At 45.1% G+C, this 71,863-nt stretch overlaps 1 protein-coding gene and 1 pseudogene across 1 annotated transcript; one reads left to right on the top strand and one right to left on the bottom strand.

Moving 5' to 3' along the window:
* The first annotated feature begins 2,411 nt into the window (after window positions 1–2,411).
* On the top strand, window positions 2,412–33,251 carry SLC18A1 (solute carrier family 18 member A1). The gene is made up of 17 exons (XM_070459134.1): window positions 2,412–2,535; window positions 4,983–5,340; window positions 5,934–5,991; window positions 9,429–9,432; window positions 11,617–11,700; window positions 12,566–12,658; window positions 14,941–15,030; window positions 15,274–15,317; window positions 18,522–18,582; window positions 18,663–18,758; window positions 27,083–27,161; window positions 28,111–28,162; window positions 30,798–30,861; window positions 31,144–31,263; window positions 31,485–31,618; window positions 32,896–33,082; window positions 33,184–33,251. Exons 1-17 carry the CDS (start codon window positions 2,412–2,414, stop codon window positions 33,249–33,251), a joined length of 1,716 nt encoding a protein of 571 aa, XP_070315235.1.
* Window positions 33,252–35,525: 2,274 nt separating this feature from the next.
* On the bottom strand, window positions 35,526–36,290 carry LOC110136943 (ferritin heavy chain pseudogene; annotated as a pseudogene).
* Between the last annotated feature and the right edge of the window lie 35,573 nt (window positions 36,291–71,863).

Below are 71,863 nucleotides of genomic sequence, written 5' to 3' on the forward strand. Positions count from 1 at the left end.
AGCCCAGTGCGTCTTCGTTTAGGGTAATTCCTCCCCTCTCTTCAAGCTCTTCAGTGCTGCTTTCCTCCCCGTGACGCATGGAGCTAAGGTTCCAATTAAATCTTTGTGGACAAAGCGCACACATGGCCTCCTCAGATGATCCGTGGCAATAAATCCACCAGCAGCACACTTTATGAGAGAAGTCCGAGCTGAACTGTTAAGAGTTGGCAGCACCTCACCGAGTACCTCACACCAGGTGAACTCTAAGCTGAGATGTTTCTCTCTCTGCCTACATTTAATCCTTCTTTATAATTTGTCTCTGAATAGAGAATTATGGCTTTAAAATTTACTACTGATTTGTTGACAAATTCCTGGTTTTGTCTGCTTTGTTGTTCCATTTGGTTTTGATCACTTGTATATTTTTGGTCTGTTCTCAGAGTACTTATTTTATTCCATTTTACATCTTTTAGCTTTCCACTGTTTTTCTTTTAGTCTTTTCTTATTTTCTTATGTATACATTTCTTATATATCCTAAGTCAATTTGTATTTAGAAATAGCTTTTCCTTGTATTCAGAGAAATGAAGGTTCTTAAATGATTTACATGCATTTTCTGGTTATTTCTTAATTTCTGATCTGAAAATTTGGTTCCATGGGCACCCCTCAGTCACTTGGATCTGTAGTGTAGACAGTATTTTTCCTCCAGCCGTTGCCTTAGAGCAGAGTAGCTCACTGCTTGGATATTTCCAACATGTGAAGTTGACTATCAAACCCCAATGATAAACATTTAAAATTATTTATTTCTTATATTATGGAATTAGTTAATTGTAGAATAATTATTTATAGAATAACTCAAAAAGAAGATAATTTGTCATTGATTATAATAACTTTTGTGTGGCTCTTGTGTGTGTATCTTTCTATTCTTTTAATGGTGCATCTATATCTTTTATATAATTGAGGTCAGGCTATAAATACAGTCTAAAATCCTTTTTTCTTTACATATTGATTGTATTTTCTAAATCATCAAAATTATTTAAAATATTATTTTTGAGAGCTATTTATATTCTACCATCAAAATGTATCACTCCTTCACTGACATAAATAGGATTATTTATTTTAAACATTTAATTATTTACTTTAAAATATTTGACTGTATTTCTGATTATTTTCTTAAGATAGGTTTCAAATTAAGGGGAACACAAAGAGCCTGATGTGTTTCTTGACAGTAATCTGTTTCAAACATTATAAAATTGGAATTGTTGATGCTACAACAGAAACAGCATAAAGGAAAATGGAATTCTTCGCAGCAACTGTTATTATCTGAAGTTTAACCAAGTACTGTGACTTCTTGCTGACTAATGAGGTGAAGTCCTAAGTAGAAAATGAGTCAAGAAAGCTAGGATTTTACCTACACAGAGTAGCATACATATCTGAGCAGGAGTTTGTAAAAAAGCTTAAACAGAAAAACAGCTGTGTTTCTCGTACACAGAACAAGGAGAGGTGGCGGGGTACTTTCCTGCAAGTTAAAAAAAAACTTGGGATTTTGTTCTAGTTTGTCACTAATTGTGTGACCAGAGACAAACCTCTTAGCTTCTTGAATCTCAGATTTCTCATCTGTGAGATGAAAAGGCTGGTCGAGGTCAGTGTTTCTCACTGGCAGCAGAAGTTTTAATAACACTGCAGCACACGGGCTACTTTGGGGTGGTACATAGACGTAGAATATTATTTTTCATAAAGTGTTTTTAAGCAATAATGTTTCAGCTTTTAAAAAGAGTGGCTTTAGAGGAAAAGATTAAGTAAATACCAATACAAGTAGTCCTCAGATATGCCATAATCTACCAAGGTGGTGGGCAAACATTTGATGTTTGAGAAACACAGAACTCCATGATACTCTATAAAGCCTGCCTAATGTGCAGGGTAAAGTTCCAGATATAAAAAGCTGATAAGCAGTGCTTTCTTGGAAAGCATTCCAGGAATGGGATAGAATTATGGAGATGTATAAGAAGTGAACAGAGATGTAAACACGGAAAAGTTCAAATACCATCCGATCTTTGGGAGTTTGGGATTAGCCAACGCAAATTATTGTATATAGGATGGATAAGCAACAAGGCCAGGGAACTATATGCAGTATCCTGTGATAAAACATAATGGAAAAGAATATGAAAAAGAATATGTACATAGGTATAACTGAATCACCTTGCTGAACAGCAGAAATTAACCCAACATTGTAAATCCACTGTACTTCAAGAAAATATTTTTTAAAAATGAAAAAAAAAAAAACCAAATATCGCTTGCAACTCTTTGTACTCCTTATTTTAATCATGAGTTTCACTTTTCTGGACAGGATTTCTCCCTTCTTTCTGCAAAGACCTGTAACTATAACAGGATCCTCCCTGAGAACCTGGTGGAGAAGTTGCCCTGGCCCAGCCCTCAGCATGCTCAGGACCGTCTTGGATGCTTCTCAGTGGTTACTGAAGAAGGGGAGAGAGTCCCGGAGGCTGGTGCTGCTGGTGGTGTTTGTTGCTCTGCTTCTGGACAACATGCTGCTCACGGTGGTGGGTACGTTTGGGGGTCTTGGTGCTGGGAGTTAATTTTCTCTGGGTCCCAGGGGGCAGCATGTGCCCGGTTAGAACTCTGCAGTGAATGGACTGGAGACTTTCCTTTTGTGCTTGAGGACACCAAGATCACTAGGGATTGGAGGAAACAGCAGGAAATGGAGTCTGAAACTTGCAAACCTTTGCTGAAAGACCCCAGAGGTTCAAAGAGAAGGAGGTTCAGGGAGCATCTGACCTGATCAAAGAGGCTGACCTGGAGCCAGAACTGGAAATCCTTTTCTTCCTCCCCCTACTCCTTTCCAGGGTGCTAATTATTCCAAAGACCTCCGGGAGAGTGAGTATCTTCTCACTGGGTTGCTTTTGTCTGTTCTGTCAAAATAACACACTCTATGCTGTGCTTAGTTGCTCAGTCATGTCTGATTCTTTGCTCTCCGTTGGACTGTAGCCCACCAGGCTCCTCTGTCCATGGGGATTCTCCAGGCAAGAATACTGGAGTGGGTTGCCATGCCCTCGTCCAGGGCATCTTCCTGATCCAGGAATTGAACCCCGGTCCCTGCATTGCAGAATTGCAGGCGGATTCTTTACCAGCTGAGCTGCCAGGAAAGCCTAAGATATTCTATGTGGATTTCCAACTCCTTATCCAAATCTTACTTTCCTGTGGCTCATTCCCTCCCAGTTCTTCTTTTTAAGTTGGTAGTATATTAATTTTTACATTTAGTTATGCTGGTATATAAACGGGTGCCAACATATTTCCCCTCGGATAAAATGCATGCATGCATCCTGTGTCACTTCAGTTGTGTCCGACTCTTTGAGACCCTCTGGACTGTAGCCCACTAGGCTCCTCTGTCCTTGATATTTTCCAGGCAAGAATACTGGAGTGGGTTGCCATGCCCTCCTCCAGGGGATCTTCCCAACCCAGGGATTGAAGCCATGTCTCATTATGTCTCCTGCATTGGCGGGTGGTTCTTTACCACTAGCACCAACTGGGAAGTCCCTTGGGTGAAATATATGCTTCTAAATAAGAATTGTCTTGAGACAAATTGTAAATCCAGTATAGTCAGCTCTAATCTATGATAGTTATGCTCTGTAAGTCTCTGTGAACACTGGGTTTATTTGTCTATATTCACATTTATTTATGGCCTCACTTGGGGCTTGCTGGGTCTCAGTTTCCTGACTAGGGGTCAGACCCATGACGATGCAGTGAAAGCGTGGAGTCTTAGCCTCTGGACCACCAGGGAAGTCCCTGAGTACTGGATTTAGTCAATTAATACTTAGTCGGTTGCCTGCAATGCAGGATCCATAGGAGACTCAGGTTCGATCCCTGGGTCGAGAAGAACCCCTGAAGGAGGGCATGGCAACCCACTCCAGTATTCTTGCCTGGAGAATCCTATGGATGGAGGAGTCTGGCGGGCTATAGTCCATGGAGTCGGGCACAACAGAATTGACTTGGTGCACACACATGCATGCATGCATTTAGTCAATTAATATTTTAATAACAATTAAATAATTGCTTCTTGGGAAAATACACACATACACACGCATACCCCATATAGATTATAATCTTAAATTTAAAAAAATGTTATCTGTCCCGGTAGATTATATTTTTTTTTTTTACAAAAGAGATAGCGAGGTTCAGCAGTGCTCAGTGCCTTGCCTGAGGCGGCCCTGCTAACAGGTGCTGAGTGGATTTGAGCTCTGCCCAGCTGGCCCCAGAGCTTCACCTCCTGCCCTGCACTGCTCCTCCCACCACGTGCTCCACAGGCCTGTGTCAGAGGCGAACAAGAAGGCGGCCTCGGCTGCAAAGCTGAGCATCTGATGACTCAGTATTTCTTCGTGTGTGTCTGAGAGAAACCGTGCTGGCTCTGTGAGCACTGATTTTGGTGATTACAAATAAATGTTAGCCAGTGAGTGAATGAGCCAATATGGAATCCACGGATAATGAGGACCAGTTGTATGATGGTTGGAATTCAGGCACTTGAGCTAATAGGATAATTTGGGCAAGCACAGTCTCTTTTTTTTTGGCTGTGCTGACTTCTTGTTGTGGCTCACGCGTTCTTTGCTGATGCACCCGGGCTTTCTCTAGTTGTGGTGAGTGGGGCTATTCTATAGTTGTAGTACATGAACTTCTCATTGCAGGGGGTTCTCTTGTTGCAGAGCACAGGCTCTAGGGCACATGGACCTCAGTAGTTGTGGCCACATGTTTAGTTGCTCCACAACACATGGGATCTACATTCCCGGACCAGGGATCAAACCCATGTCCTCAGTTGAAAGGTGGGTCCTTAACCACTGGACCACCAGGGAAGTCCTGGCACAGCCTTTGAGTGGACTTCAGATCATGTCACTTAGACATCTCCATGAGCATAAATCTGGATTGCGTGATAATGTCCCTGAACCAGCTAACAGTCAAAAGACAATCTGGCCTTGGCCCTCATGACTGTCCTTCACTTTCAGTGCCCATCGCACCCACCTACCTCTATGCCATAGAGTTCAAAGACATCAGTGGTTCTCTGAATCTCAGCTCCACCACAACTTCCCGGCCTGCCCTCACTCCCACCTTTCCCGCTATCTTCTCCTTCTTTGAAAACAACACCGTGGCTATTGAAGAAAGTGTGCCCGATGGCATAGCAAGGACAAGTGGCATTTCTGCCACCATCTCCCCTCCAGTCATTGAAGCCATCCCAGCACATGGAAACAACTGCTTTCAAGCCACAGAATTCCTGAAGGAAGAGAACATATGGATCAGGGTTCTATTTGCTTCCAAGGCTCTGATGCAACTTCTGGTCAACCCCTTCATGGGACCTCTTACCAACAGATATCTTGATGGATGCAGTACCACATGGGGGACTCAGGGGCTCAGAAGTAGAATGGGCTAAGATATCATAAAGGTGGTTAGAAGGGATAAAGGTGATTACTTGTCTGTATCCCAGGCAGTCAGCTGTTTGGGAAGGATAACACAATATTGGCGTAATTCCACGGGTTTCAGGTTTTCTTTGTAACATCATGACTGTTGAGTACCAAGAAGAGAAGCAGCGAACAGAAATATTCTATTGGTGTTATTTCAGTGCCCTGGAACATGGTTTAAGTGGGAAAAGGGGGGAAATAGGACAAGCCTATTGCAATCTAGAGTGCTGGCCTCTTAGTACTTCATGGTTGGGATTATTCTGATGTTTCAAAAAGATATGCACTCTGCTTAGGTTATCTTTTCTGGAAAAGAGGATTTGGGTCCTGGCTGACAGGTAAATTTGCCTGTTTATTTGTATGTATTCAAGTGTCATATTCCATCTCTATACCTGCATTCAGAGGCACTCAAATAACCACATTTCTGTTCCCAATTACATGAAACAATATAGTGCAAGTATATGGATGGCTATTGGACTTGTATCTTTTTTTTTAATTCCCTTTTAGGATTGGATATCACATCCCCATGTTTGCTGGCTTTGTTATCATGTTTATCTCCACAGTTAGGAAGTAATTTGTTCCCTCTATTCTTCCCTTCATTGATTAACTTTGATTTTATCACATGCATTACAGGGAAGATATAGCAGAGTCAAGTTAGCTAATTAGTCATTTGACTAAGTGGCCTATGACACTGATTTAAATGCTTTACAGTTTTGTTATGGGGACCAGAGCAGTAGAGACAACTTAGTCTATGTGGCATTTGTATCTGTGCTCAGTTGTATCTGACTCTTTATGACCCCTTGGGATTATCCCAGCAAGAATACTGGAATGGGTTGCCTTTTCCTCCTCTAGGGGATCTTCCTGACCCAGGGATCGGACCTGAATCTCCTGTATCTCCTTCCATTGGCAGGTGGGCTCTTTACCACTGAGCTAACTGGAAAGCCCAGCATTTGTGTATTACACTGTAAAAGTACCGATAGGTCACTTCATTCAGCTGGGGAAAATTGTGAAGGCTGTTTTAATATGTATAATATAGTGTATGTGTGTATGCATGTGTGAGAGTAATCCCTTGAATGAGTTTAGTACAAACCTCCCATCTTTAAGAATAGGTCATAGTGCTTTGATTTACAAGGGTAAAGGGCAACTAACAAAAAATCTAAATTGGTCAATAGCAACTGGCAAATTCCAAAAAGTTTACTGCCTTCAAGGAGGGCCATTAAAGGTTATAGATTTAGAAAATAAATTTGCTAAGGAAACAAGAAAGAGAAAGACAAATAGTCTACCCAGCATCAGATAAATGTTCCCAATAAAATGTAGATAAAATGAGAATATTAAGTGAAATAAAATACGCCTGGAAATTGACCCTGAAAAAAATAAGAAAGAATGAATATGGGGCGAGGGTGAGGGGGTGGGGAGAGGTTAATAAAGGGGAAGGCAGCCTGGTGCCTCTGCTGCCTCTCCTCCAAGTAACACACGCATTCTGCCTCTTGTTTCTCTTTTCCAAATTGCTTGTTTATTCATTATCTGTGGCTGTGCTGGGTCTTGGGTGCTGTGCGCAGGGTTTCTCTAGTTGCAGGGCTTCTCACTGTGCTGCTTCCCCTTCAGAGTGCAGGCTCCAGAGTGCAGGGCTCAGGAGTTCTGCTGCAGGGCTCAACTGCCCCGAGGCATGTAGGACCCTCCTGGCCCAGGGACGGACCTCATGCCTTGTTTTTCTTATTACCTTTCTGTTACTTTTCTACTTTTCCTATTGTTCCTCTGAAGCTTCCATCCCTTCCAGCATGGGACTGGACTCCTTTCTACCAGTGCTTAACAGGAACTCATTTCATTCAGGGCTGGAAGCTACAAAGTGCAGGGACTCCGTGTATGAAGTTCTGTCTGAGAACATCAGCCTACATGTGACATTGTAGTCGAATCAAAGAAAATGAAGAACTTAAAGTTGGAAATCTTTATTGAACTTCTAGGAGTTCAACCTATGTTGAAAGTGGTGGAAGTGAAAGTTGCTCAGTTGTATCTGACTCTTTGCGACCCCATGAACTATACAATCCATGGAATTCTCCAGGCCAGAATACTGGAGTGGGTAGCCTTTCCCTTCTCCAGGGAATCTCCCCAACCCCTGGACTGAACCCAGGTTTCCCGCATTGCAGGCAGATTCTTTACCAACCAACTCATAAGGGAAGCCCAGAGAATACTGGAGTGGGTAGCCTATTCCTTCTCTAGCAGATCTTCCTGACCCTAGAATTGAACTGGAGTCTCCTGCATTTCAGGTGGATTATTTACCAACTGAGCTATCAGGGAAGCTGCAACCTATGCTAAGCAGTAAATTAAAAAGTAATAAGGTACTCTGTCTCATCAAATGAGACAGATAGAATTCATGTCTATGGTGCACATGTATGATGCCTTGATGGTGGAAAGTCACTGAGGAATGTAAAGAACGAAAGGATGTGGTTCTACACATCTTGGAGTTCTTGTGGTTCTTGGAGTTCTAAGAACTCTAGGAGTTCTTATTTATTTTTGGCTACGTTGAGTCTTCATTGTGGCAAGCAGAATCTTTCACTGTGTTTCGTGGGCTTCTCTCTAGCTGTGGTGCACAAGCTGCAGACTGCATGGGCTCTGTAGTTTGCAGCATGGGCTCTCTAGTTGCGGAGCATGGGTTCAGTTGTTGCCACACACGAGTTTAGTTGCCCCATGGCATGTGGGATCTTAGTTCTCTGACCAGGGATTGAACCCATGTCCCCTTCATTGGAAGGCAGGTTCTTTTTTTTTTCTTAATTAACTCCATTAAAAAATATTTATTGATTTATTTGCTTTATTTTTGACTGTGCTGGGTCTTCGTTGCTATTCACAGGCTTTTTCTGGTTGAGATGGGTGGGGGCTATTCTCAATCCCAGGATTGCAGTGGCTTCTCTTGTTGGAGAGCATAGGCTCTAGGCATCCGGGTTTCAGTAGTCGTGGTGTATAATAGGCTTAGTTGCCCCACAGCCTGTGGGATCTTTCTGGACCGGGTATCCTATCCATGCCCCCTGCACTGGCAAGTGATTCTTGACCCCTGGACCCCAGGGGCTTCCCTTGATGCTTGCCTGGGAGACACGACAAACGCTGTAAAATGAGATAATGCAGGGTCCTAGTGGATCCCATACTCTTTAGCGTAAGGTCCTTGCCTGATTCTCTGCCAAGAACTCATGTTTTGAAAGCTTTCTTATCTATCAAGCTGTGTGTATTAAATAATAATTATTATTTCTATGCCATAACCAGTGTTGCTATACTGAGTTGGCCTAACTCTAGCAAACATTTGGTGTTTAGGGGATCCTATGTAGCGTTCCTTCAGGGTTTTGTCTTTAAAAAAAAATCTATTTATTTGTTTATTTTTGGCTGGACTGGGTCTTCGTTGCTGTGCTGGCTTTTCCCCAGCTGCAGGGAGGGGGCTGTTCCTGGCTGCAATGCTCAGGCTTCTTATTGCTGTGGCACGCAGGCTCTAAAGCGCAGGCTCAATAGCTGTGGCACTCCGGCTTAGTTGCCCCGCAGCAAGTGGAATTTTCCTGGACTAGGGACTGAACCCATGTTCCCTGCACTGGCAGGCGGATTCTTATCCACTGTGTCACCAGGGAAGTCCCCTTCAGGGTTTTAAATACTAAACGAGGTTACTGATGCCCATCTCTTCCTAAAGGCCCCTAGCTGGAAAACAAACTTAATGTAATTAGGAGTTAAACGGTGGCCTGTGTTAGGGGTGCAGAATTACTTTGGCCTTCCTAAACAGGGGGGACCAGCCACCCAGTTTGCCTGGGATTGAGGGGCTTCCCAGGATGTGAGACTTTTGATTTTAAAACCTCAAAGGAGGTAACTCTTTTAAGTCACACATCTTTTTTGCTCTAATTCAGCCATTTACATGGGACTTTTAATTTAGTATCTGTTTCCCCGCTTTTGTAAACAGAATCGACTGAAGATAGGAATTTCATTTCAGTGTGGTCATTTATGTTTTGACTTCTTTCCGGTTCTGTTCAGGTTTGTTAAAGCCCCTCTGTTGAACAGCTCCGCTCCTTGACGTTTACTGTGGTTTTCCTAGTTTCTTCTTTTCCGACACTGTCCCTGTCATGTCTCACTGCCTTAACTCTGCATATCTCTATGAACTTTCCTCTCCATTGCTGCCTGGGGTTAATTGCATACTATATGTCAAGTAACAGTAAACCGGAGCCAAGCGAGTCTTTGGGAGGCTTTTCTAACAGTGAAGTGGATCAATGTTGCTGTGTTATTTTAGTGGCTCCACTACTTCCTCTGACTTACTTCCTGATCCTCAACTGCAGTTGTCAGATCTGTGACCACAAGATAATGGAGATATTGCTACCAATGATGTCCTTAGATCTGTACTCTGTGGTCTCCCCAACTCTGTTAGCATTCTTATATATACAGTTTTATAATGTGAAACATAAGTAGATTACAAATGAACATTTCTGTGTCAACTGTCTGTTTGGGATAAGGTGTTTTTGATTCAGTGTTACTGTGATTTAGAGCTACAAATTAGTTGTATCCCTCTGAAATTTGATCCTGTCATCCTTCTGAAATAAAGGTGTCACAACTAAAAATAAAAAAATAAAAAAAAAATAAAATAAAACCTCAAAGGTCCTAGAGGCTTCCCTAGTGGTCCAGTGGTTACGACTCCACTGCAAAGGGCATAGGTTCAATTCCCTGGTTGGGGAACTAAGATCTCACATATTGTGAGGTGTGGCCAAAAAAATAAATAAGATAAAATAGTTTTATTTTCGGTTTTTTAAAGAACCTCCATACTGATCTCCATAATGGCTGCATCAATTTACATTCCCACCTACAGTGCAAGAGAATTCCCTTTTCTCCACTTCCTTTCCAGCCTTTATTGTTTGTAGATTTTTTGATGATGGTCATTCTAACCAGTGTGAGTTGATACCTCACTGAAGTTTTGATCTTCATTTCTTTAATAATTAGTGATGTTGATCATCTTTTCACATGCTTCTTGACCTAGATGGGTGGCATGGGTGGGTGCAACGGAGGTCCAAGAAGGAGGAAATACCTGTGTATATATATGTAGCTGACTGACGTCATTGTACAGCAGAAACTAGCACGACACTGTAAAGCAGCAACTATTCACCAATAAAATAAATTAATTAAAATAAAATAAGATCATGAAGGTCCTGGGCAAACAGGGGTGAGCTGGTCTAACTATTCTCAGAGACTGAAATCAGAAAGCCTGGGAGAGATCATTGGAAGTATGGCAATCATTTGGCCTCTGGAAGAGGCCAATCATTTGCATGTTTGGGAGACGGTGTGATCATGTGGGGAAGTAATGGGGGAAGATTATAAGCAGAGCCATTGTAATGAATGGGCAAAGGGGTTCAACGTTGCTGATGCAGACACTTTAGGAGCATGACTTCTCCCCTTCTGTGGTATTGTCTTAGAATGTGAGATGAGACATGTCTGGACTCATCAACCTTAACTCCAACACTCTGTAATTTAGTCTCTGACAACATGCTCCTGTTTGGCCCTCAGTTTCATGGGTGCTTGTTAGTCTCCAGTAGACTGCATCTCTTCAAGAGCATGAACCAGGTGGTCTCTGTTTCACATTGCTGCCGAGTCCAGCACAGCTGCATGGTCAGTATTACTTAATAAATATTCACTGATCTGACTTGGCTAAAAGATTTTCCAATAGGAGGGGAAGGATCCGATTGAATCACAAGATATACTTTTCTACCAAATACCCATGGACCTTCAAGTACACATAGCTTTTGTCTCCCACTCCAGATGACCAAATAGGACCCAGCTATGGCAAAGATCAAATCAGGTTGTTGCATATGGAGAATCCAAAAGTAGGGTCTAGGGATCAGTTCTCAGTCCAGGGCATTGGGTTACATGCTCAGCCCTGACTCCAGTGGGCAGGATGTTGAGCTTTAAGCAGGAAATGTGGGCACCCAGCCTTCTGTGCATCATGTGGTGCATCAGTTTATGTTTGTTTGGTTTCTCAGTCTTCATGTCAATTATAATGCAACCCTAATTAAGGAAGAGGATTAGAAAAGCAGCTCTGAAAACAGGAAGCAGTGATCACTCTTTATTAAAACATGAGCATAATGGCTCATGTCTGTTATATCATGAGCCCATCTACTGGTGGCCAAACCATCAAAGGCCATTTGCTAACTGGGGGATTCTTACTATTCTCTTTGCCCAGTGTTTGCCTTTTCTGGTACCTATACTCTGCTTTTTGTGGCCCGAACTCTTCAAGGCATTGGATCTTCATTTTCATCTGTTGCAGGTAATGCTGACATCTTAAACACACACTCATTTTTTACCATCTCTTATTATTAATACCTTCAGACCCTGTAAAATTTATATGAAGAAATTAAGGAAACTGTTATCAGAAAATGCAGAAATTGTGATTCAAAACCAAGATAATTATAGAGTTGCTGGCAGGGCCTGTAAATCCCTAAGCCTGATGTAACTTTCTCTGGTAATATTTAGGTGGAGTTAGCCTAGGTCAGACCAAGCCCAAGGCAAAAAGGTGTAGTCGGCAAGGATTTAATTTAATGCCACTCTGTGGTCTTTTCTCTGTCCCCCTCTTAATGTTTTATAGAAACAGTAATATTGATACTATTGGGAACAACATCCCAGTTTGCAAAGTATTATCAAATACATGACTTCTTGTAATCCTATGAAGTAGAGATTTTATGCCATTTTACATGTAAGTAAATGGAAGTAAGAGCCCAGCCCACACTCTCCCAGGTGCTTTCATCCTCTTCCATGGGCACCTTCATCGAATAGAGCAGTGTTCTGTGTCCAAGGGTTTTCCTTCCCTTGACCTACTCCCTATCCATGGATTCAGGGAAATGTACCAGGAAATGATAAAGTGATATGAAATACAGGCTCATTGGATAATGGTATTCTGCATTCAGAGACTTTCGCACTTCCGGTAATATTTTGAGCAGAAGGGGTGAATCATGTGGGCATTTGGGGGACCTTGGGGACAGTGTGTGTAAAATACTACGAGTTGGGTTCCATAAAAGCCTTCCAATTGAAACTCTAGTTAAGATGACTCCTGGAGATATAACAGGGCCGAGACCAAGGACTCAGTGAGAGTGGCAGAGACAGCATGCTAATTCTGCCTGCCTTTCTCCTTTCATGTCTTGGGATGCTGCCCTGTGTCTACACTGATGACAATGAGAGAGGGCGGGCCATGGGAATTGCTTTGGGGGGCCTGGCCTTGGGAGTGCTGGGTGAGTGGCACCTGGGAGATATTTCCAGAAGGCAGGTATTTCTAAAATCTTGGAAAACAGTATTTTCCTTCCTTCTCTGTCCAACCATGTTTTGATTCCTTCTGAAATTCTGCCCAGGAAAAGCAGAATCTCTTTCCCTTTAAGAAGCTGAATAACCCATAAGGGCCTGGGAATGGTCCAGACACCTAGTCTACTCAAGGAAGTGAATCTTCACATGTTAGCAGCTGCTGCCTCATCTCTGCTTCCATACATGGCCAGTGCTTTCAACTGGGGGCCATGCTATTTGCCAGATTTTGTGCTAAATATATACAAAATCTTTTTTAAATCCTCACCACCACGGTGTGAAGGGGGAATGATTGTCCCCATTACACAGATGAGGATTAAAAAGGTTCACAGCCATCCAAGGTCGCATGGCCAAGAAATGCCAGAGCCAGAATATGGACTCAGATTTTCTAGGCTCGAATCCCAAGCTCCAAATCCCAAGGTTATACTTTCTTTGAGGTTCATTCGAAATCTAGTTTAATCTATTAGTCCAACAAGTCACACACTTTCACTGAGTACATATTATATACACTGTTTTGTTGCTCAGTCTCCAAGTTGTGTCCAACTCTATGACCCCATGGACTGCAGCACGCCAGGCTTCCCTGTCCTTTGCTATCTCCCTGAGTTTACTCAAACTCATGCCCATTGAGTCAGTGATACCATCCAACCATCTCATCCTCTGTCACCCCTTTTCTTGCCCTCAGTCTTTCCTAGGGCATTATGTACATGCCAACTACAATGCTAGCACAAAGGGCATATAGCTCAGAAGTCTCAGATGTGGTTCCTACCATCTAAGCGTTTGCAAGCTAATTGAGAAGAAGTCACCAAGCATCTCTCCCCTGGCCCTACTCTTTACCCCCATGGCGAGGAGAGGGAACCAAGGTTCTACTTTGTGTTAGTATCCACTTCCCCAAACACCCAGGCTGAAACTTGGGTGCCTCCTTGTCTCCTTTATCACCTTTCACTCCCAAGTGAATAAGCCCACTATATCATCCTTGCTCAAGGCCGGTTCCTCTTCACATCTCACTTAGAACATGGCATCGGCTGCCTGCCTGATCTGTATGTTGCCTCCTTCCTCCAAGGTGCCTCCAGTAGAAGCTTCCTATGCCCAGAGCTTGTGGTCCTCCCCCACCAGAAAAGCACTGGGTGCTTCTCTCTTGCCCACAAGACCAAATACATGCTTTATTCACATACACGGAGCCCTCGACTATTCAGTCTCAACCTTCCCCCATCTCCTGTCTCCCAAACACTCCTATTTTAGTAACAGGGTGGTTGTTGTTTAGTTGCTAAGTTGTGTCTGACGCTTTGTGACCCCATAAATTGTAGCCTACAAGGCTCCTCTGTCCATGGGATTCTCCAGGCAAGTATACTGGAGTGGGTTGAATTTCCTTCGCCAGGGGATCTTCCTGACTCAAGTATTGAACCCACATCTCCTGCATTAGCAGTTGGATTCTTTACCGCTGAGCCACCAGAAGTTCCCACTCTGCTGGTCTCCCAAATACTCCTATTCTAGTGACAGGGACTTTCTTACATCGCTTCTTGATCCACACTCCTCTTTTTCTGACACCTCTGTGTTCTTCACACGTGCTTTGTGCCCACCTGAATTAACTACTTGACAAAGCCCCTCTGGCCACTTGAACTCACCCTACTCTGATTACATGGGCTTCCCAGGTGGCGCTAGTGGTAAACAACCCACCTGCAATGCAGGAGATGTGGATTTGATCCCTGCGTTGGGACGATCGCCTGGAGAAGGAAATACAACCCATTCCAGTGTTCTTGCCTGGAGAATCCCCTGGACAGAGGAGCCTGTTGGGCTACAGTCCATCGGGTCACAAAGAGTCAGACATGACTGAAGCAACTGAGCACATATGCAGTATGATTACTTAGCACTTTGCAGATGGACACTTTACTTTTCTTTCCCCTCTTTTTTAAATTTTTAATTATTATTGTTATTATTTTTATTATTGGAGTATAATTTCTTTACATGGAACCTTTACTTTTCATCATGTTCTAATTATTTGGGTCCCCCCCTCATGCCTACTCACACATTTCTTCCACTAGAAACTGAACGCCTTGGAAGCAAGTCTTCTTCATCTCTGAATCCTCAGAGGCTTATGTTCCCCTGCAGTGCTCAGCCCCTTGCAGGCCCTCATGAAGTGCTCACTGGATGAACGTGAATGAGTCATGCTCCCTGGGAACTGGTCCTCACCTCTGGAATCCTTGGCTGTCTTCCTTTTCAGTAGGGGCTCCCTTTGGAAGTGTGACATATGTGTTTTTGGGGAGGACTGTACCCTTCCTCATCTTGGCCTTCCTGGCTCTTCTGGATAGAAGTGAGTCACCATAAGAGGCACCAGACAGGTGAGAGTCCCAGTCAGGTTGGAAATGGATTATGCTGTGGTGTCCAGGTAGACATGTCTGGGTGGATTGGGGGCTGCCCCATTGTAAGAAAGAGGGAAGAAGCTCAGGGAATTAGATTTGTAAGGAGCAGAGTGCTGACAATGTGACCAGCATTGGATCTTCCAGCTAGTAAGTGGACACGCTGAACTCGTTCTCTCTCCATCTTCCTTTCTTAGCACTCCAGCTCTGCATCCTACAGCCTTCTGAAGTCTCTCCTGAGGTCAGTGAACATCAAGCTCCATCGCCGACAGAGAGAGAATGGCTGAGCGCAGTGACCCAGGCTTGCCCGGGCCATCCCTATCAAGCCACCAGGAGAAAAGGAAGTGTGGCTGGAGAAAGCTAGAACCATCCTGGGTTCCCAAGAGGGTCATGTTTAGGGTCATGTGGGGGAGGGGGACGAAGTCTGGCTTGATGTTGGACCAAGATGGAGGAAGGGCCTGATAAAGAGTCGAAGAAACCTCACTGAGTCATATGAAATTGAGAACCAGGATGACAATGACATTGGGACCTGAGTATTTATAGTTATAACATCTTAACATCTCAGAGCTAAAGAAGACAAAGACCTTGGAGGCCATCCAAACAACATTTCCTCGCAGAGCAGCCTTACAGACTGTCATTCTGTAGCAGTTAAATATCAGAGTTGGTCTTTGTCTGACTCTAAGACAGAGATGGTGCTGAGAAATTCATATCAGACCATGAAAATAGATAAGAAAGTACAGACAGTATGGGAAAGTTTGATCCAAAGACCTTGATTTTTGTAGCCAAGTCAGACAGTGCTATTGGTATGCTTTGGGCATGCTGCTTGTGATTGGTGTCTGTAGTGGGGTTCAGTCTGTGGGGTCTACACTGTGAAAGTGAAGGTGTTAGTTGCTCAGTCATGTCCAACTCTTTCCAACACCCTAGACTGTAGACTGCTGGAGTCCTCTCTCCATGGAATTCCCCAGGAAAGAATACTGGAATGGGTTTCCATTCCTTTCTCTAGGGATCTTCTTGACCCACGGTTTGAACCTGGGTTTCCTGCATTGCAGGCGAGTAATTAGTGTCAGAATTGAATTGATTTGCTAGGACACTCAGTTGGTCCAGAGAACTGGAATATTCCTTGGTGTAAAAGCTGCACCCCTGTGGTATCAAAAGTGTGACTAGAGAAATGATTTCCTTTTAATACTTTTTTGAATAATTTTGACTTTTGGATGGTAATGTTCTACATATTAAAAAAAAGTGGTTCCTTTTCTGGCTGGCGTACTGTTATATGCATACCATGTTTTATGCTATCTTCTCTGTTTGAGCATTTCAGTAATTTCCAGTATTTTGCAGATATGAATAATGCTGCAATTAATAATCTTGTGAGAGTGAAAGTCACTGAGTCGTGTCTGACTCTTTGCAACCCCATGGACTATACAGTCCATGGAATTCTCCAGGCTAGAATACTGGAGTGGGTAGCCTTTCCCTCCTCCAGGAGATCTTCCTAACTCAGGGATCGAACCCATGTATCCCGCATTGCAGGTAGATTCTTTATCAGCTGAGCCACAAGGGAAGCCAAGAATACTGGAGTGGGTAGCCTATCCCTTCTCCAGTGGATCTTCCCAACCCAGGAATCAAACTGGGATCTCCTGCATTGCAAGCTGATTCTTTACCAACTGAGCTATCAGACAAGCCCAATAATCTTGTATATATGCATTTTTCTAAAATTGGAGGTAATCTTTAGAGTAAATTTCAAAAAGTAAGATTGTTGAGTCAAAAGGTTTATTGAACTTCTTTAGGTACATTTTATGATTTAGATCTGCCTCTTTACTTTGAATTATATATGGGAGAGGGCATGATCTTTTTAGTTGTAGTATCTCTGAATATTATAATCCATCCCTGTGTGTATGCAGAGAGGGTTATCATATCAAAAGTATTAAACCTATTTATCAAGTCAACCATTAAGCTATTTTAAAAAATTGCATTGGAGTGTAGTTGATTTACAATGTTGTGTTAGTTTCAGGTGTTCAGTGAAGTGAATCAGTTATACATACATATATCCGCTCATTTTTAGATTCCTCTCCCATGTACTGAGTGGACTTTCCTGTGTCTACAGTAGGTCCTATTATTAGTGATCTGTTTTATATGTAGTACTGTATACATGTCAATCTCAATCCCCCAGTTTATTTCTCCCCCACCCCTTACACCCTGGTGACCATAAGTTTGTTTTCTGCATCTGTAACTGTATTTCTGTTTTGTAGATAGCTTCATTTGTACCCTTTTTAGATTCTACATGTGAGTGGTATCATGTGGCATTTGTCTTTCTCTTTCTGACTTCACTTAGTCTGACAGTCTCTAGGTCCATCCAGATTGCCACAAATGGCATCTTTTCATCCCTTTTTATGGCTGAGTAATGTTCCATTGTGTGTATATGTACCACATCTTCTTTATCCGTTCCTCTTCTGATGGACATGTAGGTTAATGCCATGTCCTGGCCATTGTAAATAGTGCTACGATGAACACTGGAGTAAATAAACTGCTAAATCAAGATAGAAAGTGGTAAATACCATGGATTAGGACATAGTGCTCAGGAAGTTTAGGAGAGAAAAGTTCCAGCTGACAAAAACCACTACAATATTGTAAAGTAATTAGCCTCCAACTAATAAAAATAAATGAAAAAAAAAATAAACAACAACAAAAAGAAAAGTTCCAGCTACTGAGTTAGGGAACACTGTGGATGAGAAGGGGCCATTTAAGCTTGACTTTGATGAATGCCTGAGGTTTGGACCTATTGGAAGAAGGAGGAAGGGAGTTTAGGGAAAGGTAACCATAGTGACCAAGGGCTTGCTGGTATGCTTGGAGGGAAGGTAGATGACTAAATTTAGCTGGAACGGAGTATTTTGAAGGACAGGCAGTGTCATAATTGGACATTCAGGCTGACATTTTAATTTGCATGTTCAGGCTTCTGTGGGAATGCCAGTCCAGTATGGCGCACACCATCAGAACGAAGCATTCAGAAAGCCTGGGCGGCCCTGTGAGTTGTCGCCTCTGGGCTCACCTCCGGAACCCGGTGCTCTGCCTGCCATTCTCCCTGGATAAATGTCAGTGCTGCGGAGATCGAGTGCGGGGCCAGGCATCCAGACACCTGTTGTCCAGTGGCAGCCTTGCTGACAACCCATTCTGATCTGGTTGGTGGTCATTTGAAGGCAGGACTTATGTCTGGAATATGTTGTCCCACCCCTTGTGTCTGCCTTGTACATGGGGGCCATGTGGCTGCCACCAGCTCACTCTGTGACACTGGGTACATCGCTTCTCCTTCTGTGGCCTGTGGGTGGCTGATCTCTGCAGTAAGGGAGCTGATGTAGGTGGTCTCTAAGGTCCTGCCTGCATGCGCTCAGATCCCGTGGAACAGGAGAGGCATATACACTGTATAGATGAAGTATTCTGTAGTCCATGCTCTCAGAGTGCCAAGGGGACTCCACTCCTCACGCGTCTCAGAGACCCTCATATCCTGGTGGTTGCAGGTAAGCTGCCATTGCCTCCCTTTGGCAGGGAGGGTCTGAGCTTCAGGATGCCTCGGGGGCTCACTGGGCTGTCTTCGCAGGCTCCATCTGCTTTGCCAACATGGGGGCGGCCACGCTGGAGCCCGCACTGCCTATCTGGATGCTGCAGGCCCTGTGTATCCCTGAGTGGCAGCTAGGTAAGTGACCTCAGTCCTCAGCATGAATTTTGGCAGGGGCATGGGCCAGGGACCCTTTCTGAGGTCATCAATAAGCAGCATCAGGGCCAGATCTTGAGAGTCATAGAGGGGCAGCGTTCTTCCTTCATCAAATTACCTCTCCTGTCTGCAACTGTGAATCTAGCCTGATTGAGTGGGCAGTTCCTTCAAGAAGCAGTCCCCAGTACACAGAGCTGGGGGGCTCGACGGGGGTTATGGAGGGGTAACTCGCCTAGCTGTGTGGATGAGTGACTGCTCGTCAAATGACCTTGGCTTTTCCTCTCTGCTCCATTAATTTGCTGTGCCAACTTGTGCAAATCACATCAGCTTTCTGAGCTTCACTTTCCTATCACTAAAATGGCTATCAGAGTACTAAGAATTCAGAGGGTGAATCTGACCCTGATGCTGGGAAAGATTTAAGGCAAAAGGAGAAGAGGGTGGCAGAGGATGTGATGGTTGGATGGCATCACTGACTCAATGGACATGAACGTGGGCAAACTCCAGGAGATAGTAACGGACCAGGAGGTTTGGTGTGCTGCAGTCCATGGGGTCACAGAGTGGGACACAACTTAGCAACTGAAAACTGAGGAATAAGTGACATAATCTGTGAAAATGCTTTTTACCTATAGAATATTAGCAAGTACCACCATCACCATCATTGATATTGAGCTTGCCAAAAAGTTCGTTTGGGTTTTTCTGTGTTATGGAAAAACCCAAATGGACTTTTTGACCAATCTTACAGTTTCATCTTTCCCACTCACTGTCTCCCAGATTACCCTTTTGCTATTTTTTTTTTTTTACCTCTAGAAAAGTGCAAATGGGGTACACTGTACTGTGAGGGGGGCCTCCAGCCTCCTCTGCTCCACAGACAGATGTCCTCATGACTCATCTGAGGGAGGAGGCCCTGGATCTTTCCAGGAAGCCTAAGGAAAGGCAACAGAGTAGGTTATGTGCAAATCGCTCAGTCACTGCCAGGAGGAGAGCTTATGTGGCCAGAGGGGGAACTGGTAAGGACCTGATATAGCTTAATGTGCAATGACAAGCACGAAATCTAACTTTTTAGGGGACCATGCTAAGCAAGGCTTCCAGCTGCAGTCCTAGCGCCAAATTGGGTTTTTGCAAGCTGCAGCTACCTCTGACTATGACAGTTAATTGAGTTGGTGCTCAATGCAAGTAAACATCCCCTGCCCCAGAACTCTAGACGCTTGGGCTCTTGGGCAGACGGTCCACCAACCATAGCTCAGAATGGGCCCTCCCCAGCCCTTCTTCACTCCATAGGAATATTAAAAGCAAACTAGCTATCAGTCAGGAACTGGTGAACTGCTGACTTCGGGTTTAGTTGTAATCACCCTGACAGTTTCTGTTAGGCTGCACTGTTTCTGCTCAGTGTGCAGAGAAACAGAGAGAGAGGCCGGTGAGACCCAGTGAAGGGCACAGGCTTGATGTCAGACAGTGCCTTGTGCAGGCAAGGCTGCAGTAGAAAGCCCACAGGAGAGTGAGTGGGAGACTGAGGTGGTCTTGTCCTCCACCATCGCTGACAACTTTCTTCAGTGCCCTCTGCATCTGTAAGTCTAAATACAGAGGTTCTCACCTGGAGATTGTATTAAAGTTCAGATTGCAGTTCCCTTCCAACAATTCAGGAGAAACAAATTGCATTCCTGGTAAGCTTCCCGGTGATGCTGATACGGCGTCAGTGACCACACAGAAAAAGACTGCTCTCCACGCAGACCCCTCTCCAAGTTGTTGCGAGGAACAGTTTGTAGCCTGTGGCTGAACACTCTCCAAGTGGCCCGCTGTGTGCCCACTACTTACCCAGTGGAGGGAAAAGCGCAGGCTTTGGAAGTACACCCACCTGCGCTGAAATCCTGACTCGACCACTTACTGGGTGTGTCCTTCGATAAGTTACTTAATGTCTTCAAACTCCATTTTTTTTCATTTGTATAAATAGAGGCACTTTTCTGGTTGTTTTCAGGGTTAAATAGACTTATGTATTCTAAGGGCTTCCCAGGTGGTGCTAGTGGTGAAGACTCTGCCTGCCAATGCAGGAGACACAAAAGATTCTTCCATCTCTGGCTCAGGAAGACCCCCCTGGAGTAGGAAACAGCAACCCGCTCCAGTATTCTTGCCTTGAAAAGCCCATACACAGAGGAGTCTGGAAGGCTACAGTTCATGGGGCCACAAAGAGTCAGACACGACTTGGCACGCACACACACATATTCTAAAGGCATGGCACTTGGGATACAGTATATACTCAGGAAATAAAACCCAGTTCTATTTTCATCATTGTTTTTGTTGAAATCACTTTAGCAGTTACAGCTATGTGTAATCCCCAACTCTTGAAGATATGCTGTGAAATATAATATGTCTGGTAGACATAGAGTATGGAACACCTCATTTGCACAAAACGCTACTGAATTGCAAGTTACACTCAGATCCTGAAGAACAAGCCACGTTGACTGAGGAAAATCTCATTCAGGAAATGCCACATCACTTGAAATGATGTCAAGGAGATGGATCTAGCAGGCCTGTGGTCTTCCTGCTGATGCCCACTTCCAGATATGAGGTAAACAATTGCGTGGTGGTTGTTTAGTCGCTAAGTCATGTCTGACTTTTTGTGACCCCTGACTGTAGCCCGCCAGGCTTCTCTGTCTGTGGGATTTCCCAGGCAAGAATACTAGAGTGGGTTGCTATTTCCTTCTCCAGGGGATCTCTCTGATCCAGGGATCAAACCCAAATCTCCTGGATTGGCAGGCAGGTTCTTTACCACTGAGGTACCTGGGAAGCCTCAAACAATTGAGTGGCTATACCATTAACTTTTTTTTAAAGCAATGAAACAAATACATGGTTGCATGGTTACAGTTTGAGACAGATTGGGCCTGCACAGATAGACTAGACAAATATATTAAGGTGTGTGTCACCTCCAGCCCATAGAAGAGGATATTAAAAGCAAACAAGACATCAGCCAGTAACTGGTGAATTATTGACTTTTGGTTTATTTGTAATTATCATGACAGTTTCTATTAGACAGCACTGTTTCCTCTCCATACGGAGAAACAGAGGGAAGCTAGTAAGACTGAAGGAAACTCATCCTGCTGATTCCACACAACTGTTTATGCCAGAGCCATCTGTGCTGCCACACTGCTGGTGTGGGTGGTGGAGGCACCTGCCGTCAGAGGGAGAAGGTCTGGTTTCAAGTCTTGAGCGTGCTACCCACTGGTTATGGTGGTGCCAGTTAAGGATGATACTCAGGGGGGCACTTACTCTGTACCAGGAGCCTTGCCAAACAGTTGTTTTACGTTAATGGTCACTTATGCCTGATAACTAGCCTGTCTGGTAGGAATTATTATTATTCCCGTATTTCAGAGATTTCTTAATCTGAACCAATTTCCCACTGCCCTCCCAAATCCTGAGCCCCGTGGAAGTCTCTGCCACAGGCAAGTGTCCATATGCCCTCAGCCTCTTCTCCGAACACTTCTTTCATCTTCTTGCCCTAAGACCTGAATGTTTTCTGAGAACACCATTTTCCCACACTCCCACTGATGGAAGTTCCGGGGCTTCCCTGGTGGTTTAGATGGTAAAGAATCCACCTGAAATGCAGGAAACCCAGGAAGATCCCCTGGAGAAGGGAATGGCAAACCCACTCCAGTATTCTTGCCTGGAGAATCTCAAGGACGGGGGAGCCTGGTGGGCTGCCGTCTATGGGGTCGCACAGAGCTGGACATGACTGAAGCGACTTAGCACCAGCAGTAGCATAGCCCCATTTCATTGCTCAGGTGCAGGCAAGGAGTGGGCAACCAGACAGGCTTAACGAGACTTAAGGCCTCTCATGTGACAAGCCCAGAGGGAGAAGGAATGGGGCAAAGCCATTAACAATGCTTTCAAAGGAGTGGCATTAATGATGGATGCGCATTCATCATATGAACTCCAAACTGAGTAAAGAAAGAAGTGCAGGGACCTCTCTGGTGGTCTGGAGATTAAAACTCTGTGTTTCTGATGCCAAGGATATGAGTTTGATCCCTAGCTCATGGGGGAGAACTAAGATCCCATATGAGTAGTGATGTAAACAGAGAAAGAACCAAATGGATTGCTGATCTCAGTGTAGCCAAAATGTATTAATATAAGGGTATTAGAAGACCTAATACCCTGGTGGTGTTGGAGAAGATTCTTGAGAATCCCTTGGACTGCAAGGAGATCCAACCAATCCATCCTAAAGGAAATCAGTCCTGAATATTCATTGGAAGGACTGGTGTTGAAGCTGAAACTCCAATACTTTGGCCACCTGATGCAAGCAGCTGACTCATTTGAAAAGACCCTGATGCTGGGGAAGATTGAAGGCGGGAGGAGAAGGAGACGACAGAGGATGAGATGGTTGGATGGCATCACTGACTCAATAGACATGAGTTTGAGTAAACTCTGGGAGTTGGTGATGGATAGGGAGGCCTGGCATGCTGCAGGCCGTGGGGTCACAAAGAGTCAGACACGACTGAGAGACTAAACTGGTACTGATTAGAAGACCTGAGCAGAGAATATGGAAGGTGATAACCTGGAGTTGACATTTCAGAGATGTTTCAATTCATGTTGATTTCAAGGTCCATATTACAGAAATGCTTGATTGGTTATGGTGGAGAGGAGAAGATCATTGCAAGAAAGTAGATTAAGGAATAGGCCGAGATGTTGGTAGAGTTATCCACCTGGATACTGAAGTCACCAAAAGTGGTGACAGGAGTAAAGGTGAAAAGAACATGAACCAGATGTTGGTGGATTTAATGAACGAGAAGGAATACCCCAGGGGTCAGTAGATAATTTCAATGAAGAGTGGTGGGGTGGTACAATCTGATGACATGATCTTCAGTGGAATCAGGGTCTTTTTTTCTTCGAGGCTGTACCAGGCAGCATGAACCAGTGGGATCTTGGTTCCCTGACCAAGGATCTATCTAACCTCTGCCCCATGGCTTTAGAAGCACAAAGTCTTAACCATTGGACCACAAGGGAAGTCCTGGTGAGAAGTGAGAAGTGAAAGTGAGAAGTGAAAGTGAAGTCACCCAGTCTTGTCCGACTCCGAGCGACCCCATGGACTGCAGCCCACCAGGCTCCTCTGCCCGTGGGATTTTCCAGGCAAGAATACTGGAGTGGGGTGCCATTGCCTTCTCCAAAAATGGAGCTATAGGAAAACATACTTGGCTATTGGTCTCACCTTATATCGATGGCCATAAATCTAAAATTTAAAAAAAAAAAATGAAAAAATGAAAAATTTTTTTAAAAGACAGGAAAAAGAAAAAAAAAAGGTACCAAGAAAAGGAAAAGGCCATAAATCTGAAGTGGACTTTCACACTATCACACTTAAATAATCTTTCTTTTAAGTCCCTAATTTCATTCTTCCTACTTTCTGAAAGGACTGGCTTACACTATTCCATTCAGACCTCCTCCACATTCTCATCTCTTTGCCTTCATAATTCTCAAACCCTAGTCATTCATTGAGGAAATCGAAGCAACAAAAAGGGACCTTGCATGTTCTCATCACTAGATATACTTACTTCTCTGGACCTGTGTGCACATCTTCTCTGTATGGTTGAAACGCTCCAACTCCTTCAGAGGCCAAACTTCCTTTTTATTTTCTTTCCTTTTCCTTTCCCTTCTGGATTCCATTTCCTCTCATCTACTTAATTGGCTCCATATCACCTTTGCTGTCACCTCCTCTTTTGTTGACTTTTAAAGAAGGAGCCCCTGAAGGCTCAGACCACAGATACACGTTCCCTTTCTGGTCTTTCATGGGTCATCCCAGCCATCCCCCTGGCTCTGAGAATTGAGTTGGTAGGGACCTCCTTGGTGGTCCGGACTTCCCTGGTGGCTCAGCCGGTCAAGCATCTGTCTACAATGCGGGAGACCCTGGGTTCGATCCCTGGGTTGGGAAGATTCCCTGGAGAAAGCAATGGCAGCCCACTCCAGCACTCTTGCCTGGAAAACCCCATGGGCAGAGGAGCCTGGTGGGCTGCAGTCCATGGGGTCGTGAAGAGTCAGACACGACTGAGCGACTTCACTTTCACTTTTCACTTTCATGCGCTGGAGGAGGAAATGGCAACCCAGTCCAGTGTTCTTGCCTGGAGAATCCCAGGGATGGGGGAGCCTGGTGGGCTGCCGTCTATGGGTCGCACAGAGTCAGACACGACTGAAGAGACTTAGCAGCAGCAGCAGCAGTAGCAGCAGGAGATATAAGAGACTCGGGCTAGATCCCTGGGTTGGGAAGATCCCCTGTAGAAGGAAATAGCAACCCGCTCCAGTATTCTTGCCTGGAAAATCCCATGGACAGAGGAGCCTGGTGGGCTACAGTCCATGGGGTTGCAAAGAATCCGACCCAACTGAGTACACACACACAAACACAGGGAACTAGATCCCACAAGCTGCAACTAAAGATAGTGCATGCCGCAGCGAAGATTTCCCATGACAAAGCTAAGACCTGACACAGACAAATACATAAATAAATGTTAAAAAAAATTTAAAAAAAAAACTAATGCATAAACCAATTAGTTAAACCCTTTTATTTTTCATTAGAATCTCTCTTCAGAACTCTAGTCTTGTCTATTCAGTAAGCCTTCCTATTTGCACTAGGTGTTTTTGTTTGTTTTTCTTGCTAAAAAAACCTTCTGTTTTGGTTATTCAGTTCCCAGTTTAAATACTACCTCCTCAAAGGAGTCTTCCCTAACCCCCTGAATCTAAGTTAGCCCTTATTCCTCGTCACTCTTCCATATCACCACATTAAACTTTCTTCACAGAACTTATCACTGTCAAAGTCATCTTTTTTCATTTATTTACTTACTTTATTGTCCATCTCTCTCCCTTGGAATGTAAGCTCCCTGGAGGCTAGGATTTTGTCTATTTTATTCACTCTTCTAATCCTGTTTCCTGGAATACCTGCTACATAATAAAAGCTCATTAAAAATGCTGAAAAAAATGAAAGGAAAAATAAGACTCAGACAGGGTAAATTTCCCATGGTCACAGAGTGGTTAAGCCACAGTTTGAAGCCAGCAGCAAAGCCCATGCTCCAGGGTACTTGACTCTATTCTCACAAAAAACAATGGGACAGGGCTCCAGTTCACAATATTCTTTTACATACACTTATTAATATCGGATTTGCTTCTTCATGTAATCTGATGTGATAGAATCACAGCTTTGTGTTTACTGGATGTGGAAACCAAAGATCAGAAAGGTTTAGTAACTTATTCAGAGTCGCTATCAGAGGGAATTCCCTGGCAGTCCAGTGGTGGACCAGGACTCCATGCTTTCACTGCAGAGGGCATGGGTTCAATGCCTGGTGGGGGAACTAAGTTTCCACAAGCTGTGTGGTGTGGCCAAAAATAAAGGGCACTGTCAGAGCAATAGAAGAGCAGGTAGAAATTTTACTTCCCAGGAGGTATGTCTTTCTCTAAAGCTCATGCTCTTATGCTGATAATCACAGGTATTTTATACATGAGAATGGCTCAGCAGTCATTTATCAGGAAGTCTAAGAGGGGAGCTGGAGGGGGACGTGACATGAAATGTGTTTGTTCACTCACTAAGTTGGTTTGACTCTTTGCAACCCCATGGACTGCAGCATGCCAGGCTTCACTATTTCCCAGAGTTTGCTCAAACTCATGTCCATTGAGTTGGTGGTGCCATCCAACCATCTCATCCTCTGTCATTCCCTTCTCCTCCTGCCCTCATTCTTTCCTAGCATCGGGGTTTCTTTCCAGTGAGTCAGTTCTTCACATCAGGTGGCCAAAGTATTGAAACTTCACCATCAGTACTTCCAATGAATATTCAGGGGGTTGATTTCCTTCAGGATTGATTGGTTTGATCTCCCTACAGTCCAAGGAACTCTCAAGAGTCTTCTCCAGTACCACAGTTTAATAGCATCAATTCTTCAGTGCTCAGCCTTCTTTATGGTCCAGGTCTCACATCTGTACATGACTACTGAAACAACCATAGCTTTGACTATATGGACCTTAGTCAGCAAAGTGATGTCTCTGCTTTTTAATACACTGTCTAGGTTTGTCATAGCTTTTCTTCCAAGGAGCAAGTGTCTTTTAATTTCCTGGCTGAAGTCACTGTCTGCAGTGATTTTGGAGCCCGAGAAAATCTAAACAAAGCCCTGCTCTTGAGGACAGCAGAGGCGTGGGAGCCCTATGTCATCTGCTCTGGGTTTGCACAGGGATGTCTAACCCACAAAACCATGATTTGGGATCCTTGACGGTAATGGGGAGACTTCACTGTCCTGTAAGACACAAGGTGTTTCATTGTGGCCTAAGTGAGGACCTGTGTCTTTCTGCAGGTCTAGCCTTCTTGCCCGCCAGCGTGTCCTACCTCACTGGCACCAGCCTCTTTGGCGTGCTGGCCAACAAGATGGGTCGGTATGTAGCCTGGGGATCTGGGAAAAGTCAGATGGGAGAGTCTTCTGAGGTACTCCCTGCAGCTGGGATGATGGGTGATAGCTTGAGGTTGAAAATTTAGAACAAGTACCCGCAAATGCTTGTTCTAAGTGTGGGAGTGGATAGGTGGTGAGGGCAGTATAGAGAAAGGATTGGTTCTGAGCTTGTTGCTATGGAAGATAGAGTGAATATATGAGGGACAACCTTTACTTTCCAAATGTTTGTTGTCCAGTTGAAGAGATAAAATAACTCCACAGAGAACAGCTATGGAGAAAACAGTACCCAGAGGCAGCTGGTTGTCAAACTCTTTTCGTTGGAACCTCAGGGAGCTCTACAGAGGCCACCAAGTGGAAAAGGGTTGGGGACCAAGAGGTATAAGTCTGAATTTCATTCCTCCAACTACAGTGAGAGCAGCTTTAATTTTACCTTTGGAGTGTGATATAAAGATTTGAAAAGTAATTTTAAAAACCATCTCCATAGGAAATCAGAGAAGAAAGGGAGTTTGGTATGTCTTGTGGTTTTTGAGGTGGACCCTGAAGACCCGATAGAATATGTATTGATGAGAGGTATAGGCTGAGTTGAACAACAGCAACATTAAGTCAGAGCATTATTCCCAAGGGGAAAGGACCTTCTGAGTCAACTGATTCCTCTTCTAAGGGAAGAAAGACTATGTCCCATTGCTCTTCATCTGCTTCTACTATGGGAAGAGGTGTGGGGCCAGGGAAGAGATGAGAGGTGAATAAGGGACTGAGGAAAGGCTCACCTGAGTATACACTGGTCCTGTAGAGATGTGTTTATCCTCTCACATCCCAGTGGGTTCCTGGAATTAGGAGTAGTAGGACTGGCCAGTGAGCTGGTGATGCGGTAGCAAGTGGAAGGAATCTCCACCCTTAGCGCTGTTTGAAAACTGCTGTTTGTTTTCCTTTTTTAGGTGGCTGTGCGCCCTGCTTGGGATGTTGGTAGTAGGTACCAGCTTGCTTTGTGTGAGTACAATAAAGTCTTTCGGGGAGAGTCAAAGGGTGGGGCGAGTGTCAGACACTTAAAGACAACTTCCCTTTGAAATGAGCAGAGGATTGACTTGGCAAGGACTGTCAGAAAAACTGTTTCTGTGTAGGTAGGAGTTTACCCCTGGGGGAGATTCTATGCCATCCCACTGAAAGGAGGTCGGGAAGGAGAGGGAGAGGGCAGAGGGGGCAGCTGAAGACGGAAATCTGAAGCTTTATGGATGGCCACGTGAAACAATGGGCTTCTCAGGTGGTGCTAGTGGTGAAGAACCTGCCTGCCAATGCAGGAGATGAGAGAGATGGGCATTCAATCCCTGGGTCAGGAAGATCTCCTGGAGGAGGAAGTGGCAACCCATTCCAGTATTCTTGCCTGTAGAATCTCATGGATGGAGGAGCCTGGTGGGCTACAGTCCACAGAGTCATACAGAGTCAGACACGACTGAAGGGACTTAGCGTGCAGGTGCATGAAGCAATACATGTTGGCATCTATTTTGGGGGTCTGTAGAATGGTGCATTTTATGCCTTCACTCACATACCTCACAGTGACAGGATCCCAGAAGCCACCAGAGGAACCATTATCTGTGCTTCCATCTCTAGCACCAGAGTGTTTGGTAGAGGAAGAAAGAAAGAAGGGCTTTTCCATTTTCAGGCTTCCCCTCCAAGCTCTCTAAACCTACATTTTCTCCTGTCCAGCATGGAGATCAGAAGCACCCTTGCCTCCTAAGCTTGAGGGGAAATGAGATGGCAGCAAAGCCCTGAGTACAGTGCTCAAGAAAGGCAGGAAATCCTAATCGGGGGCTGGGTCCAATCCCAGTTTGGCCATTTGCTGCTCGTGTGACTCTGAGTTCATTACATCACCTCCCTTGGCTCAGCATCCACATCTGTGTAGAGAGGATTCTGATGCCATCTCAAAGGATTATCCAGACCAAAACTGCATGGGGAGGGGAGGAGGGGAGGAGAGGAGGGGCATGTTACAGACTGGGAGTGGGGCTGTGTGTAGGACTGACGGCGGTGTCCTACCTGCTCTGACCCCAGGCATGGCGTCTTGCTCATAGGGATCCCACTGTGAATCTTAACCAGTACTAGTAATAAAATAGAAATATCCCCCATGAGCTTCCCTGGTGGCTCAATGATAAAGAATCCTCCTGCCAATGCAGGAGACGTGGGTTCGATCTCTGGTCTGAGAAGATCCCATATGCTGTGGAGCAGCTAAGCCCGTGTGCCACAACTATGGAAGCCTGCGTGCTTAGAGCCTGTGCTCCGCAACAAGAGAAGCCACTTCAGGGAGCAGCCCACACACGGCAATGAAGACCAGCCACTGCTCAGTTAACTAGAGGGAAAAAAAGTCCACGTGGCAACAAAGACCTAGCACATCAATAAATAAGTAAAATTTAAAATGAAACAATTAAATAAAAAAAATTCATTCCTAAGGCCCTGTTTTTAGCTAGTGACATCTAAATGGTATGTAAAACCTCTCAGGGGTGAAGTGAGTATGCTAGTGTAGGAAATACAGGAGACAGATGCCCAGGGATGGAGGCAAGGACCCAGCAAAAGAGGAAAACAAGGCTTCTCTTGGGGATCAGGAGGGTAAGAGAGTGAATGTCACAAGCCGCCGAAGCAGCCACACAAACCACGCCACCTGCTCCTCTAGCTTGTGGGTAATTGGTTGTTGGCGATTCTTTGTCTTCTTGCTCCACTGGCTTCAAGTCAGGGTTTTACTAAAACCTCTTTATGTGTCTCTACTTCTGCCTCGCAAATAGATTCATCTGTCCCATTTTTCTAGATTCCACATATATGCATTAATATACAGTATTTGTTTTTCTCTTTCTGACTTACTTCACTCTGTATGACAGACTCTAGGTCCAGAGACGCAGACACAGACAAGGATGGGGATGGGGGGAAGGGAAGATGGGATGAATTAGGAGATTGGAATTGACATATATACTCTACTGTGTGTAAAATAGCTAGCTAGTGAGAAGCTCCTGTATAGCACAGGGAACTCAGCTTGGTGCTCTATGATGATCTAGAGGTGTGGGATGGGGAGGAGGAAGGAGGGAGGAGCAAGAGAGAGAGGATGTATGTGCACATGGCTGATTCAGTTCATTGTGCAGAAGAAACTAACACAACATTGTAAAGCAACTACACACCAATTACAAAAAAGACATAAAAAATAAAAAATAACAACAACAGCACCTGTGGATGATAGCAGATAGAAAAGAGAGGAAACTCCACTCTAGGTAGAATGAGGACAGAAGTGTGTGTCTGGGTGGAGGGGGCAGAGGAAAGGGAGGGAGAGTCCATGGACCATTCATTGCTGTGGCTCCAGAGTCAAATCTGAGGTTCACACTTGATCTCACTGCTTATGTTCTGAAACTCTTGATGGAACATTGAACCCAAATGGCACCAGTTTAGATTTCATCTCTGTAAATGGAGGTAAAGATTCTTTTTCATCAGAGTATAAGAATCCAAAGAGATAACACATGTGGCACATAGTACCTGGTTGATAAATGCATTTCATAAGAAAACCCTTTGCTTATGTGCTGTCCAACCTGATCCTTCCCACACCACCCCCTGCCCCGGATTCCTGATAATTCTTCCTCCTTTCCTCCTGCAGGTTCTTCTGGCTCATGATATTTTTGGTCTCATTGGCCCTAATGCAGGGCTTGGCATTTCCATAGGCAAAGAAGTACCCTTAATGGAGACTGGAAGCTGCTGAATGTCGGCTCGGGGCCAGATCGGAGGGGGTATACGGAAGGGCAGGGGGGATAGGAGAGCAGCCGGCAGGGGTGTTGAGAGACAGGCTCATGACTCCTGGTGGGCATGGGTGTCGGTGATGAGGGAGGACAGACAGCTGGCAGAGACAGTGGGGTAAAGTGGGGAGGGGAGGAGGGGCATGTTACAGACAGGGAGTGGGGCTGTGGGTAGGACTGACGGCGGTGTCCTACCTGCTCTGACCCCAGGCATGGTGGATTCCTCTGTGATGCCCGTCGTGGGACACTTGGTGGACCTGCACCATGCCCCGGTCTATCGCAGTGTCTGTGCCATCGCTGATGTGGCTTTTTGCACGGGCTTTGCAATAGGCATGTTGGCAGAGAGACAGAAGAGCACCAGGACCTGGTAACTCACATCTCCCTTTATGGACGGTTTACCTGCCAGAAGTGGAGCCAAGAGGCTGATCCTCCTAGGGTTCTGAGATATTTGGCCCTGGGGTATCCTCTGGGTCACCTTTGGCCCCTAGCATGGTGTCCTCCAAGCGATCAAGAATCAGTAGATGCTTGCAGATTTGCTTTATTCCTCACAGGTCGGTCCACCAGGGGTGCCATTGTGAGGGCCATTGGCTTCCCCTGGCTCATGGTCATCATTGGGGTCACTGACATCATCTACGCTCCTGTCTGCTACTACTTGAGGAGCCCCCCTGCCAAGGAGGAAAAGCTCGTAAGGGACTCTAACTACTGCTGAAAAAATAATTTGTTTCTTTCATGTCTCTCTCGTTCCTTTTCATCCTGTGCTTCTTTTTTTATATATATTTGTTTTTATTTATTTATTTGGCTGTGCTAGGTCTTAGCTGTGGCATGCGGGACCTTAGTTGGGGCATATGGAATCTAGTTCCCTGACCAGGGATCAAACCCAGGCCCCCTACTTTGGGAGCTCCAAGTCTTAACCACTGGACCACCTTGGAAATACCTATCTTGTGCTCCTATTTCCTCCCTCTTTGATAGGCTCTCTGCTCTGCCATGTTTTCTGATTCCCCTTTCATCTCTATCTTTCCCTTGTCCCCCTCCTTACTTTTTCCTTTTCTGCACAACCACTTTCTCTCTTATGCTGGTCAGTTAGGAAGGGTCCTAAGTACAGAAGGAAAATGGGAGGCCTGTAATGCGCTGGGGTCAAGGACCATCAAAGGCATCCTGCACTTGCAGTACTTCCTAGCAAAGTGTGAATTACCAAATCATGCCCACAACACGGACAGAATTCCACTGGGCATATTCATGCATTCATTCTTTCACTCACATCTGTCATTATCCTTATCAGGTCTTTTCCTAAAGTACCAACAGCCCAGGGGAGAGAACCACAGCAGATTATTTTAGTTAATAGATACTTTCTTCTAACTGTAGCAGGAGTACCTTGAGGGTCTGGGCGGGTTGGGGGCAGATGTGTGTGCTGCATGCTAAGTCACTTCAGTTGTGTCTGACTCTTTGCAACCCATGGACTTTAGCCTGCCAGGCTCCTGTGTCCATGGGATTTTCCAGGCAAGAATACTGGAGTGTGTTGCCATCCCGTCCTCCAGGGGATCTTCCTGACCCAGGGATTGAACCCGCGTCTCTTACTTACATCTCCTGCATTGGCAGGCGGGTTCTTTATTACTAGTGCCACCTGGTAAGCCCAAGGGTGTGGATGTGGAGGCTGCTTAAAGGAACAGAAAGACAGGAAAGTCCGATGAGGGGTGATGCCCATTTCAGCCAGCTCCCGGCAATAGCCTGTGCTACTGCTATTAGGACTCAATGAAAAGCATATCAGATGGTTGTCTTGACCAGCATGGCTCCACCTTGGTGCTTTGGGTGGACTGTGCACATATATGAAGCAGAACAAGGGTCCTTTGCTGGTTCCTTGAGTCTTTTCTGAGCAACCCTAGACTAGGATGAGCTAGTTTGGGAGGGGGAAGGGGAAGCTGGTAAGAGATGGGCAGTGATTTCTCTTCCTGCTTCTTGCTGCAGGCGGTTCTGAGCCAGGACTGCCCCATGGAGACCCGGATGTACGCAGCCGAGAAACACACAAGGCCGTTTCCTCGGGCGGACAGCGATGGGGAGCCTGGCTGTGAAACCGGCCCCTGGACCTTGTCGCGTGAGGCTCGGACTTCAGTGACCACGTTGTTCCCGGACCTAGATCACCACGGACTGTTCAGTGAGCTTCACTCTGTCTCCCTGGTGTCTCCTTTCCTCCCCTCCGACGGGTGCTGTCCTCAGGCTCTCTCCTCGCCCGTCACTCACACCTCTCCCTCTCAGCGTTGATGCCTCAGCTGGCCTACCCTTGGTGGGAGGATGGAGTGCTGTCTCTTCCTCGGCTTCTGTAAGGCTGTGATGGGTTCTGCAAGGAGTGACTCATTTCACGGAGGCGGCAGTGAGCACTGTGTTCCCTGAAACCAGCAGGCTGGCTGACAAACCTCATTTCATCTGTTGTCTGATTTTCTCTGGCAACTTCCCAGCAGTCTATAAGAGTTTCGTTCTCTGTTCCTCAACGTGGTCTTCCCTGAGTTTCCCTAGATGAGTTAAAGCATCCTCAACCTTGTACTGCTGCTACGTGGCCAACTTGGGACATCCTTTGGCTATTTTTTTCTAAGCTGAGTGTTTTCTCTGTGGCCAGACTTACAGTTGCTGAAATGAGTCTGTCTTCAGTGACAGGAGGGCTCCTATATTCCTCATTACCAAGGGGAAATGGGAAAAAGTCTGCTTCTCTTGTGCTTGAGTTACTGACATTCTCATGATGTCCTCTGTGGGCTTCGTCTGCCTTACCTTAAATTTCTTTGATTCTGAGAAATAAATATAAGAGGAGAGAAAATGTGATTTCATGGGAAGAAGTAAAGCAGCTGTGCTGAAATCCCTTCCAGCTGTGGGTTTCCTAACACAAGGATTATAATGAGGCATTGTTCACATTTGCTAATGACTAAATTATTCCCTAATGCAGACAGGGGAAACTTTTATAGCATAGGAGAGTGTGGGGGGAAATATAGTAGGCCCTATAAATATTTTGACATTTGGCAAAATTTTTTTTGAAATAGTTGCTAAGACATAAGATTTCAGAGATGGGAGATAGAGCAGTTACCTTCACGTAGCTTTCCATCCCTTCAGGCAAACTGGATGTGTGTGTGTGTGCGCAGTGGCTCAGTTGTGCTCAACCCTTTGCGACCCCATAAGTGGACTGAAGCCCGTCAGGCTCCACGGTCCTTGGGATTTCCTAAGCAAGAATACCGGAGCAGGTTGCCTTTTCTCCACCACAGGACCCTCCTGACCCAGGGATCAAACCCACATCTCTGTGTCTGTCTCCTGCATTGGCAGGCAGATTCTTGGCCACTAGTGCCACTTGGGAAGCTCCAAAATGGATATATGCCAGATAAAAATGATCAGTGCTGCAAGTTTGTATATACTCTATATTCCAGAATATACATCCAGGCATGCTCATGGTCTGGGTGGGAAATAATGGTGGAGATAGTGGCAGAGGCAGGAATGGAAAGACCCACAGGCACGGACTTGGGGTTCCTGGATGTCAGATTGGGGGTGATCAGACTTTACTCTGGAGTGGTGCCTGGCTCTGATGATGGAGCTCCCCTGCAAGAGTTTGGTGGGTTTAGTGCAAGCTCTGAATTATCAGAACACATTCCAGCCGAACCTCAGTGAATTCGTACCACTTGGACAGTGGCTATGTGATTTATGCATGTGTTTCTAGGGGATTGGCATTAACTAGACTTACTTGATTTGCAAAACTCTACTTACATCATCCTACTTGTATCACCATTTAGTCAGGACGATATTATCTCAGATTTTGAAGGCGCTCAAAGATAAGATCAGGAAATAATTTGTCAAAATATGGAAACAGAGACTGCAAATTTAGACTGAGTGTGTGGCCACTGTGACTCTTATTCAAGGTGGGAGTGGAATAGAGTAGGTGTGGAGGCATCTGGGCACTGACAATGGTGTACGCGTGCATGTGTGCTAAGTTGGTTTAGTCGTGTCCGACTCTTTGGCCTCATGGACTATAGCCCACCAGGATCCTCTGTCCATGGGATTCTCCAGGCAAGAATACTGGAGTGGGTTGACATGCCCTCCTCCAGGGGATCTTCTAGACCCAGGGGTCGAACCCAGGTCTCCTGCATTGCAGGTGGATTCTTTATCATCTGAGCCACCAGGGAAATCCATGACAACAATGCACTGCTGATTCTCATATCCACTAGGAGGACAATTTATAATTAAGGACAGGCTTGTTACAGAAATTGCTCACACATTAAAGTAATAGGAAGAAAAAAAAGAAATAGGAAGAATTTTTAAGGGAGTAATCCATCTTTAACTTGCCAGTTAACATTTAGCAATTTAAAACATTTAAGGAAAAACAATGGATGTAATTTAGTCAGGCTTTCAAAATAATGTTGATAAGAGTCAACACCAAACACTACAAAGTGAGTCAGGACACATTTTTTTTATTTTTGGGGGGTACAAAATTACTTTATTTGAAGGAATGGTACTAAAGAAAGAACTTAAGTAGATGTTTTGTTACAACTTACGGAAAAGGTGAAGGTGACCCAAATGTGCATGCACTGCCTTGGGTGACCGGAGGAGTCGCCCGTGGCTGTGGGAAGCCAGCCTGAGGCTCAGCGCTCACTGTGTCCCAGGGTGTGCCTGTCAGAGAGGTACTCTGCCATGCCAGATCCAGGGGCCCCATCTTGCGCAGGCTGGTTACGTGGTCACCCAATTCTTGGATGGCTTCCACCTGCTCGTTCAGGTAATGAGTCTCAGTGAAATCACACAGTTGGGGATCATTTTTTTCAGCTTCCAGTTGGTGCAGTTTCAGTAGTGATTGATTCACACTTCTTTCCAAGCACAGCGCGCATTCCGTTGCATTCAGCCCATTCTCCCAGTCATCACGGCCTGGTTTCTTGATATCCTGAAGGAAGATTCGGCCGCCTCGCTGGTTCTGCAGCTTCATTAGTCTCTCAGCATGTTTCCTCTCCTCGTGAGATTGGTGAAGAAAGTACTTGGCAAAGTTCTTCAAAGCCACATCCGCGCGGTCAAAACAGTACGACATGGACAGGGACACAGGGGAGGCGTAGAGCTCCAGGTGGGTCTGGCGGTTGACGGCGGCCTCCGAGGCCTGGGGGCAGTCCTGGCGCCGCTGCGAGGGGGATGCGGCCGGCACGGCGGGCGGAGGAGAAGGGGCGGCGACAGCGATGGCTGCGCTGGAGCGGCGCCGGGACCTTGGGCCGGTCGGAGGTCGTTGTCAAGTGGCGAGAGCTGGCTCCTCGAAGCCTGCCGGGGCTGGGGCGGGGGGCGAGCAGCCGGGCTCCCTGCAAGCACTGTTGAAGCAGGAAACCGCGGCGACTCTCCGCGAAGACTGTCCACATTATTCTTTAAATTATAGGTCAGAAATAGGAAAAAATATAGCCTATATACGGAAGATTATTAGAAGAAAGAGAATCCCATAAAAATAGACAAATAGTCTTTATTAGTGCTTTTTCAAATGATATTAGGAAAAGAACTCATGGTAAACGTTCACATTCACAGGTGACACTAAATTCTTCTAAAAATGAAAACACCAACCCAGCAAAAATGAGCAATAAGAAGTTTCTTTTTGTTTGGTTTTTCGTTTGGGGTGGGGTGTGTGTGTGTGTGTGTGTGTGTGTGTGTGTGTGTGTGTGAAAGTAGCATAGAAAGGTCGAAGAGTCTTATGAAAGGGGGGAGCTGCATAGGCAGAGATTGTAAACGTATTTACAGGGTGAGAAGCTCAAACGACCAATTAGATGCAACAAATGAGACAGTGGAACTCAAACTATTGTGCTCAATTTGTTGTTGTTTAGTCACTAAGTCATGTGTGACTCTTTGTGATCCATGGACTGTAGCAAGCCAGGATTCCCTGTCCTTCACTATTTCCCAGAGTTTGCTTAAATTCATGTCCACTGAATCAATGATGCTGTCCAATCACCAGCAGGCCAGAAAATACTGGGTTTCTCAGAGTGTTGGAAACAAATCAGGAGATATTTTATTTCCGAAGTACAAAAACTGGGTGGAAGCCAGAGCTCCACAAATTAAGGCAGTAACTATGAAGTGGGAGAAAATACAGAAGAGGCACATGAGAGGATAAATGAGTGGCAGGGAGAGTGCTGTGAAGAGAGACTGGAACATTTTTCTAGGGAGGGCCCAAACCCAAAGGGCATTCAGTAAAATAGCTAAAACTGTTAAGAAAGACTCCGTCTGGGTGGCCACTGAGTCTCGGAACGCCTCTACAAAGGGCTATTTCAAATACACTCTAGCGGGCTTCTCTGGTGGTCTGGTGGTTAAGAGTTCGACGTGCAATGCAGAGGACACCTGTTCAGCTCCCGGTCCAGGAAGATCCCACATGCTGAGAAGCAACTAGGTCCAAGTGCCACAATGACTGAGCCCCCAAGCCTAGAGCCTGTGCTCTGAAACAAGAGAAACTGCAATGAGAAGCCTGTGCCCCACAACTGGAGAGTCGCCCCTTCACAGCAACGAAGACCCAGAGCAGCCAAAAATAACTAAACAAAATAAATAAAAATTATCTTTTTAAAAAAAGCACTACATAGCTAAGGCAAGAGTTAATATTGGGGAATATTATCCCCCACTGGTTTGTTTTACTTTATGGAGTATCATAACTCCAAGATATAGCCCAAACTGAAAAAAATAAACTTTCTAGGAAAATTTAAGTGTTTCTGGAGGCAACCCTGTAATGCTCATGTAAGTCAATTCTCTGAGGCTGACCTGAAGAAAAGGCAACGTAGTCCTTCCATACAGCATTCCTGGGTGGCCTGAATCTGTCTCTGTCATCTCCAATACCTGTTTGTCCTTCACCTGTAGACTGAGCTTTGTGGGTGATGCACCAGGGTCACTGTGTCACACCAACTAGTCATGCTGAGTTCGCCTGTACGATGTTGTTGAGAGGAGCACAACTTTCTCTGGAACAAGGGAGGATTGAAACAAGTGGCTTTGGCATCCAGCACCCCTCTCCCTTGCTGTGAGGGTCTTGAGAGAGGAATGCTGAGGTCATAAGGTGATAGAAGGAAGACCAGATCAAGAGTAAACAGACCTGTTTACCAGCTATGTGTCCTGGGACGGGTCATTTCATACCTCTGGGCTCTAGCATGCCCTCACCCTGCAAATCTGGCTTTCTGTGGTTCCATCTCGGTAGGGGCTTATTTTGGGGGCCATCTTCAGTGAGTACCAGGAGTGGGCCGGCGTGAAAGGCCCGAGTCAGAGACGAGAAGTCCATCGGTGCTCCGGCAGCACCTCAGAAATACAAATGTGACTGGAGGCTTGAGATCCTGTATTCAGGAGATTACTGGAAATAGAATATGTTCCTTCCTCCTCCGCCTCTCTTTCTTCCTCCCCATCCTCCTCGTCCACCTGTTCTTCTTCCCTTTTCCCCCTTTCTTCTTTGCTCTTCTTCTGAAAGGTGAAGAGCATAGGGTAAGCAGAGGCCTGATCAAGGTCTGTTTTCATTCATCCTCCAAACTGAGTCAATATACAGTCTCCCGAAGTCACAAGGTTGTCACAAGATTGAGGTTGTTTGGTCAAATCTTGCTTGTTTTGGCTACTCAGACTCTTGGTCCAGGTCAGTAACAGAAAACTATTCTTTTTTTTTTTTTAAGTTTTATTTTATTTTATTTATTTTGGGCTGTGCCAAGTGGCATAGTGGATCTTTAGCTCCTCAACCAGGGATTGAATCTGTGCCCCCTGCACTGGAAGTGGAGTCTTAACCACCAGACCTCCAGGGAAGTCCCCTGACAACTATTCTTAAAGGGAGAACTTCATGGTCCTGGGTATTGAAGGGCCAGCCAGACAAGGTGGATGTCACAACTGATTGCTGAGCAAATCCTCGCAGGAAAGCAAGCAGCTCTGTGTAGACAGGTGCAGTGCAATAGAGTGACGTGACAGTGTGCAGGTGGCCTGGTGCTCACCCGAGATCAACCCTGAAGAGTGGAGTGTCGGGGATCCGGGGACAGGGCAGCAAAGCTGGTGGCAGAACTCCACCGCATAGAAGCAACGTGATGATGAAAATGTCCTTATTTGTAAAGTGAAAATAATAGCAATGCTATTATTGTGTGTGATGAAGATCAAATGAGATAATAATATATGAAATAAGAATACACTTTATCAATCATGAAGTCCTTGAACTGTAGCCTGCCAGGCTCCTCTGTCCATGGGATTCTCCAGGCAGGAATACTGGAGTGGGTTACTATGCCCTCCTCTGGGGGACCTTCCCAACCCAGAGATTGAACCTATGTCACTTATGATGTCTCCTGCATTGGCAGGTGGGTCCTTTATCAGTAGTATCATATCCTTTAATCTTTGTTTTTCTGATGTCTTCTTATGACTAGATTGACGTTTTGCATTTTTGAGACATGCACTACAGAGATGATCAACTCTTCCCAATGCATCACGTCAAGGATAACATAATATCTCTTATTGGCAATTTTAACCTTGATCACTTGGGTACGGTGATATCTGTCAACACTAACTCAGTTTTTTAAAACTGAGGTATAGTTGATACACAATATTACATTAGTTTCAAATGTACAACATGCTGATTCAATATTTTTATAGATTATACTCTAGTTACAGTTATAAAATATTGGCTGAAATCCCTGTGCTATATGATACATCCTTGTTGCTTGTTTATTTTATACATAGTAGTTTGTGCTGCTTAATCACTTACCCCTATATTGCCCCTCCCTCCTTTCCTCTCCCCACTGGTTACCACTGGTTTGTTCTCTATATCTGTAAGTCTGTCTCTTTTTTGTTATATTCACTACTTTGTTTTATTTTTTAAATTTCCCATATAAGTGATACCATACAGTATTTATCTATCCTACATAACTTATTTCATTAAGTGTAATACCCTCCAGGTCTATCCATGTCGTTACAAATGGTAAAATTTCATTTTTTATCGCTGAGTGGTATTCCATTGTGTATTTATGCTGTCTTCTTTATCCATTCTTCTGTTGATGGACACTTACATTACTTTCATATCTTCATTATGGTAAATAATGCTGCTATGAACATTGAGGTGCATTTATCTTTTCCAATTAGGGTTTTCATTTGCTTTGGATATATAACTGGGAGTGAAATTATTGTATCACTAGTAGTTTTATTTTTATTTTTTTGAGGAACTTCTATACTGTTTTCCATGGTGCCTGCATCAATTTACATTCTCACCAACAGTGTAAAAGGAATCCCTTTTCTCAACATCTTTGCCAACACTGTGGTCTTTTTAATGTTAGCCATTATGACAGGTGTGAGATGATATCTCATTATGATTGTGATTTGCATTTCTCTGATGATCAGTGATGCTGAGCATCTTTTCATGTGCCTGTTTGCCACCTGTATTTATTTATCCAACATTTTCATCCCAATGATTTCCAAAAAATTCTTACTATTGCATGTAGTTTCATCTACTTTTCCCAAATCTTTCTTCTGAATCCTTCCATAGGGTAGCTATAGAAGCTTATGTGAGTTGAAATCTTTCTAGCTCATTTAAAGAAAGATGGAGGGGAAAATTGCTCATAGTTTCAGTTTGCTTATAAAGACATTGAAAAGAGCCAGAGTTGAGACAAGTTTGGAAGAGAGTTTGGCCTGTGCCTGCATTTATTTTTCACATTTGCTGGAGTAGTCTGAAGTTAAGTCCTTTATTTTTGTAATTGGCCTGATTGTTCTTGCTAGCAATTAGTTGGGGCAGGACCACAGTAGAATTTGTTTTTGGCATGCAAGTGTTGACAAAAAAGATGTGCAACCTGAGAGTTTTGAGTTAAGTTTTATTTGGGGCAAAATGAGGACTGCAGCCCAGGCAGTATCTCAGATAGCTCTGAGAGACTGCTCCAAAGCGGCAGTGGAGGAAGGCCAATATATAAGGTTTTGGTGAAGGGGGAGTTCAATACCATGAAGTACTCATTTTACAAAAGGGTTTTTTTTTTTTTTGTTAGTTCTGAGGATCTGATATCACCATGAAGGAATTTATTGCTTCTCTAGATATGAGGAGATGCAAGGATGGAGATCATAAAATCCATTCCTAAAAATATCCAGCTATCTAAAGACCTGTCCCACCAGATTCCCCGGAGCACAGGGTGCCTCACTCCACCCAGGGGTTGTTGAAAGGTCAACAGCTATAGCAGCACGGGGTTCAGTTTTCACAGAGGCAGATGGCAGATGCCTTTGGTGTTCAGTCATTGGCAATGCTCTTGGAAAGTGCCCATTTGTAGTTGACACAAGGCCGTGGATGAATGACTGTGTTGACCCCTGCATCCTGAGCACTTTCCAGAAGTTATGCATGTGTGCTCAGTCGCTTCAGTCATGTCTGAATCTTTGTGACCCCGTGGACTGTAGCCCGCCAGGCTCCTCTGTCCATGGGATTCTCCAGGCAAGAGTACTGGAGTGGGTTGCCATGCCCTTCTCCAGGGGACTCTCCTGACCCAAGGATAGAACCTGCATCTCATGTCTCTTGCATTGGCCGGTGGGTTCTTTACCACTAGTGCCTGGGAAGCCCCCAGAACTTGTGATAGCAGCCAATTTTACATACCCAACTCCACTCTGGCCTCCTGGTCTATCTTGGCCTCCAGTCCTGGGCATTATGAGCCAAGGAGTTTCTTACAGAAATCACTTTCATGCACTCTGTACAGGCTTTCCCTTCACCTTGGTGATTCATAGGTCAGTCTATTTTGCTCTATCTCCTTACATCATTATCAGCAGAAATTCCTAATAGTCTCAGCAAGATGATGTCTCTTCCCATTGATTCCAGGACCGATACAGGCCATTTAATGAGCCCTTAGAAAGAGTGGGCTGTTGTTTTTCAGTTGCCCAGTCACGTTTGGAAGGCCACGGATGAGGGGTGGGGTGGGGTAGAGTTAAAAGCGCTTAGACCACTATCTTGACTCCAGTTCTGACTTCCCCACTCCCACTGCAGTTTTCTTAAACATTTTCCCTTTTCCTTTCCATTCTTTTTCTCTTTTCTTCTCCCCCACTTCCTTTTCCTCCCCTTCTCCTCTTTCCTTTTTAAAATATTATGTATGCTATATATACAGAAAAGTGCACGGTTGGGTTGCACTCACCCAGCTTTTAGACCAAAGAAAGAGCCCTGAATCAGCGACAGAGATGTCAGGGGTTTAATGGATGTGGAATCTTACACATCTGAGGCAAGATCCTGGAGTGACAGCCCACCATGTGCAGTGGGCAGTGGGCAGGGCATGGTGGCAGTCTTTGTCACCAGGGGAAAGGGTGACTATCAGTTATAGGGGGAACTGATGTCGGGCTGGCTCACTGTTACCAGGGAACGCAGCAGAGGGGCTGGGGTCTGGAGTAAGTATGTAGAAGTTCAGTCACAGGAGTTGGATATAGGTGGGGCAGGCACAGGTCCAGAAGGAAATGCACAGAGAGCAAGGCAAGCTGTTTTGAGTGGCCTGACCCTCCATGTACTAGTAAGGGTATACTGGATACATGTATTTATTTATTTCTGAGAGCTTTCCCTTTTTCTTATATCAGTATTTGGGAGCTTGAAAGAAATATTTGTTATTGTTGTTTAGTTGTTAAGCCATGTCTGACTCTTCTGCAGCCCCATGGACTGTAGCCTTCCAGACTCCTCTGTCCATGGGATTTCCCAGGCAAGAATACTGGGGTGGGTGCCATTTCTTTTTCCAGAATATCTTCCCAACTCAAGGGTTGAAACTGCATCTCCTGCAGGGGCGCGCGGGTTCTTTACCACTGAGCCACCTGGGAAGCCCTGGAAGATATATATATATTTTAAAAAGGATTTATTTATTCTTGGTCACTCTGGTCTTCGTGGCTGTACATGGGCTTTCTCTAGTTGCGGCGAGTAGGGGGCTACTCTCTCGTTGCAGTGCGTGGCCTTATCATCGCCGTGGCCTCTCTTGCTGTGGAGCACGGGCTCTAGGGCGTGCAGGCTTCATCCGGCAGTCATGGTCCATGGGCTTCGTCGCCCCATGGCATGTGGGGTCTTCCCAGACCAGGGATTGAACTGGTGTGCCCTGCACTGCTTAAGGTGAGTTCTTAAGCACTGGACGACTGAGGAAGCCCTGAGAACTTTTCCTTTTCTTTGTTTTTTAAATTTATTTGTCCTTGAAGTATAATAGTTGATTTACAGTGTTGTATTAGTTTCTGGTGTACAGCGAAATGATCCACGTATACATACACACATTCTTTTCATCATGGTTCATTACAAGATAATGAGTGCAGTTCCCTGTGCTATGCAGCACTACATTGTTGTCGATTCATTCTATACATGATCGTTTGCATCCGCGAACCCTAAACTCACAACCCATCCCTTCCTCACCCCTCCTCCCTCTTAGCAGCCACAGATCTTTTCTCTGTGTCTGAATAGAATCTGTTTCTGTTTTGTGTGTAAGTCCACTTGCGTCATATTGTAGATTTCACATGTAAGTGATAACATACAGTATTTGTCTTTCTCTGACTGAGGACGATGATCTCTAGGTTCACCCATGTTGCTGCAGATTTCATTGTTTCATTTTTTCCTTATAGCTAAGTAATCCATCTTCTTTATCCTTTCATCTGTTGAGGTGGCTTCCATGTCTTGGCTATTGTAAACAGTGCTGCTAGTAACATTGGAGTGCATGTATCTTTTTGAATTACAGTCCAGATATGTGCCCAGGCTTGTGATTGCAGGATTGTATTGTTACACTGTTTTCAGTTTTTTGAGGAACTTTAGCTATTCTCTGTAGTGGCTGTACCAATTTACATTCCCACCAACAGTGTAGGAGGGGTCCCTTTTGTCTACACCCTCTCCTATGCTGGATAAATGTATGTATGACTGTGTAACTACCACCCAAATAAAAATATAGAACACTTCCATCACCCCCAGAAGGCTCTCCTTCTTCAAGCAATACCCAGCCTTGCACCCAAGTATAAATACTCTTCTGATTTTTATCCCCTTCAGTTGTTTTTGTCCATTTTCAAACTTCATATATATTTCTCCACTTCCTGTTTATTTTTCTCAAGATGATTTTATAATTTTCTTCAAATAAATTTCCTTTTGTTCCTTTTCTTGATGAATGTATAATTGATTAACAATATTAAATTAGTTTTAGGTATACAACATGATGATTCAATATTTTTATAGATTATACTCCATTTAAGGTTATTACAAAATAACAACTATATTTCCCCATGGAAGTGGTATTCGCTCAGTCGTGTCTGACTCTTTGTGACTCCATGGACTGTAGCCCACCAGGCTCCTCTGTCCATGGGAGGATACTCCAGGCAAGAACACTGGAGTAGGTAGCCATTCCCTTCTCCAGGGGATCTTCCTGACCCAGGGATTGAACCTGGATCTCCTGCATTACAGGCAGATTCTTTACATCTGAGCCATGAGAGAAGCCTGTGGTGTACAATATATCCTTATTGCTTATCTATTTTATAAATAGTAGTTTTTGTATCTTCTAATCCTTTACACCACCATCCTGCCCCTTAAACTTCTTAAAGGAAAATCTATGGATGTATTGGACCTTTTAAACATGGCATCTCACTTCATCTTCCTGGGTTGGGTGTTACTGTCCCCATTTTACAGAGGAAAGACTGACGTTGAGAGGTTAAATAATCAGCTTGAGCTCACCTTCTCACAGAACAAGCAGCAGAGTCCAGATTTAAATTCATGTTGGCCTGCCTCCAAAGTTTGAGCTCTTTCCTCTACAAACTAGCATCTCAACAAATACCTTCTACACATGAACAAAATTTAGTGCAGGGCCCTTTTTCACAACAGTGAATTATTACTAAAGTTTGGAGGGACTGTGGAATCTTTTCTGTATATTTTGAGAAATATGCTGCATTACCATTTTTGCTCCCACCCAGCTTCTCCTTCCTCTCGAAGTGAAGTGAAGTGAAGTCGCTCAGTCGTGTCTGACTCTTTGCGACCCCATGAACTGTAGCTTACCGGGCTCCTCAGTCCACGGGATTTTCCGGGCAAGAGTACTGGAGCGGGTTGCCATTTCCTTCTCCGGTGGATCTTCCCGACCCAGGGATCGAACCCGGGTCTCCCGCATTGTAGGCAGGCGCTTTACCGTCTGAGCTACAAGGGAAGCCCCCCTTCCTCTCGAAACACCTACCAAATTCTGCCTCGATTTCCACGGTGCAACAACAGGTTTCAGGCTTCTAGTCTTTTTTTTTTTTTCTTTTTTTTTTTTAATAGGCTAATTACTTTACATCATTACAGTAGTTTTTGTCATACATTGAAATGAATCAGCCATGGATTTACATATATTCCCCATCCCAGTCCCCCCTCCCACCTCCCTCTCCACCCGATCCCTCTGGGTCTTCCCAGTGCACCAGGCCCGAGCACTTGTCTCATGCACCCAATCTGGGCTGGTGATCTGTTTCACCCTAGATAATATACATGTTTCAATGCTGTTCTCTTGAAACATCCCACCCTTGCCTTCTCCCAGAGTCCACAAGTCTGTTCTATATATCTGAGTCTCTTTTTCTGTTTTGCATATAGGGCTTCTAGTCTTTTTGATCGATTTATACCATCAAGAGTAATGGTCAATTCTCCATTCTTTCCAGAAGAGGGCAGCAGCGTCCACACTAAACTGGTTAGAACTCATCCACAACCTTACCGTCTCTCTTTCTAAAATTTTTCTAATTGCGGTGAAAAGTGAAAGTGTTCACTCTGTCTCTACAGGACCCCGCCAGGCTTCTCTGTCCATCATTCTCCATGCAAGAATGCTGGAGTGAGTTACTATGTCTTCCTCCAGGGGATCTTCCCGACCTGGGGATCGAACCCAGGTCTCCTTGGTCGATCGAACCCAGGTCTCCTTTTAAAATCTCCTCGACAGACAGACAGACAGACAGACTGACTGACGACTGACTGACTGACTGACTGACTCTCTACCCTCTGAACCACCTGGGAAGCCACAGTCACACCCTGCAAAGCGCGCTACTGTAACTGTGTTCCCTGCGCCGCTCCGCGGCTCTAAGTGCACCCACGCTGTCCGGCAGCTCTCGCCGTCCTTGTCTCTCGGGTTTTTCACCTTCCTAAACTGAAACTTTGTCCCCATTGAACATCAACTTGCACTCCGTACCCCCACCTCCATCCCCACCCCGCTCCAGCCCCTGGCACCTACCAATGTATTTTCTGACTTTGAATTTGACTATTCTAGGCACCTTGCCTGGAGAAGGGCATGGCAACCCACTCCAGTATTCTTGCCTGGAGAATCCCATGGACAGAGGAGCCTGGCATGCAAGCTTCAGTCCATGGAGTCACAGTCAGACAGGGCTGAATCGACCTAGCATACATGCGAGTAACCTTGCATAAGTGGAATCAAACAGTATTTGTTTGTGCCTAATGTATATTAGAATGCACTTTAATGTCCCACAAACAGATTGTACATCCTTTTTTTTTTTCTTACTGAAGCCTCTCACTTTCCCTGCTCCTGACCTCCTCCCAGCTGCAAAGTGAGTGAGAGAGGATTCTGCTTCCTTTGGGCTCTGTTTTCTTCCAGAGTCAGTCCTAGAAAGATGTTTGGTGGTTTGTGTTTATGGCTTACCTCAAAGTGACTGCTGATGGCTGACTCCAGTGCAACAAGCACAGCCTAACATCTGGTTGCTGATGCTGCTGCTAAGTCGCTTCAGTCGTGTTCAACTCTGTGTGACCCCATAGACGGCAGCCCACGAGGCTCCACCATCCCTGGGATTCTCCAGGCAAGAACACTGGAGTGGGTTGCCATTTCCTTCTCCAATGCATGAAAGTGAAAAGTGAAAGTGAAGTCGTTCAGTTGTGTCCAACTCTTAGCGACCCCATGGACTGCAGCCCACCAGGCTCCTCCGTCCATGGGATTTTCCAGGCAAGAGTGCTGGAATAGGTTGCCATTGCCTTCTCTGAACATCTGGTTAGTATTGGCCAAATATATAAGATAGTTTTAAAAAAACTGGAAACTACAAGTAACAATTTTGTTGTTGTTTAGTGGCCAAGTCGTGGCTGACTCTTTTGTGACCCCGTGGACTATAGCCTGCCAGGCTTCCTGTCCTTGGGATTTTTCCAGGCAAGAATACTGGAGTGGGTTGCCATTTCCTTCTCCAGGGGCTCTTTCAGACCCAGGAATCAAACCCAAGTCTTCTGCACTGGCAGGGTGATTCTTTACCACTGAGACATCAAGGAAGCACAGAAATAAAAATAACTGACACTTATCATGCCTTTACTAAGGCATGCTTAGCTGATGCTTAAAGCAAAGTGCCTGGCACTTTTTAAGCCCAGGTGCCACAAGTCTTTGACACAAGTCTCTGAAGGCCCCTATGCAGCCGTGCACGTGTGGGTGAGTCCAGATTCAAGGTGCAGACTCTGCAGGAGTTAGAGACCTTGGAGGACCACTGAAAGTCTAATTCCTGTAACTTAAGAGTTTACTTTCTGGAAAAGAAAATGCAGTTGACTCCAGTATTCTTGCCTGGAGAATCCCATGGACAGAGGAGCCTGGCGGACTATAGACTATGGGGTCGCACAGAGTCTGACATGGCTGAGCAACTAAACAACAACAAAGAGCTTACTTTAATGCCAAACTTGCCATTCATCTGCAATTGGTGGAGAAAATCCTCTGCCCCACTGCTCAAACCTCAGCGAGCTTGATTGACCCCTTCTGCCTTTGATGTCCCATAGACCTCACGGCTGTATCCCTTACCTTGATTGCTGTCTACATTGCCTTGTGTTCATCTTTATTATTCTGACTGTGGGCTTCCCAGATGGCACTAGTGATAAAGGACCCGCTGCCAATGCAAGAGACACTGGTTCGATCCCTGGGTTGGGAAAATCTCCTGGAGGAGGGCATGGCAACCCACCCCAGTATTCTTGCCTGGAGAATCCTATGGACAGAGGAGCCTGGCGGACTATAGTCCATAGGGTCGTAGAGTCAGAATGAAATGACTTAGCACATATGCACACATTCTGATAGTGTGAATGGCACCTCCCTCAGCCAGATTATGGGTTCCTCAAGGATCCTTCCATGCTGCCCAATTTTTGACCCCCTTGTAACTTTCCATGTACATTAGCTTAGAAGTCTTGATTGATTGAAACTTAGGGTGAGAGTCCTGTTGCTCGTGTGAAATAAAAGTTCTATTTTTATGGCAAGATGAGCAAAATTGAAACAGAAAATCTTCTCTGCCTTTTGGCTTCCTCCCTCCTCACTGTGCATTTTCTATCTGCTTTAAGCATCAGCAGACCTCCGCCACAGACAAGAATGGATACCTGCTTAACCATAAACAGTGACTTTGCCCACACCAAGACAACTCCTTAAGAGATAACATTCCTTCTTGATCTTGTAAGAGTCACATGATGAACCACAATGGTGCTTAGATCTGGATTATGTAAACTGTCAATAATATTGAATACATGGTTTAATGTACCTTTGACAGCCTTCTGTCTTCAAAAAAAACTTATATAAACATAAACTGTGTTTTGACTTGAAACAGTTCTCAGAGTTTTCTGAGATGCTCTTCCTGGGTTATAATCTTCAAATGTGGCTTGAATAAAATGTTCCACTTCTTTCTTAGATGGCTGGATGAATCTTTCACTGACACTAGCCCTTACTAGCTCGAATTTCCCCAGTGTGGGAACGGTGTCTTCATGTCTTAAACAGAAAGGTTGGTCTTTACCAATCCCACCATTCTGGAATTCTGTGTATGCTAGTCTTTTTTAGGGTCTGCATAGAGAAATGTCAGAGTGGCTGAAATCAGGCAGTTACTTGGTGGGGGAAGTCGGTGTGGCAGAGGAGGGGGCGGGGCGCATGTCAATATAAGGTGAGTTCTCAGGAGTCAAAGGGGGACAAGGAGGTTTGGTTGAAACCTGGGAGGTTTCACCACATTAGATGAAAGTTCTGCGTTTGCTTTGGCATCAGCTTTGCTCTTCAGAAACAATAGAAGTGTTACATTTAGATCACTAAAAGGCTTCAGAAAAATGGAGAACAAAGCTCTCCCAAAGGCCAGGAGAGCCGGTCACCAGCAGAGCTCCTTGGCATAAGACTAAATTGAAGAAAAATCTGCATTCAAATAAGTGGCTCGCTAAGTAGATGTAAAGAGCTGATGTAAAGAGCTGACTCATTGGAAAAGACCCTGACGCTGGAAAAGACTGAAGGCAAAAGGAGAAGAGGACGGCAGAGGATGAGCTGGTTAGACAGCATCACTGACTCAATGGACATGAGTTTGAGCAAACTCCAGTAGACAGTGGAGGACAGAGGAGCCTGGGGTGCTGCCGTCCATGGGCTCACAGAATCAGACATGACTCAGTGACTGAACAAAAATAACAACAAAAAATAGATTTGTTTATGAAACACAATGATGTCATGTGAATCTGATATGTAATGTTGTCTTACAGTTGATGACATTGCTTCACATTTGTGTTCCATTAAAAGATTTAATTCATTGTTGATCAGACTTGAAATGGTATTCAATGTTAAGGACAAAGGAGATCATGAAAAATGTGAGGGTCATAGAGAATGTCATCCTGAGTGAGATAAGTCAGACGGAGAAGCAGAAACATCATATGACATCCCTTATATGTGGAATCTAAAAAGAAATGATACAAATGAACTTATTTACAAAACAGAAGCAGACTCACAGACTTAGAACAGGAACTTACGGTTGTTGGGGGGAAGGATGGGGGAAGGGACAGTTAGGGAGTCTGAGATGGACAGGCACACACTGAAATATTTAAAACGGATAACCCACAAGGACCTACTGTGTAGCACAGGGAACTCTGCGCAGTGTCATGTGGCAGCCTGGATGGAAGGGGAGTTTGGGGGAGAATGGATTCATGTACATGTAAGGCTGCGTCCTCCTGAAACTATCACAATATCTGCAATTAGCTACACTCCAATACAAAATAAAAAGTTAAGAAAATAGAATTAAAGTATAAACAAAGGTTTTTTTTTATGTGAAGGTCAGAAATTATTTATTAAGAGTAATGGACACACTTCATGGGTATTAAAAACCTCAAAACATTAGTTTTGGTGTGTTCATTTTCTAAAATAATTGTCAAACAGTGGGAACAGGCCTGGGCTTCAAAATGAAGGCCTGTTCAGAATCCTCTAGGGACCCAAGGGAGGTGATGACTTCACCTTGTTGAATCCCATTCCCTTGAGTGTGTCATGTCTTACGTGTCAGGCTGGCTTGGGCAAGTGAGGGAGCAGGTCACCTTACAGGGTGTGCGAGGGGCCTTCAGTGAGGAGACAAGGGTGGAAAGGTGGTGAGGTGGTGACAGGAGATGGTAGCCACAGACCAGGCTCTATCAGCTGTCTTCTGCCAGCACCAGGAATCAGAAAGAAATCCCAGGTCAAAGCCTGTGGGAAAGGGGCTTGGCTGTGTCACACTGGATGAAGGGGTCCAGAAGATGGAGCTGGACTCTAAGCATCATCTGGCCACATTTCTTCCCCTCACAGAGCACTTAATGTTGCACTTTTAGTCCAGCGTGAGGTGCTGTCTGTTTGGGTGGCTTTCATCAGTTCTGCTCCGTTTTTGACGCTGGTCTCCTAGTCCTCTCGCCCGGGGGCACTTGTGCCCCTCTGGCTGGCCTGTGGTCTCTGTCCCCTGACAGCCTCGCCCGGGGTGGCCCCATGTCCATGGCTCAGACCCCTTAGAGCTGCATCAGGCCCATGAGACAGGATATGGCCCACCCTGGGCTGTGTCCTCAACGCTTATAATTCCAACAAGCTACCGTCTCAGATTCAGCACCCAAGTGTGGCCATCATGAGTCCTAAAGTTTAGTTTTGGTCCCTATGATCTCCTGTCATCTGCCCAGTGCATCCGAGCAGAGCCTGCTTGCCCTGGAACTTCCTCATCCCACCACCACTCGTGTCTCTGGATCTCAGCCCTGAGTGTCTTGCTCACCCCTTTGCCAAGGGGCAGCCAAACCTTGCTCTATAGACCAACTAGCCAGTGCAGAAAAGGCTCCACGTTTCAGGGTCTGGGGTTTTGGTCTGGATGCTGGGTGTAGCTAATACTTGAGCCAGAACCTCAGGGCCAACTAGGGTCACACATGGGAAGTCACCTTGAGGGCCCCAAAGTGCTGCCCAAATGGTGACGGACATGTCTCAGGCCTCAAGGACGTTGGAAACCTTCCTTCTTTTCTAGAACATCTTGATGAGTTCAGCTGGGTCTTGTGGAGGCCGGAGTTTTAATGTGTTTATGACTGTGCTAGTTCTTTGTTGCTTCACGGGCTTTCCTTTAGTCGTGGCCAGTGGGGCTGCTCCAGCTGTGGCTGCAGGCTTCTCATTGCAGTGGCTCCTCTTCTCATGGAGCACAGGCTCCAGAGAGTTCCGGCTTCGGGAGCTGCACACACCATCTCAACGGTCGTGGCTCCCAGGCGCCAGAGCACAGACTCAGTGGTTGTGACGCATGGGCTTCGCTGCGTCACAGCTTGTGGGATCTTCCCAGACCAGGGATCGAACTGGTGTCTCTAGCACTGGCAAGCAGTGGGAAGGAGGAAGAGGAGGAGGAGAAGGCCCAGCACATCAGTTTTCAGTACCAACTGGGGTTAACAGAGGTGCCAGCGTCTGAGCATCTGAATCTTATTTTAGGAGGCAAGGACCAGGAAGGAGGAAAGCTGGCATATTCAAATGCTGAGCCTATCCCTGTAAACTCCTTGACTAGTCACAAGTCCAGTTGGGAAGAGAGGAAGCCGGCTCAGCCTGAACCATCTGATCAGCATGTGTTGGTACAAAGCCAGGGACACAATGAACATACACACATGACATATTTCCAGCAGGGACCTTCTGTGTGTGGTTTTGAAGTCAGGAACCAGCTCACGGTGCCCGATCTGTGTCTGCACAAACACTTTATGCTTGTGTTGGTGCAGGGTCTAGACTGGCAGGGCTGAAGGATAGCCTGTGAGTCACACACATGTATCATCTAGTTAGCGTTTAGTGTTAGTGTCTTTACCAAAGATGGCAAGGAGGAAGTTCCTGGATTTCCTGGAAGTCCAGTAGTTAAGACTTGACACTTCCACTGTCGGGGGTGAGGGTTTGATCCCTGTTCAGGGAGCTAAAATCCAGCATGCTGTATATGGCAGCCAAATTAAAAAACCAGCAAACAAATATGGCAAGGAGAGTGCAAAGAGAAGAGCCAGCCTCAATATCTTAAAGTCCAGTTGAGGAGACCAGACCTGTGTGACCTGTGACAAACTGCACAACCTCTCTGGGCCTGTTTTTCCAATTCCCACAGTAGAGCTTCCCAGGTGGTGCTAGTGGTAAAGAATCCACTTGCCAACGCAAAGACAGCATGTTCATTGAGATGGAAACATAACAGGTAGGTTTGGGGGAGAATGGATACATGTTTATGTATGACTGAGTCCCTCCACTGATCACCTGAAACTATCACGATGTTGTTAATCAGCTATACCCCAATACAAAATGTTTTTGGTGTTTTAAAAAGTAAATAAAATTTAAAAAGAAAAAAAAGAAGAAAGCAGAGTTAACATCTTTAGAAATAGACATGGATTCATTGAAGACAAATTATCCAGTGAGTGTGTGTTCAATAGCCCAAACACTAAAGGAACATGTAGCTGTGAAGAAACCTTTTCTGTTTGATTCCTCGGGACCACTCAGGCTGCAAGCTCCAGGGCTTATTGAAGAAGTCATGGGACTGTCCCCTGGGTAATGCATGGCTGCCTCACAGGGAAAATAAAGTGATCATTTGAAAAATGAAGTCAAAATGTTAGAGTACAGAAGAACTGATATTTGTGTTCTTTATAGGGGACAGAAAAGGAGAATTCATTGCTTTGTTTGGGTCGTGTTTTTCTGATCTGTAAAGAAAAAAATTTTACCCTGCAATGAAATTCTCCTTTGTGCATTCTTTCTGTTAGAACTAGTTTCATGGAAGTTGCCTTCCTGGGAGGATTTCAGGAAAGGTATCCTTTTACTTATTTTTTAAATGTACCATTTATCTATTTACTTTTTTTTAAATTTAAGGTTTGACTCTAGTCATGTATTTTTTAATGGTGCTATCCATCTCTTTATTCTATTTTTGACTGTGTAGCACAGCATGTGGGATCTTAGTACCCTGACCAGGGACCAAACCTGCACCCCCTGCAGTGGAAGCACTGAAAGTGCGGAATCAACTACTGGACCAATACGGAAAATCCCAGGAAACGTATTCTTAACAGGTGCGCATCGTATGTCTTTTGAAAGGCTTGAATGTACATCTTCCAACAAGATCGATGCCTTTTACAATTCAGGGACTGGAAGCATCTGACTGCTGGTGTGATGTTTGGTGCATTTCTGCCCGAACTTGGCACAGTGTTTCTACATTTCTATCCAAAATTTCTCTGCCAGATGCCTCATTTGCTTTACATGTAGCACCACCAGCCATTAGATCAAAGTATTGGACATAAATTTCCTTGAACTGCAGTGCAGAATAATTCTGAGAGACAGGATCAAAAGGTAAACACTTTACCCACCTGTTTTTTTTTTTTTTTTTTCAAAACAAATTCACTGTTTAAAAAATATGTTTATTTACGTATTACTGGCTGTCCTGGGTCTTCATGGCTTTGTGCAGGCTTTCTCTAGCTGTGGCAAGCTGGGGCTGTTTTCTAGTTGCGGTGCCCCAGCTTCTCATTGCAGTGGCTTCTCTTGTTGCAGAGCATGGGCTCTAGGGCTCACGAGCTCCAGTAGTTGCAGCCCTTGGGCTCCAGGTCATGGCCTCAATAGTTGTGGCCATAAAAACAAACAAGAAATCTTTTTGTTTTATAGCTCTTCAGTGAATTTGCATTATGAATAGGTGATGGTGCACCAAACCATATTGTACCCAGAAGTGTCTCATGAGGTTGACTCATGAGGTGGCGTCAGAGAAGGCCTGCATGGGAAGCATTTCATCCATGGCCCCTCTTTTGTCCCAGGGCTGTGTGTGGCCCATTCTGCAAGAAATATTTTTGTAATCCATGAACTTTGCAATAAGCCCAAAGTGAAAAAACCCTTCCTGCCAATTTGTTAGAAATTAATTTCTAGACTTAGCTTGAAGCTTTGGGGCTATAAGGAGCTCATCACTTCAGTTCCGTTGTCCTTTGGAAGAAATCCAGAGTGCTCTGTTGCAGTCTGGCCAGCAGGGGGCACCCCGACCTCCCCGCAGCTCAGAAGAGGCTCTGGGTCCAAGAAAGCTCTTGGCTCCCTCAGAGTCAGCGAGGAGCAGTCTTCTTGTGAGGTGGAAGGTCTTGAACTTCTCTGTAGCTCCAATTAGAAGAATTTCACTAATCGTCACTGGAGGGACTCTGATGGGCAAGCCTGTTAACGGCGTCCTCTGGAATTAAGTTGTCTGCATCTTTTCCTTTCAGGATTGTTACACAAAGCATGACACGTTCCTCTGGTCTAGGCCTCGAATGGACCACAAGCTTTAACATGAGGAGGAATTATGGTACTATCCACAGCAGTAGCAGTCACTCTCTATGTACATATGTGTGTGTTAGTCGCTCAGTTGTGTCCAACTCTTTGCCACCTAATGGACTGTCAGGATCTTCTGTCCATGGAATTCTCCAGGCAAGAATACTGGAGTCGATAGCCATTCCCTTCTCCAGGGGATGTTTCTGATGCAGGGACCGAGCCCAGGTCTTCTGCATTGCAGGCAGATTCTTAACCATCTGAGCCACCAGCAAAGTCCAGTGGTCACTCTCTGGACTTCGGTTAACTTCTTTGTTTGGTCAAAGAAAGGAGAGATTTTTACTGTCCTCCCGGAGCTCTGCTGCTAAGTCACGTCAGTCGTGTCTGACTCTGTGCGACCCCAGAGACGGCAGCCCACCAGGCTCCCCCGTCCCTGGGATTCTCCAGGCAAGAACACTGGAGTGGGTTGCCATTTCCTTCTCCAATGCATGAAAGTGAAAAGTGAAAGTGACGCTGCTCAGTTGTGCCCGACTCTTAGCGACCCCATGGACTGCAGCCTACCAGGCTCCTCTGTCCATGGGATTTTTCCAGGCAAGAGTACTGGAGTGGGGTGCTATTACCTTCTCCGAGGGCAATCTATAAAGATGGGTAGGTACAGTCAGTGTTTCCCCAAAATGTTCACCTAAAATCTTGTTTCAACAAAAGGTTATGTTGTTTAAAGACCAAAGACACAAGGTTGGGGATCAATCCCCTGCATGGTCTCTGGGCTCCATATGAGCCTCTTAAACTCTCCCCTCAGGGATGGTGGAGGAAGCAATAGAGACGGACATTGCCCAGATCAGGTTGCCTGTCCAGGCAGAGACATGGCTCATTTTTACAGTGAGGGGATGTCCTACCGCAGAGTGGCTGCCGTGCGGCAGAGTGAGGTCTGGATTAGAGCGAGGGCTGTAGCCAAGAGCCCCTCAGAAGGGCCTCAGGGAGCTGTCTGTAGGGAGGAGGGCTCTCTGATAAATACTCACACTGAGTCTATTTATAGTAGCCAAGAAATGGAAACAGTCTAAATGTCCATCGACAGGAGCTTGGGAGTTTAGCAGAGGCAAACTATTACATACAGGATGGGTAAACCGCTTCCCCGTGGCTCAGATGGTCTGCCTGCAGTGTGGGAGACCCGGGTTCAATCCCTGGGTCGGGAAGATCCCCTGGAGAAGGAAACGGCAACTCACTCCAGTATTCTTGCCTGGAAAATTCCATGGACAGAGGAGCCTGGTAGGTTACAGTCCATGGGGTTGCAAAGAGTTGGACACGATTGAGCAACTTCATTTGCACTTGTACCTGGGTAAACAACAAAACCCCACTGTATAGCACAGGGAGCTATATTCAGTATCCTGTGATAGATCATAAGGGAAAAGAATATGAAAAAGAATATATGTATGTATAAATGAATCACTTTGCCATATAGCAAAAATTAACACAACATTGTAAATCAACACTGAGATGCAAGGGACTGCAGACAGCTTCGGGGCCTCCTTCTTCTGAGGCTCTTCCGTTATAACAGAAATTTATCTTCTTTTAATTTTTTTTTTTTTTTTGCAAATTGGCAGAAGAAAGTTGGAAGGCAAAGGGATCAGTTCTAAGCCTGCCGTGGGAAGTAGTGGGGAACAGGCCTTCATCACACAGAGACCTGTGAGCGTCTGCAGGCACTCGGCACTGTGCTGGGAGCTGGTGTGACAGAGGGAAACTGATCTGGTCCTCCAGGGGCTCTTAGCCTGGCTGGGAGGTCTGGGTACTTACATACACAGGTGGATACATTAGGTCAGTAAGTTGTGTCTGATGCTGTGGCTGTCATATGGCCTGAGGGTGCTGTGGAAGCCTGATGCTGGACTCAGCTTCCGGTCTTACCTGCTCCATTTTTTAAATTGAAGTGTAGTTGATTTACAGTGTTGTGTTAGGTTCAGGTGTATGGCACAGTGGTTCAGTTATATATATCTGCTTCTACTACTTGATGCTCTCAAAAGCATCACTTTCTTTAGGTTTCAGGGGGGATAGAAAGGTTGAAAACAATCCAGATATAAATCATTTGCAAAAATAGATAAATAAACAGCGCCATTCTTACACAAGAAATACTATGCAGCATTAGGAATAAATGAACTACTGTTATCTTCAACACGATAGATAAATCCCAAAGCATGATATTGAGAGAAAAGAAAAACTAGATGGAAAAGAATATATTCTGTAAGAGTCTATTTATATAAAGTTCAAAACCAGGCAAAGCTGATTTATGGGATTAGAAGTCAGGGGTTATTCTAGGAGGAAGGTGTGGCTGAACAGTGTGTGGGGCATGGTGTGTGTGTGTGTGTGTGTGTGTGATGCTCTATTTCTTGATTTTGATAGTGGATTCATGGGTACATTCATTTAGGTTTCAATCACTATTCTGTGTGTATATGATATTTTATCTAGATATTTACTTATGAGGGAATGAAGAGATTGGGCTGTGTTCTCCCTTCTAGACTTAATCACCTCAAAGAGCTTGGATCTGCACTTAATTTGGACCCACTCTATACCTTGCATAGGGTGCCTTCTCCAAAGTTTATGTTCAAAACAAGTTGGTGGACTTCAAACCACGGTCCAAGACAAAGGCTTCTACAGTATTGTCCTGGGGACCCAGAGCAGGGTTTTTATGAAACCATTTTACATATGTATGCACCCCTGATAGCTCAGCTGGTAAAGAATCTGCCTGCAATGCAGGAGACCCCAGTTCAATTCCTAGGTCAGGAAGATCCACTCCAGTATTCTTGGGCTTCCTTGTGGCTCAGCTGGTAAAGAATCCACCTCCAAGGTGGGAGACCTGGGTTCAATCCCTGGGTTGGGAAGATCTGCTGGAGAAGGGAAAGGCTACCCACTCCAGCATTCTGGCCTGGAGAATTCCATGGACTGTATAGTCCATAGGCTCACAAAGAGTCAGACACGACTGAGCAACTTTCACTAGCACATGGGGAGCCACCCCTAGATCAAGATATAAAGGAATTGCAGCGCCCCAGAAGGCTCCCTGATGCCCCATTCAGTCAGTTGAGCTCAAGGGTGACCATTACTTTGTTGTTGTTTAGTTGCTAAATCATGTCTGACTCGTTTTTGGACCCCATAGGCCGTAACCCACTAGGCTCCTCTGTCCATGGGATTCTCCAGGCAAGAATACTGGAGAGGGTTGCCATTTCCTCCTTCAGGGTATCTTCCCAACCCAGGAATCGAACTTGGGTCTCCCACATTGCCGACGGATTCCTTACTGTCTGAGCCACCAGTCTAGTGGTACCATTATTTAAGGGAGCTCTGTTTTCACTTGTTTTGCTTATTGAATATCCAGATAAAATTTTTGAGGATAAACATCACTTAAAAAAATTAAAACCTACATTTCCCAATGGCTCCCATACCTTCTAGGAATGACAGTTTTCTGTGAACATTTAAGCATCCCCTGTTTTTAAATAGCATTCCTTCTTCTATGGAAAGGAGATGGCTATAAAGAGTGATAGAGCAGGCTCTAGTCCTGTTTAAAGCATTCAGGAAATGCTACCCCTAATCCATTTCAACTGAGAGAAATTTACCAGCCTCCAGAAGAAAGGCAGCCCTTTCAACTCCTTGATATGAGCCTAATAAGCCTCATGTTGACTTTCTAACCTATAGAACCATAACATAATGTTTATGTTGTTTTAAATCATTAAGTTTGTCAAAACTTGTAACCCATCAATATAAAACAAATACAGATACAAAAACTGATGAAGAGAAAGTTGAATAAGTGAATGAGAGAGTTAGACTTCTTTGTTCAGAAGATATTAAGAAGAGGTGGCAAGAATACACAGAACTATACAAAAAAGATCTTCATGACCCAGATAACCATGATGGTGGCATCACTCACCTAGAGACTGACATCCTCTAATGTGAAGTCAAGTGGGCCTTAGGAAGTATCATTAGGAACAAATTTAATAGAGGTGATGGAATTACAGTTGAGCTATTTCAACTCCTAAAAGATGATGCTGTGAAAGTGTTGCACTCAATATGCCAGCAAATTTGGAAAACTCAGCAGTGGCCACAGGAATGGGAAAGGTCAGTTTTCATTCCAGTCCCTAAGAAAGGCAATGCCAAAGAATGTTCTAACTACTGCACAATTGCGCTCATCTCACATGCTAGCAAAGTAATGCTCAAAGTCCTCCAAGCCAGGCTTCAACAGTATGTGAACCATGAACTTCCAGATGTTCAAGCTGGTTTTAGAAAAGGCAGAGGAATCAGAGATCAAATTGCCAACATCTGTTGGATCATTGAGAAAGCAAGTGAGTCCCAGAAAAACATCGACTTCTGCTTTATTGACTATGCCAAAGCCTTTAACTGTGTGGATCACAACAAACTGGAAAATTCTTCAAGAGATGGGAATACCAGATGACCTTAGCTGCCTCCTGAGGATCTATATTCAAGTCAAGAAGCAACAGTTAGAACTGGACATGAAACAACAGACCGGCTCCAAATTGGGAAAGGAGAACGTCAGGGCTGTATATGGTCACCCTGCTTATTTAACTTAAATGCAGAGTACATCAAGAGAAATGCTGGGCTAGAAGAAGCACAAGCTGGAATCAAGATTGCCGGGAGAAGTATCAGTAACCTCAGGTAGGCAGATGACACCACCCTTATGGCAGAAAGTGAAGAAGAACTGAAGAGCCTCTTGATGAAAGTGAAAGAGGAGAGTGAAAAAGTTGGCTTAAACCTCAACATTCAGAAAACTAAGATCATGGCATCCAGTCCCACCATTTCATGGCAAATAGATGGGGGAAACAATGAAAGCGGTGGGAGACTTTATTTTCTTGGGCTCCAAAATCACTGCAAATGGTGACAGCAGCCATGAATTAAAAGACACTTGCTCCTTGGAAGAAAAGTTATGACCAAACTTGAGAGTATATGAAAGAGTTTGCTAACAAAGGTCAGTCTAGTCAAAACTATGGCTTTTCCAGTAGTCATGTGTGGATGTGAGAGTTGGACTATAAAGAAAGCTGAGTGCCAAAGAATTGATGCTTCTGAACTGTGGTATTAGAGAAGACTCTTGAGGGTCCCTTGGACTGAAAGGAGATCAAACCAGTGCATCCTAAAGGAAATCAATCCTCAATGTTCATTGGAAGGACTGATGCTGAAGCTGAAACTCCAATACTTTGGCCACACGATAACGAAACACTGATTCATTTGAAAAGACCCTGATGCTGAGAAAGATTGAAGGCAGGAGGAGAAGGGGACAACAGAGGATGAGAGGGCTGGTGGCATCACCGATTCGATGGAGATGAGCTTGAGTAGGCTCCGGGAGTTCGTGATGGACAGGGAAGCCTGGAGTGCTGCAGTCAATGGGGTCCCAAACTCCGACACGACTGAGACTGTTCTTTTGTATATAGTTCCACTAGGTGGCGCTCTAACTACACTATTGAAGCAGAGCTCCTGTCTTCGGAAGCGCCTCGTTTTTTTCCATCGCAGGCAGTTTTCTTCAGGCACGGAAAGCTGTTACTCCACAAAAAAGTTCAAGGGAAAATTGTGAAGTGGCAATTTTGATCATTCTTTTATCCCTTTTCAGGTTAGAATGCAAAGGCCTTCTGGAGGCCAGGAACAGCCCCTCCCCACGTCCAGGGTGGGGTCTGCTCACTGCTGCTTCTTACCTGACCTGGGGATCCAAAGACAGCGCGCAAAGCGGCTGCACTGCCAGCCAGCAATCCGCCGGATAAAATCCACCTAGCCCTTTCATCTAAATAAAGCTAGCGTACAAATGAAATTATGTACAAAAGAGAAATAGACCCACAGAGATAGAAAGCAGACTTAGGGTTGCCAAAGAGAAAAGGTTGGGGAGGGTAAATTAGGAGTTTGGGATTGACATATACACGCTGCTGCTGCTGGGGCTGAGTCGCTTCGGTCGTGTCCGACTCTGTGCGACCCCATAGACGGCAGCCCACCAGGCTCCCCCGTCCCTGGGATTCTCCAAGCAAGAACACTGGAGGGGGTTGCCATTTCCTTCTCCAGATATACACACTACTATACATAAAATAGATAAGCCACAAGATTTTACTATATAGCACAGGGGAGTTTTCTCAATACTCTGTGATGACCTGTAAGGGAAAAGAATCTGAAAAAGGATAGATAAACACGTGTATGACTGAATCACTTTGCTACACATGTGAAACTAACACATCACTATAAATCAATTACAGTTCAATAAAAAATAAATATAGCTGGAGATCCAGCTGAATTTATACAACCATATTTATAAGCTAATAAGATAATTTATGATTTCCCAGGTGGCACAGTGGTAAGGAATCCACTTGCCAACGCAGGAGACGCAGAGATGTTGGTTTGATCCCTGGCTTGGGAATATCCCCTGGATATATTGTCATGGTCATCATTATTATTTATTACGCTCCTATGAAGTATTGGTTACTGTTCTAGAAAAGCAAAACAGTCTTCCTTGGTGGCTCAGATGATAAAGAATCCTCCTGTAATGCAGAAGACCCAGGTTTGATCCATGGGCTTGGAAGATCATCTGGGGAAGGGAATGGAAAACCACTCCAGTATTCTTGTTTGGAAAATTTCCTGGACAGAAGAGCCTGATGGGCTATGGGGTTGCAGAGTTGGATATGACTGACTAACACTTTCACTTTCAAGTTCCTATGAGGTATTGGTTACTGTTCTAGAAAAACAATGTTAGGTAAAACCCGGCTGTTACCTGTCCATCGACTCAATATTATTATTATTTTAAATTATTTATTTGGCTCTGATAGGTCTTAACTGTGGCACAAGGGATCACCACTCTTCTTTGTGGCATGTGGGATTAGGTTCCCTGACCAGGGATTGAACCCAGGCCCCCTGCACTGGGAGCTTGGAGACTTAGCCTCTGGACCACTGACTCAATATTAAAGAGGAGCTTGGAGTGGGGCTCTATTAGCAGAAGGATGAAAGTGCTATGAGGCCATGAAAGGCACCTAAGTTCAACCATCCTTGGAGAAGGAGAGAGACTTGGCCAGGGGAGGTGATATTTGAGTTGGCCCTGGGAGAGGGTTAAGAGTGTGTTTCTCATAAAGGGAAGGTGAGCAGCGGAGAAAGGGGGTATGGCTTTTGAGGAGGGTTAGGTCCTTCTGATGGTCTGGAGGGCGGGGTGAGTGGTGGGAGAGGCTAGAGGCAGCCAGCAAAGCACAGGGAGATTCATTTGCCAAGGGGCTGAAAGGCCAGACCAGGGAGTTTGGACATTGATCCATGGTCAGTTGGGATTATTTAGGGGTTTTATTCATATTCTGACACGGCCATGTTTACATTTTTAAAAGATCTCTCTGACAAACATGTGGAGGTTCTATGAGGTGGGGAGACACTCTGAGCAGGAATACCTGCTCAGAATCTCTTCATTACACGTGAGAAAGGAGAAGGACCTGAGAAGGGGCAGAAGCAGAGATAACAGAGGAGACAGGATGAGTGAAAGGAGAGCTATGGGACTTGGTTAAGATGAACACCATTAGTGAGGATAGAAGGAGGTGTCCCAAAATGTGGCCGTGTGTCTTCACTTTGGGAGATGGTTTCTATGGTGAAGTCTTCGACCAAGAGTGAGAAAAAAGGAGGAGTAAGATGAGGGGGTGGTGTGGATTTTACCTTAGAGGCCAGTCAGGCAAAGAGGAGGGAGAAACAGAAGAGCATAAGTGAGCCCTGAAAAGATGGAGTTTGCCTGAAGCTGAGAAAGAAGACAGTTCCAGAAAGAGGTAGTGAGGACATCGGATGCTGTGGAAAGGCCAGGCAGGAAGAGGAGCCAAAGGATATCATTACAGGGACATGTTGGGGTCACCGGGACCGTGAGAAGGCTTGGTTTAGGGGACCTGGGGACGGGCTGCAGGATGATGAGGACACTCATTAGCACCTTCATGCTTCTCTTCCGGGGCTGGACTACTGAAAGGAAGACTATAAGCAGGGAGACAGAAATGTGCAAAGTTTTTTTTTAATTTAAATGTATTTTTAATTGGAGGATAATTGCTTTACAATATGTTGGTTTCTGTCAAACATCAACATGAGTCAGCCATAGGTATCTGTATGTCTGCTCTCTCTTCCCACCTCCCACCCTTTCGCACCCTTTCAGGTTGTCGCAGATCACCGGATTTGAGCTTGCCGTGTCAATTTAGCAAATTCCCACTGGCTGTCTAATTTTACATACGGTAATGTACATGTTTCAATGCTACTGTCTCCATTTGTCCACCCTTTCCTTCCCCCTCTGTGTCAAAGGTTTTGAGAAATTTTAGAGTTCAGTGTTTTGTGGCGGCCGAGGGGAAGTCAGCAAAAAGGGAGAGAGCAAATATAGATAAATGTACTTAACAATTCAAACCAGGAGAACAATTTTGGTCTGAATTTCAGGCACTGCTGGGTAGATTTTGAGGGGAACTTTTCAGTTGGCATCACCCCAAAGCTCTACTCAATGGGCTCGGTTTCCCCATTGGCTGAATGGGCAGCCCTGTCTCTTGTGTGTCTCAGAGGAGAGAATTGTGGGGCGTTGATTTCTGGAAAAAGCCTGAGAGGAGCAATTAGCCAGAACGAGGCACCCGTCCGTGTCCTGCCTGTTGTCACACCAGGCAAGTGAGATCGCCTCTTCTCCTCAGGTTGTAGGTTTCTCTGTCTTTAATTTATTTAACCGTGTCGAGTCTTATTTTCAGCACAGAGATGTGGGATCCTAGCTTCCCCGACCAGTGATCGGACCCACATCCCCTGCATTGCAAGCTGGATTCTTAACCACTGGACCACCAGCGGAGTCCCCCTCCACCTCAGTTTTCTTCTGAGGAAAAGGGGCAACATCTTCCTTCAGGCCTTGTGAAGGAACCTTGGGGTTTAATGGTATCATACATGCAAAAACACCCAAGGTGTTGCCTCAGCAGTCCCAAGTGAATTCTAAGTTTTTTATTTGCAGATATTCCTAATAAAGGGTTCCTGACAATGAGATTTCCTTCTACTTGGGGTTGCCGATAACACCTGTGTTTGCCTGTAAGTTTATATGTACCTGTGGATCTTCTCTGTACAGATCATTGTCCGGGCTCTTCCCAGCCTGAAAGTAGGGCTTCTAATTGCTGAAGTTTTCTTGGTATCTAGTTTAGAGCTAGATAGCCTGAGCACTCAAAAACCCTGCCAGTGCAGAGGGTGTGGAGGAAAGGGAACGCTCTTGCACTGTTGACGGCCACTGAGGAGAACAGTATGGAAGGTCCTTAAAAACTGAAGAATAAAACCACCATGTGACCCGGCAAGCCCACTACTGGACATATACTCCAAGAAAACCATATTTGAAAAAGACACATGCAGCCCAACGTTCACCGCAGCACTGTTTACAGTAGCTGGGACATGGGAGCAGCTTCTATGTCCATCGACAGATAAATGGATAAACAAGTTGTAGTACATATGCACAAGGGAATATTGCTCAGCCATGAAAAGGAATATAAAAGGGAACATTTGACTCAGTTCTAACGAGATGGATGAACCTAGAGCCTATTATGAAGAGTGAGGTAGGAAAGAGAAAGACAAGTATCATATCTTAGTGCATATGTATGAAATCTAGAGAGACAACACTGATGGACCTGTTTGCAGGGCAGCAGTGGGGACACAGTGGGGAAAGGAGAGAGGTAGCACTGAAACATGTACATTACCATAAGCAGAGACGTTACTCTGCCAACAAAGGTCCGTCTGGTCAAAGCTATGGTTTTTCCAGTGGTCATGTTTGGATGTGAGAGTTGGGCTGTGAAGAAAGCTGAGCGCTGGAAAATTGATCCTTTTGAACTGTGGTGTTGGAGAAGACTCTTGAGAGTCCCTTGGATTGCAAGGAGATCCAACTGGTCCATCCTAAAGGAGATCAGTCCTGGCTGTTCATTGGAAGGACTGATGCTGAAGCTGAAACTCCAACACTTTGGCCACGTGATGTGAAGGGCTGACTCACTGGAAAAGACCCTGATGCTGGGAGGGATTGGGGGCAGGAGGAGAAGGGGACGACAGAGGATGAGATGGCTGGATGGCATCACCGACTTGATGGGCATGAGTTTGCATAAACTCCGGGAGTTGGTGATGGACAGGGAGGCCTGGTGTGCTGTGATTCATGGGGTTGTAAAGAGTCGGACACGACTGAGCGACTGAACTGAACTGAACTGAAGGAAAATTAGATAGCCAGTAGAACTTTGCCATATGATGCAGGGATCTCAAACTGGTGCTCTGTGACAACCTTTAGGGGTGGGATGGGATGGGAGGTGGCAGGGAGGTTCAAGAGAAAGGGGACATATGTATGCCTCTGGCTGATTCATGTTGATGTGTGGCAGAAACCAACACCACAATTTTGTAAAGCAATTATCCTCCAATTGAAAGGAAAAAAAAAACCCAAAACTGTCAAATATCTCTGTCATCCAGTAGGCTCAGGAGAAGGAGCTGGGGAAGTCAGGTCTGGAACAAACAAACAGCATGCGTCCTATTTGAAAATTCCTGGCCCCACCATCTTTCTCAGGAAGCCCACTCTCGGGAGGTCCCTGGTGGTCCAGTGTCTAGAACTCTGTCCTGCCAATGTAGAGGCCCTGGGTTCAATCCCCAGTCCGGGAACTAGATCCCTAATGCTGAAACTAAGACCCAGCATGCGTGAGTGCTAAGCCACTTCAATTGTGTCCAACTCTTTGTGACTCCATGGACTGTAGCCTGCCAAGCTTCTCTGTCTATGGGATTCTTCAGGCAAGAATACTGGAGTGGGTTTCCATGCCCTTCTCCAGGGGATCTTCTGACCCAGGGATGGAACCAGAGTCTCTTACATCTCCTGCATTGGCAGGTGAGTTCTTTACCACTAATGCAACCTGGGAAGCCTTAAACCTGGCACAGCCAAATAAATAAATATTAAAAAAAGGGCGGAGTTGGGGGGGGGGGGTGAAGCCCGCCCTGGTAAGTCAGCACATGGGCCTGTATTGACCTCCTGTGAACAGCTGAGGAGCACATTCCCCTCCAGGTAATTTCTCTGCCTACACACAGTTCCTGACACCCAGCAGCATTTAGCTAACCTGTACTTCTATTTTCTTAGAACAGCACCCTGCTGATTTTGGGACTCTTGCTTTTACCCTCTGGTAAGGATAAGGTCTCTAAAACTTCTACTGAAGACAAAGCTAATTCAGGCAGGGGATGTGGTCAGCAGTAGGGGCTATGGTGCTGGCTGCGTTGGAGCCAGTAGGAGATGGTGAAGGTGGCAGGACTCTCTGGTGCCTGGGGAGTCACCCTGAGGTCCTCACTGCACCTGGCCAGTGCTTTGGACATGGGAGGTGCTCAAAAAGCATCCGATGAGTCAATGACACACAGGAGAGTATGAATGAATGGATTTGGCTCATTTACTCAAGAGGCTGAAATGAACATGGGGTAGCAGTGGAAATGGTCTTGGGAAGAGGTAAACTGGTAGATCACACAGTGCTGGGGGCAGGGCGAGCACATGGACCAGCTTGTATGTTTCAGCATGTCCTTAAAGCACCTTCCAGCCTTGGAAGCTGGCAGCCACAACTTCATAGCATTCCAAATGCCTGTGTCACTTTCTTTCTTTTTCTGTTTTTGAAATAAGGTTTCTGTTGCATATTGTTATTTTTTTTTTTTTAGTTCAGTTGCTCAGTCGTGTCCGAATCTTTGTGTCCCCATAGACTACAGCATGCCAGGCTTCCCTGTCCATTACCAGCTCCCAGAACTTGCTCAAATTCATGTCCATTATTTATTTATTTTCATTTATTTTGTATGGCTGCATCGGGTCTTACTTGTGACACATCAGATCTTCCATTGTGGCACATGGACTCTAGTGGTGCGTAACCTAGAGTGGGCATTCTTTTTTTAACTTGTATTTATCTATGTATTTATTTTTGGCTGCACTGGGTCTTCATCATTTTGCTCGGGCTTTCTTTTTAGCTGCAATGAGCAGAGGCTACTCTCTGTTGCAGTGTGCAGGCTTCCCATTGAGGTGGTTTCTCTAGTTTTGGAGCACAGGCTCTAGGTGTAGGGGCTTCAGCTGTTGAGACCCTCGAGCTTTATTGCTCTGTGGCATGTGGTGTCCTCCCAGACGAGGAATTGAGCCTGTGTGCCCTGCGTTGCAAGGTGGGTTCTTTACTGGATCACCAGGGAAGCCCCCTGTATCGCTTCCATTCCACACCCATTAATACAGTGCAGGAAAATTGGATTTTAGAATGTTGGGAAAATCATTTCCTAGAGAGAATTTTTGCAGGGCCTGTCTCTGGCTTGGAGAGGCCAATAGCGAATTATTTTAGCAAAATCACCCATGGGGCTTGCTCAACTGGGACACTTAAACCCAGAATGAGAATGAGCGCATCCTTGTGACAGTCTCTGGGAGTCTGCAGAATTGACTGTTGCGAAGTTTGAATAGAACAAGCATGCTGTTAACTCAAGTTAAAAGCTACTATAATCCGTTTATGGGGCTGTGGTTTGTCTCCCCTGAGACATTTCCAGGCTCTGCTCAATGGACTGGGCTGTGTATCTGGTGGCTGGAGGCCTCCGGGAAGCTATGTCACACAGCCAAGAGAGTTGGTAGTGGGTGTCTGGCCCAAACAGGTCACAGAGTTTAGAAGGAGCCTCAAACAGCTAGTGGGCTTCTTGGGCCCCCAGGAGAATCAGGCCAGTCAGCATTACTGATTTCAGGGAATTCATCCTCAATTTTATTCTTCTGTAGCTTTGACCAATTGAGGTTTTTCAGAAGTAGCCTGCAAAACCTCATACCCTGGAAAAAACTGGGCCCACTTTTCCTTTCTTTCCCCTCCAAGAGTTTAGGATATTTTACCTTCAAGGAGGTAAAGAAATCACTGAGGTTTCTTAGCTTTGACTTTCTCAGCTGCTAATTCATTTTCTTAGTTTAGAAATATGCTTTCACTGTTATGAGTTGGTTTAATTCTTATACATAGCAACTTCATTTAAGCATGTGAAAGTATGTCATTAAATGCATGGGGACATGTCTTCAAATTACCAAAGGAAAAATGCCAGTAGACCCAAGGAATAGTTGGGTCTTGGGGGCCCTATGCTCTCCATTCCAGAGCCCGTTCCGCAGCAGAGCGAATTCCAAGCAGAAGCTCAATAAGCCTCAGCAAGAAAGATTAAAACTTCTTTTTTCCCCCAGTGGTTTGTGAAGACAGTGGGCCAACCCACATGAGAGGTAGTGCCCAGAAAGAGAGAGATTTATTGGAAGAGTCAGGCATAAGTGTCAATATGAGAAATATGTGAAGCACTGAATCCCATGCCTGGTCCTATATCAAGGAGAGTAAGGATTTTTTTTTTTTTAGTTTTTTAACGCTGGGTCTTTGTTTTGTGCATGGGCTACTTAGACAGCAGCAGTTGCAGTGTGCAGGCTTGTCATTGCGGTGGTTTCTTTTGCTGCAGAACACCGGCTCTAGGACATGTGGGCCCAGCAGTTTTGGCTCACGAGCTTAGCTGCTCCACAACATGGGATCTTCCTGGATGAGAGATCAAACCAATGTCTCCTGCATTGGCAGGTAGATGCTTTACCACTGAGTCACCAGCATAGCCCCCTGGGTCTTTTATTTTTGGAGTATAGTTGCTTTATATTATTGTATTGGTTCTGGGTCTTACTTTGTAGCATATGAACTCCCAACTGGAGCATGTGGGATCTAATTCCTTGGTGGTGGTGGTGGGGGTACTTTAGTCACTAAGTTGTGTCTGACTGTTGCGACCCCATGAACTGTAGCCCGCCAGGTTCCTCTGTCCGTGGGATTCTCCAGGCAAGAATACTGGAGTGGGTTGCCATTTTCTTCCCCAGGGGATCTTCTCAACATAGGGATTGAACCCAGGTCTCCTGCATTGCAGGCGGATTCTTTGCTGACTGAGCTACCAGAGAAACCCTGAGGCTTAGAGGAAATATCATCCCAACAGGATTCTTAACTCCCTGTTTTGCCAGATTTAAGGTGAGGGTGAGGCAAGTGAGGCTTTTGACTAAGGTGAAAAACGTAAAGAAGTGCTAAAAAAAAACCACCCATAATCAAGATGTTAATATTAATACAATAAATAATGTTTATATTAATATGATTAATATTGATACATTTAGGTTCATACACTAATATTAATCATATTGATATAAATATTAATATTTTAACAAATAGCTTTAAAAATTGACTCACAAAAACATACAGTGAACAGAACATAGAATTTTAATAAAGCCACAATGTTTGTTTTATGACCCTGCATTCTTACAGAATGGGAACAGTTTTCTTTTTCTTTTAAGCTTATTTATTTATTTTTGGCTGTGCTGGGTCTTTGTTGCTGTGTAGTCTTTTCTCTATCCCAGCGAGTGGGGGCGACACTGTAGTTGAGGTGTGCAGGCTTCTCATGGCCAAGGCTTCTCTAGTTGAGCACGGGCTCTAGGGCACTCAGGCTTCAGTAGTTGCAGCGCGTGGCTCGGTATTTGTGGCTCCCGAGACCTAGAGCGCAGGATCAGTAGCTGTAGTGTAAGGGCTTAGCTGCTCTGCAGTGTGTGGGATCTTCCTGGATCAAGGATCCGCCCTTGTCTCCTGAATTGGCAGGGGCACTCTTTACCATTGAACCACCAGGGAAGCCCTGAACAGTTGTTTTTAATCACCTCTCTGTTCCTAGTCTCCTATCAGGTTCTGAGGGTTGACAGTGAGCTGAGAATAGGCTGAGCAGCACACAGTTTAAAAAGAATTACTATGATGATTTTTTAATCTTTTGGCAGGGCTGTGAGGCATGTGGGATCTTAGTTCCTCAACTAGGGATCAAACCTGTATCTGCTGAATTGAAAATGTGGCATGGTAACCACTAGACCACCAGGGAAGTCCCTATCAACCTTTATACACAGTCATTTTTTGTTTTTTTATTTTTTTATTTTTTTATTTTTCATTTTTTGTTTTTTTAAACTGGGAGAGTTTTTGTTAACTTTACATGTGATTTCAAATACGAGAGCATATTTTGATAATTATACATGGGGGCATGTAGTTTTCCTTTTGCCTCAGCTCCAATATGGCTTGCCACAGCACAGCCCTGACCAGGTTGGGAAGGAAGGGATGACTTATGGACAAGGAAGAGCTTGAGCAAAGGTTCAGTTCAGTTCAGTCACTCAGTCGTGTCTGACTGTTTGCAACCCCATGAACCGCAGCATGCCAGGCCTCCCTGTCCATCACCAACTCTTGGAGGTTACCGAAACTCATGTCTAGTGAGTCGGTGATGCCATCCAACCATCTCATCCTCTGTCGTCCCCTTCTCCTCCTGCCCTCAGTCTTTCCCAGCATCAGGGTCTTTTCAAATGAGTCAGTTATTCACATCAGGTGGCCAAAGTATTGGCGTTTCAGCTTCAGCATTGACTAGTCCTTCCAATGAATGTTCAGGATTGATCTCCTTTAGGATGGACTGGCTTGATCTTCTTGCAGCCCAAGGGACTCTCAAGAGTCTTCTCCAACACCACAGTTCAAGAGCATCAATTCTTCTGTGCTCCGCTTTCTTTATAGTCCAGCTCTCACATCCATACATGACCACTGGAAAAACCATAGCTTTGACTAGATGGACCTTTGCTGGAAAAGTAATGTCTCTGCTTTTTAATATGCTGTCTAGGTTGGCAACCCAGTCCAGTATTCTTGCCTGGAGAATCCCAGGGACAGGGGAGCCTGGTGGGCTGCCATCTATGGGGTTGCACAGAGTCGGACACGACTGAAGCGACTTAGCAACAGCAGCAGGTTGGTTACAACTTTTCTTCCAAGAAGCAAGCATCTTCTAATTTCATGGCTGCAGTCACCATCTGCAGTGATTTTGGAGCCCCCCCCAAAATAAAGTCAGCCACTGTTTCTGCTGTTTCCCCATCTATTTGCCTTGAAGTGATAGGATGCCATGATCTTAGTTTTCTGAATGTCGAGCTTTAAGCCAACTTTTTCAGTCTCCTCTTTCACTTTCATGAAGAGGTTCTTCAGTTCTTCACTTTCTGCCATAAGGGTGGTGTCATCTGCATATCTGAGCAAAGGTAGGAGGCACCAAAGTGTGTTCAGACCCAGAGCAGGTGGGGTGGGTGGTGGGGGTGGAGAGAAATTATAAATATCATGTATGAGAATTGGTAATAAGAGAGAGAACTGAAAAGTTTAGAAAGCGGAGAGATTGTGGAAGGCTTTCTATACTATCCTGAAGTGCAATAATATCTATTGTCGGCACTTAAGGGACCATCGAATACTTCTGAGCACAGTCTTTGGGGCCAATTACTTGAGGGGAAGGAAGGCGCACTAGTTGGAGAGAATGAAGCAAGAAGCAGAATCACCAGAAGGCAGCCCCTGCAGGGACCTGGAAAAGTAAGTGAGCACTCCAACCCCTTGTTACCGAGGTCCTCCGCGGTAACAAGCTGCATGTTAATAATACACCTTCTGTGAGCTATATCTGACAAGCTAATGTCCACCTGAGGGCAGGAAATGAACTGTGATCCTGTTTCCTAATGAGGATACAACAGCCCCACTGAACAATCACTTATCTAACACGTCCACACACTTCCCTTCATCAGCTGCTGAATTTCTAGGCGGAGGTGGAGTGAGGTCCCAGAAGCTGGTCCCTCCTTCTTGTTCTTCTTAGAACTAATCAGGACACATTTCAGAGAAAGAGCCAGAGGCCCATCTCAGATGTAGGGGAGGACTGGGAAATTAGTTCTCAGAAATGTTTTCTGGCTTTTCTTCCTTTCCCATATAATAGTGAGTGTACTAAGAAAAGATAAATCCTTTGCAAAATGTGGACTGATTGGGGATAGACCTTATTTTATAAAATGCATATTTTTTATTTTACAAAATGCATGTTTTGTTGTTGCTATTGTTCACTTGCTCAGTCGTGTCTGACTATTTGTGACCCCGTGAATGGCAGCATGCCAGGCTTCCCTGTCCTTCACTATCTCCCAGAGTTTGCTCAAACTCGTGTCCATTGAGTCTGATGTCATCCAACCATCTCATCCTCTATTGCCCCCTTCTCCTCCTGCCTTCAATCTTTCCTATCATCAGGGTCTTTTCCAGTGAGTTAGCTCTTTGCATCAGGTGGCCAAAGTATTGGAGTTTCAACTTCAGCATCAGTCCTTCCAATAAATATTCAGAGTTAATTTCCTTTAGGATTGACTGGTTTGATCTCTTCGAAGTCCAAGGGACTCTCAGGGGTCTTCTCCAGTACCACAGTTTGAAAACAAGAATTCTTTGGCACTCAGCCTTCTTTATGGTCCAATTCTCACATCCATACATGACTACTGGAAAAACCATAGGTTTGACTAGATAGACCTTTGTTGGCAAAGTGGTGTCTCCACTTTTTAATGTGCTGTCTAGGTTTGTAATCCCATTACCCATGAGCCTGTGCTCTGCAACAAGAGAAGCCACCACAGTGAGAAGTCCTAGACCCACAACTCCCCAAAACTGTGGAGAAGCCCATGCGGCAGTGAAGACCTAGCACAGACAAAAATAAATGGATAAAATTATTAAAAATTTATCTACTATTTTCAAAAGGCTTACTTCTGTAAATGTATGTAAGGCCACTTTCTTCAAGTGGCCTGAAAAGTGAAGTTGAATTTAAATGAGACTCATTCATATTTT

The sequence above is a fragment of the Odocoileus virginianus genome, chromosome 31, assembly GCF_023699985.2.
Source record: "Odocoileus virginianus isolate 20LAN1187 ecotype Illinois chromosome 31, Ovbor_1.2, whole genome shotgun sequence".
NCBI lineage: Eukaryota > Metazoa > Chordata > Mammalia > Artiodactyla > Cervidae > Odocoileus > Odocoileus virginianus.

Bases quoted from the DNA above. Each gene is read 5' to 3' on its own strand.
- SLC18A1 (XM_070459134.1), top strand. From the start codon at position 2,412: ATGCTCAGGACCGTCTTGGATGCTTCTCAGTGGTTACTGAAGAAGGGG. The intron at 18,583-18,662 runs GTAAGCTGCCAT...CTGTCTTCGCAG, and splicing joins TCATATCCTGGTGGTTGCAG to GCTCCATCTGCTTTGCCAAC. The intron at 31,264-31,484 runs GCATGTTGGCAG...TATTCCTCACAG, and splicing joins TTGCACGGGCTTTGCAATAG to GTCGGTCCACCAGGGGTGCC.